Genomic DNA, 60,575 nt, shown 5'->3' on the forward strand with positions numbered 1-60,575 from the left:
ATGAGGCCGAACGGCCACGCCGTTTTGCGACGGATCCTTGATTCCGTCGCAAATTTGCGACGTATAAATGAAAATTCCGTCGCAAATTTGCGACGGAATCAATGATCCGTCGCAAATTTGCGACGGAATCAATGATCCGTCATAAATTTGCGACGAAATCAAGTTGATCCGTCGCAAATGTGCGACGGAATCAAGTTTATCCATCGCAAATTTGCGAGGGATGAATTCCGTTTCCATCGCACATTAAAAATTATTAAAAAATGATTCTTAAGTGATTATTCTTTTTGGGTATGTGTCTAATTAAAGGTCTCGTAATCCAAGTGGACGTTGCAATTCTCATCAAATTGACCACTTTGTCCTACCAATATTTCAGTCAAATATTTAGATAAGTCTTCTTTACATGGTAATTTTTTCTATTTTTGCAATTTCATATTAATTGTTGCGTGAATAACAAAAATTATAATTTCCAAAATTTTATGGTTTTAATTAAGAACAATAGATATGATATTTTAAATATTTTACCAGAATTTTTTTATTTTAATACAGACACAATGCAAAGAGAAAGGGCTTGGATGTATAATAAGAACTTACCTGGACGTCAAGGATTGACAGATGAGTTTCGTACTGGGTTGGAACTATTTTTAGACTTTGCTAGTAGTAAATATGAGTTCATGGATGGAAATAAGTTAAGGTGTCCGTGTAAAAAGTGCGATAATGGTAAATTTCTTGTGTGTGATCAAGTTAGAGAACACCTTACTAGATTTGGGTTTAGTCCGAACTATTATAATTGGACTTCCCATGGTGAACCATTTATATCTGATGAAGGATATGGAAGAAGTGACCAATTTTCAGTTAGGGAAGAATGTGGCTATTATGAGCAATTGAACCCATACGAGAGGATGGTGATTGATGCAGCTAGTTATAATTTTGTCACAGAATCAAATCATGCAAGTACTAGTTTTACTCCTACACGTGAACAAGTGGGTACTAGTCATGCTTCACAATTGGAAGATATAGAGTAACGGGTTTTGATGAGAATGTCTATAATGAAACTTTTCAATCTAATCAGTTCGGATGTGTTGAAAGCAAGCAAATGAACCTTTATGGGCAGGTTGTGAGGACCACACTAAGTTATCGGTGACAGCCCGACTATTAAATATCAAGGCAGAGTATAATGTGTTCATGGATTGCTTCAACTCTTTTGTTGAAGTAATGCGGGAATCATTGCCTCGTGATAACATCATGCCAAGTGATTTTTATGATATGAAAAAGCTAGTGGATAACTTAGGTCTTCCGGTTGTAAGGATTGATGTATGTAGTAGGGTTTGTATGATATATTGGAGAGATGATGAAAATGCAGAATCTTACAAATTCTGTAGCCAACCTAGGTACAAGATTAACAGGAGGCCGGGTCGTAATCAGAAGCGTAGACCATGCAAGCAAATGTTTTATCTGCCCTTAATCCCCAGATTGCAAAGGCTTTATGCGTCTAAAGCCACTGCTGAACACATGACTTGGCATGCAAATCATGAAACAGAAGAGGGTCTAATGTGTCATCCTTCAGATGCGGAGGCATGGCAACATTTTGATAGAACATACCCTGAGTTTGCGATGGAGCCTCGGAACATCAGGTTAGGTCTCTGTGCTGATGGATTTGCTCCATTTGGGAAAACATGAAAAAGTTATTCATGTTGACCAGTTATCTTAACGCCGTACAATCTTCCATCTGGTATGTGCATGAAGACACCTTATATGTTTTTGACATTGATCGTGACATGGCCGCAAAATCCGAAAAAGTTGATAGATGTTTATATGCAACCATTAATTGAGGAGTTACAACGGCTATGGGTTGAAGGTGTCCCTACTTATGACGTTTCTACCGATCAAACATTTGTAATGAAGGTTGCCCTTCTTTGGACGATAAATGACTTTCCAGCTTACGGAATGTTATCTGGATGGAGTACAACTGGGATCTTAGGATGTCCGATATGTTTGGAGAGGTCAAAGTCATTTAGATTAAAACATGGAAAGAAGCCCAGCTATTTTGACTGTCTGCAGTATAATTTTTACCGCCAAGTCATCCTTTCGAAGGAATAAGAAAGAGTTCACCAAGAATAGGACTGAAAGAACGTGTCCACCATTGAGGTTAACCGGCGATCAAATTTGGGAGCGTGTGCAGGACTTTCCAACTGTTGTTGAGAACCCGCACGGCACGACTTTTGCGTATGGAAGTACACATAAGTGGACAAAACGCAGTATATTTTGGGATCTACCATATTGGAAGGCCCATCTTATTCATCATAATCTTGACGTCATGCACATAGAAAAGAATGTTTTCGACAATGTCATAAATACTGTGATGGATGTCGCCGGAAAAACAAAAGACAACTTGAACGCAAGAAAAGATATGAGAGATATTTGCGATCGGTCAATACTAGCTGTGGATGTAAGCAGCAGGGAACCAAAACCGAAAGCAGTTTATACATTGGATAAGGAGCAGAGGCGAATTGTTTGTCAATGGTTGAAATCTGTGCGGTTTCCTGATGGATATGCTTCGAACCTCGGGAGATGTGTTGATTTAAATGAATGCAAGTTCACAGGTTTGAAGAGTCATGATTGTCACATCCTGATGAAAAGACTAATTCCAATAGCTTTGAAGGAAGTTCTACCGAACTTTGTATGGGGCGCCATTACAGAGTTAAGCAATTTCCTCCATGATATTTGCTCGACAGTGTTAAAAGCATCGCACATGGAAAAACTAGAAAGAGATATTCCAATTATTCTTTGCAACTTAGAAAGGATATTTCCTCCAGCGTTTTTTGATTCGATGGAGCATTTCTTAGTTCACTTGCCTTATGAGTCCAAAGTTGCAGGTCCCGTCTAATTTCGATGGATGTATCCATTTGAGAGGTAATGTTTTTTTTAAAATACAGTTCAAATTAGTTTATCATATAATATGTTCCGATAAGCTTCTTTCTATTTCAACTAGATTCTTATATCATTTGAAGAAAAAAGTGAAGAATAAGGCACGTGTTAAAGCTTCAATTTGTAATGCATATATTGTGGAAGAAGTGACAACATTTGCATCATACTATTTTGAGCCGCACGTTCAGTGCAAGAGGCGGAGAGCAGGCAGAAATGATGAGGGCCCCATTGATCCCAATTGCACAAAGATTCTCTATTTTCAATTATCGGGTCGACTGCGGCGCATGTCGGTTTCGTTACTTATCGGCGAAGAATTTCATGCAGCCCGTACTTATATTTTACTGAACTGTCCAGAAGTCGAGCCATACTTCAAGTAAGTGTAAATTTACAAATATATGTTTTGTGTGTCAAATATTTGCTAATATTAATATGGTTTTTAATATTAGGATTTTCCAAACTGAAATGTTTGGACTACAACCAAATGAGTTTGACCGTTTGTGCGATGAACAATTTGCAGCATGGTTCAAGACATATGTAAGTTACCTATGGACCAAAACCAAGTTATTAAAATTATATACATCATTTAGTATAATATATATTATTGACTTTGCATGTGTAACCTTAGGTTCACAGTAATTATGATGAAATTGGAGGGCAAGGATTGCTATATCATCTGTCATGGGGTCCACAATTAAGAGTTCGAAGTTGGCCAGCATATTTCATAAATGGATATAACTTTCATACTCAAGAATATGAAATGGGAAAATCCACAATGAATAGTGGTGTGTGTGTTCGGTCATCCAATGGTGGCAGTTCAGAAGATGATTTTTATGGCTTGTTGGATGAAATCATAGAGATAGAGTACCATGGACCATTAATGATGCGGGTTGTGTTATTTAAGTGCACGTGGTTCGACCCCGTCAAAGGAATGAAGGTGCATACGAAGTTCAATTTGATTGAAATAAATCACAAGAAAAGGTATATGAAGTATGAACCATTTGTCTTGGCACAACAAGCAATTCAAGTATGTTATGCATCATATCCTAGTTTGAAACGTGATAAAGCTGATTGGTGGGCTGTATGTAAAATCAAAGCACGGAGGAAAATTGAGGAACACTGGAAGGATAGAGCCTACCAACAAGAGGAAGTATGTAACATGGTTGAAATTGAGGAATATAACATACCAACTTTACGAAATCCGTGTGGAGCAATGATAGATGTGGATCCAACTGAAATTTGCGAATTAAATGTACAAGAATGTTCAGAATCTAATTTTCAGACAGATGACGAAGACGAGGACGAAGACGAAGACGAAGACGAAGATTAAAATTTTTGTCACAAAACACTATAGATGTGTAATTATTAAAGATACAAGTGCTATTTTGGTTGTTATCATTATTGTTCTTGTTATTATTGTTATTGTGCTTTTTTATTATTGTTATTGTCGATTATTCTTTTTATTTTAATTGATCGTCCGAAATTTTGTCCCTAAATAACGACAAGTCAAATATTATTAACGTGCACTAACATTTCTGATATTCTAATTTCCATTGCAAAATTTGGGATGCCAAAATTTTGGACTGAAAAAAGACGTAGCAAATTTAGGACCAAAATAAATGAGATGCTAAATTTTTCACCGAAAAAAAGACGTCACAAATTTACAACGATCATGTAGTATGTCCATATTTATGACGGACCAGACTCAAGCTGTCCGTCGCAAATTTGCGACGGATTTTTATGTCCGTCGCAAATTTGCAACGGATTTTATTTTACGGCGTAAATTTGCGACGGATTTTTATTTCCATCGGAAATTTTTTGTCGGTCGAAAATTTGCGACGGATATAGAACGTCCGTCGAAATTTTCGCCGCCGCCGGTCGCGGGCCGCCCGCCCCGCAGCCTTCTCCCGCCTGGCCGCGCCTCGCCCGGCCCGCCTCGCGCCTCGCTCGCGTCCGAGCAAGTGGCCCGAAGCCTCTCCCGCGGCCGATCGGCCCAGACCGACGCTGTCGTCGCCCGCCTCGCCTCACTCGCCTCACCGCGCTAGCCAGCCCGCCACACACCGTCAGCTCAGAAGCCGCCGCCGCCGCCGACCGCGGCCGCCGTCGCCGTCGCCGCCCACCATCAGCCCGGCCGAGGCTCTCGCCGGGAGCAGCCCTCGCCCCGTTGCCGCCCTCGTCGGAGCACAGCCACTGCCGCCGCCGCCCGGGCCCGCCGCCGCCGCTCGGCCGCCACTGCCGCCGCGGCTGTCGCTTAACGCCGCCTCGCCGCCACTGCCGCCGGCCAGCCGGGCCACCCGCTCCTGGGTCGTCTGGCCGACGCTCAGTAGCCGCCGCCCCGACGCTGCCGCCACCGAGCCGCCGCCCGACGCTGCTGCCGCCGCCCGACGCGCCGCGCCGCCGACGCTGCTGCCGGCCGACCGACACTGTCGCCGCGAGCTCCACCGTCGTTTGCCTTGGCCGTGGCCGAGCACCTGGCCGACTAGTCACCATTTGGGCCCACGCCCGCGCCGGGACCGCCACTGTTCGATCGGCCGGTTTTTGTTGTCCTTGAACCAAGTAAGCAACTCCCTAAACCCTAATTAGTATAATTAGGTAATTAGTCTGACTTGTTTAGGGATTATTTAGGATTACTTTTCGTTGGCTAAGTTACGGGTCGATTTCAGGATTGCATGTGGCTTTGATCGATAGTCGACTGGTTAATTTGTCTATTATGTGGATGATTAAGCGTTAAATGACGATAGGGTGATTGATTAAGCGTTTTCACAGAAAATGCTTGAAAATTGAATAATTCTATAAAAAATCATGAAAAATTACGGAAAATTAAAAAAACGGTATATGTTAACAATAAATATGAAATTTGACCGTAAAAGTTTTTTAAAATTTTTGAAAAACTAAAATTTCATAATATCACAAAATGGCAAAAATTAATAGTGACCACCCATTTTGAGTGAAATTTAGATTTTTTAACGTTCCGGGACAAAAAATATTAAAATATTAAAAATTTTCATAACCTTATAAAATGGCTTAAAATAAATGTGGTCACCCATTGTGAGGGAAATTTTTATTTTTTTGGGTGAAAAAAATTAATTAAAAAAATATAAAATTTCAAAACTGCATAGAATTGCCTAGAAAACATGTGGCCATCAACTTGCAGTGAAATTTAAATTTTTTTAGGTTGCCAAAAAAAAATTAGAATTTAAAAATTTTCAAAACTCCACGGAATGACTTATAATACCTGTGGCAACCCACTTTTAGTTATATTTAATTTTTTTAACGTGCCCTAAAAATTATTAAAATAAAGAAGGACAAAAATTTTGGAAACTTTACCTAATAGTTTATACTACCTGTGGCCACCCAATTTTAGTATGGAAATTTTTTTTATTTCACGGGAAAAATTTTATATTAAAAAATAATAATTTAAAAATTCTAAAAATTTTTAAATTTCAAAAATTTACAGAATGTTTTAGAATATCGGTGGCCATCAACTTTTAGTGAAATTTTTTTTTTAGGTCCCAAAAAAAATTTAACAATAATAACAATTTTTCTCTTACAAAACTTTACAGAATGACTTAGAATACCTGTGGCCACCCACTTTCAGTGAAATTTAAATTTTTGTACGTGGTTCAAAAAAATTTAATCAAAATGAATGCGATTCATATAGTGATGTTTGATACCTGTGGCCACCCATATCGTGCTCATATATTGATGTTTCATATCAAAATGAATGAGATTCATAGTATATTTGTTCGTAGGAAATTGCACGTCATAAGCAGTCGACATTGGCTCATTTCAACATCGACATTTTCTCAGTCTTTCCATCAAAATGGTAAGCTTTGTCATGTACATCATTATGTGTCCGTAATACGTATCAATAGTTCTTTACATATTCGCATAACCTTCCTACTTGTCAGTATAAACGTGGAGGTCATTCGTATAGAAGACAAGCCTCTTCCTCGTTCTCGTCCCCAGCCCTTTCCTCTTCCCCTGTCCCGTCATCTAACCCTCAACCACAATATGGTCCGTCACAATATGGACACGTTGGCCCTTCCTCCAACACTCAACAACATGTTACGGGACTTGGCCACATGCGAACTGAATCTCTTCCAATTCAATCTCCTTTGGCTCCCTCTCCTTCCGTTCCACCCCATTATTCGGCGGAACAATCGAATATTGACGGAAACACAGGTCAAGAAGATAACCGATTCTTCATATGCCCATTTGGAGATTCGTAAGTACTTCATTTTTATTTTAGTATATGTAATATTTAGGGCTTTAGATATTGATGTCAACTGAATTGTCGATGTTGCACAATATCCGTATGATTGCAGATTCATGGATGCTCCGTCTGTTGTGAGAGAATTGAACAAAATAGTAAGAAACTTTTGGATGGGAGAGTATATTTCCTACAGAAGTGTTCCACAAGAAGTGAAAGAAATGTGGTGGAATGAGTTCAAGGTAAGTTTTACATATTTTATTTTCTCACCAATTAAGTTTGGTGTAGTATATTGATGGTCAAGAATGATGTAAAGGGATCATAACAACTCTGTAGTTTTCGATACCTAAAGGATCAGATATTATTCTCGACACGAACTTTACAAAATCTGTCTATATTTGTCTGGTGCATGGTTATGGATATGTGATCATCATAATAACTTTCAATTTGTGTTTTTATTCATTGCAGCGGAAGTTCAAGTGGGAGGAAGCGGAAGACAACGAAGTGAGAAGAATTTTCGATAAGAAAAACGGTGATTTTATGCGAAATGTCATGAATAGAGCAAAGATCAAGCAAATGAAGCTGTCTTTCTTTACAGCTGACAATTGGGCGGCAATTAACAGATTTTGGGCATCTGAACAGAGTTGGCAACTCTGTGAGCAGAATAAGAAGAATCGATCTTCTAGTTCTAGTGATGGGTCAGCCACATATGCTGGGGGCTCTATCAACATTGCGGAGCATCGCAAATGACTGGTAAGTCTGTTAAATGAGTTATAAGTTAATTTAATTCACTCATATTTACATTTTATAGGCATAAGAATTGGGGACGGAACCGACATTTGCAGCTACATTTGAATGCACATTTCAAAAGAAAGAGAAGACATGGACTGGCGATCGAGCAAAAGCTGTTAAAGTATGTAAGGTTATACTTTGACTTATATGTAAACTATAATGAAAACCGTGAATGCTTTCAATATTTATGGTAGATATATATATATATATATATATATATAGTGATTTTATTTTCATCTACATTGTTAATGTAGGAAAAATATGATCAACTTTTAATGAGCAGTGCTAGTGGTAGTGATGATTGTCCTGAGTCCGGGCCATCAGTTGATAATATGGCATTATGAATAGAGGCAACGGGTGGGGTGAAAAAAGGGAAAATATTTGGGATGGGATCATTGTCAAGGATGTACATGCCGAATAATCCTGGAAGTTCATCATCCACTGCGACTGGTCGAAGGAGGCCACGACAAGACGAGCAATTGACCCAACAAGTGCATCGTCTGAATAATTTACTTGTTCAGAAGGATGAATAAATAAATAACTTGAAACAACAAATGAGACTCGTTATGCGACACCTTAACCTCAATCGCTATGACGATCCTCCTGTACCTCCAGGCAATCCAATAGGTGATGGGCACAATGATGACCAACACATTGATGCCGAGAATGCTGATGATGATGAGGATGGCGATGATTTTCTCCAGGGTTTCTAGTTAAAATTCTCAAAATCGGGGGTAAGCTTGCTTCATAATCTTGGTTTTTCATAATTTCACTCATATTCATATGTAAGAACATTTATGTTCGTCCTGAAACGTATTTTTGTTAACCCTCTTGTTATTTTACACCTAGTTCCACATCCATGCATAAACGCTTCTTTAATATTCGGATCGATTTATGTATCGACATTTCCTCGTGTCTCGACAAAAGTGACTACTTTTGGTGTCCACCATCGTACCAAAGCTGCGTCTTCTTGTGTATGGTTTTTCCGTCTTCTATGGTTGTCCCGTCTCTTAGTTCATGTTTTGAATGTATTGTAAGATTGGATATCAAATAGCATCATCTCAGACTCTGCAACTTTCCTTCAGTTATTTGTTTCAATTATATGTCATTGTGGCTGGTCCGTCAGAATCTATGGTTTGTTCGTTTTTCTGTTTCAATTATATGTCATTGTCTCCTTTGTTTGATATGGACAAGAATTTATGGCCGAAATGATGTAAAAATAGCGACGAATATTTTAAGCCGAATTTTGCGATCATTACAGTTCGTCGCTAATTTGCGACGAATACATTTTGCAACGAATTTTGCGACGAAATTTGCCACGAAATTTACGACGAATTTTACGACGAAATTGCGATGAATTTTGCGACGGTTCGTCGCAAATTTGCGACGAAATATTTGCGACAAATTTTGCGACGGATTGTATTCGTCGCTAATTTTGCGACTAATTTTGTGACGAATTTTGTGACGAATTTTGCGACGAAATTGCGACGGAAATTTGCGACGGAATTTGCGACGGAATTTGCGACGAAATTTTGGGACGAATTTTGCGATGGAATTTGCGACGGAATTTGCGACGGAATTTTGCGACGAATTTTGAATTTTTCGACGAAATTGCGACGAAATTTGCGACGAAAATGCGACGAATTTTCCGACGAATTTTGCGACGGATAGAGTTCGTCGCAAATTTGCGACGAAATATTTGCGACGAATTTTGCGACGGATTGTATTCGTGGCTAATTTGCGACTAATTTTGCGACGAATTTTGCGACGAACTTTCAAATTTTCCGTCGCAAAATTTTGCGACGACCTAGTAGCGACGGAATTTTTTCCGTCGCAAAAGTCGTCGCAAATCGAATTTGCGACGAATTTGTCCAAATTTTCCGTCTCAAATTTTGTCGCTAATCCGGTGTTTTTTTGTAGTGATAATTCATGTAACATTTACAATGAATGAAATTCATGCGTCCACCTACTCACCTATATAAAGCATTGATCCAAGGTTGTTCATGTTACCTCAACCTTTTGAGTCATACTTCTGAAGGATTATTGTTGTACATACTTTTGTGAAGCCATTATTTCATTGGATGAAAACTTTGACTTAAAGCTAGATGGTACATGACAATCCGCAACCGCACGAGATGAAAGAATGAAATTCTTAATAAATCGAAGTAAGAATGAAATTCTCAATCAGTTATGAACCTATTGTATTAATATCAATTTAGTCTTAAACTTTTCAATTTTGTCAATTCAATCCCAAACCTTTGCGTTAAATTCTAATGTAATCATTTTGGCCAATTTTCGTTGGAAATTGCTAGCAAGGCGTTGTGCCACATAAGAAGGCCGATGATGATTGGATAGCCACATCAGTACTTTTCAGCAAAAATTGACTAGACTGCCGCATCAGCAATTTCCGACAAAAGTTGATTGGAAGGATTACAATGGAATTTTGCGGAAAAATTTAGGACTGAATTGGCAAAATTGAAAAGTTTAGAACTGAATCGACATCAATACGATAGATTTAGGACTAATTGGGTAATCCCCCACATGATAACTAAAAGGTATTTTACATGAATTTCTTGTAGGTAACTATTCGTCATTTGATTCTACAATGATCAACTTCATCGATCTAAACTTAATTTCTATTTCTCCATCTTCATATTCAAAAATCTTTTCAACTTCTTGATTTATTTATAGGTCTTTGAACCTTTTCTAGTTGGAGAATCTATATCTTTGATGGTTAGTTATTTTTTTTATCAAGAAAATTGTATTAATTGCTCAAAAAGTTATATGAGAAATACAATGACCTTCATGGCAAAGAAAATTGAAGTAGAGCAAATGCCGGAATACAACAAAATAAAGCCAAATCCATAAAACAAGGATGATCAATAGAGCACTAACAGGATTAAGCACATACTTATTCCATAAAAATGGATATGTCAAGCGGCGGCCGATCACTGGATCTTGAATCATAATCAGTTATGAGCACATGTCAGAAAGTGCTTATCCAATAACTACGGCCGGCGTTGCCTATTGGCGATGCATGCCTAGGTTCGGCTTCCTCAGTGCCATTGCCAGACGAAGACAACCAAAACGGGTTGAAAAAATATAGATCTAACTTTTGGAATAGCAAATCTTTGTGACTCGGTGAGATGTCAGAGCTTCTACGAAACAAATTATTCTGAACTCTTAAACTTATTTTGCTTATTCATTGAATCTTTTTCTAGAACTAGAACCTATCCATCATTAAATATTCATCCCACGAAACAAATTTCTAATGTTAGTCTCGTAGTGTATCATCTGTTATCCGTCAATAGTTTATACATTTTGTTTGCTCGAACACAAGTTTTAATATCGTAAGAACTTATACAAGTTTTGAGACTTGGATGATAATTAGATGCAACAAGACTAATAATAAAAGGTAAAGAATGACCAATTAAGTCCTTTCCAAGAAGGGATGGTTTATGAACTTTGACCTAATGTGCACTAGGATCCATGAATTTTTAATTTGTTGAATGTGGTCCTTAAACTTTTAATTTGTTTAATATGGTCCCCTAACTTTTGGTACATGTTCAATGTAAGGGATAGAATCGAACATTTTCATATAGTTCAGGGATTAAATTGATCACGTCCCAAAAGTCTAGGGACCAAATTGAACAATTCAAAAGTTCAAGGACAACATTGCACATTAAGGTAAAGTTCATAGATTACATTGAACAAATTAAAAATTAAGAAATCATATTGCATTTTGGGTCAAAATTTAATGACCATTTGTGTCATTCCCTTCCAAGAAAATATAGCTTTGATGGCAATTCTGTAAATATTTAGAGCTGCGAAGGATAAAAAGATAGCTTTTGGAAGGGGCAAACATTAGCCAAATTTGTCTCAACTGCAAAAGTTTGCACCTTTCTCTGTCGCTCTTGGGGCTAAAACTGTCCCACAGCCAGAGGATATACTTGGCTCCATATATTGAGAAAGAGTCTTCTGTATACAACGCCATCTTTTCGTTTCATCTATAGTCTTGAAAATTTTTAAGATGCTCTCGAAGCACCGCGGGACTGTCCATGCAAGTGATCAAAGAGTATCGAGTGATATGAATGTCTCAATATTCCTTCACAAATACCTTTATAATACTATGTACTACAGTGACTATTAGGGTAAGTTGTCAGTTGTCATAAAGGGCTTCAAGATGTGAGCATGACTTGTCAATTATTTCTCTTACACAAAATCTTCTCCTTTTGCCCCTACCTCTTCTTTATAATCCCACTTGCTCCCAGACAGAACGATCTATGAGAACAGAGATTCAAGAAAGAAGAATTTCCAAGTTTCATAGCTTCCCATGCTTCATCTTGTGGTTAAAGCAATGTTCAAGTTACAAAGAAAGAAGGTCCAGAACTGAAACCTTCAGTTGGGAAGGACTTAACTATTTTCTGATGAAGAACACTGGAACTGAAGAAACAAGAGATAGTAAAGACCATTTAGGTCTAAAAAACTGTTTTAATACATGCTCGGAAACAATTCATCAATCAAACAACATTTTTACAAACCAGATATGAATGAATTACAATATAGTTACGAGTCGAAGTTTCTACACTGTTGACGGGGACTCCGGAATGACAAGAAAAAGGAAATGCAGAAACCCGACAAATTTTTCGCAAGTTACATTGTTAAGATAAGAATACATCAGATATACGTATTATGGATGGTAATATATAGCCCGAGCTTGGTGCGCCATTTATGTGGCGGCGGTATTAGAGCATCATGAATGAAGAATCAGAGAGAAAAGTGGAATCACAGAGAGATGTAAAAAATGCAGACAAAACCTTATTTCAATGCCAAAGTTTTTGCTTGATCTGAGCAGTGAGAAGCATACGTCCGAGCGGTGAAATAAAATTGGCACTGAATAGAAAGAATCTGGGAGCTCAGGTTGCCTCCACGGATAAGATCTCAAGTTCGGCCCACCAAAGGGGAGACAGTCTCGGGGTCGCTTGGTCTGGTGATATAGCAATCACATCTCTCAATCTCCCTGTGATCTCCCTCATCGAAGGTCTCTGCCTCGGATCTGGTTTGATGCAATCAATGATGATCTCACAGATGATGTCGAGCTCGTTATTCTTGAAGTTCTTGAGGGTAGGGTCAATGAGGCAGCCTGTGCTCTTCTTATCATACAAATACTGAGAAGCCTGTCAAATTTATTGATCATATTATTACAGCGAAAAACAATGCGCCTTCATGTTTGGCCAAAAAGTACAAATTCAATTAGAGCACTAGCTTTCCTCACCCCCTCCTTCAATTATAGAGCAGGCACAAACTTACCCAGTCGACAAGAGGTCCTTGTTCATCTGAATAAGGGAGCTTTCCCGAAATAATTTCGAGCAGCATCACTCCGAAATTATAGACATCTGTCTCTGGATCGGCAGGAGGCGGCAATTCAGAATGTTCCGACTTATCTTCATCAGCATTCTTCGACTTTGATAGAAATCCTGACCAGACTTGTTCCGCAACCTGAGATAGGATATATTAAAGAAGTAAATGGAAATGCGATATAGCAAAAAATAAATAAATTTGGTGACATTTTATGGTGTAAAATTTTACCTTAGCAGCATAGTCATCTGTCAAGTATATTGATGATGAAGTAAGATGGGTATGCGCCACAGGTGGATTCAGATCGTGATGCATGTACTGGAGGCAGTAAGCAATTCCCATGACGATCCTCACCCTTGTGGTCCAGTCTAGATGTTCTGCTTCTTTAACTAAAAGCCAAAAGGAAAAAAATATAGTTCAGCTATTCAAATGTCCTCCTGTAACCAGCCAATTCAGACCAACTTTTGAAGTTTACCGTGGAGATGCTCAAAAAGTAGCCCGTTCGGAGCATACTCAAACACCATCATCCTAGTAAACGGTTCGTCCTCCTCACAATAGCCAATGAGGTTGACAAAGTTCTTATGATTTACCCGCGACAGCATATCAATCTACAAGATTTCAAACATTTAGAAACATAGGAAAAAAAAGCAGAACAAGTGCAGTGTATTGGAATAACTAGTGATTAGACAGTTGCGATTGACTAGGTGTCAAGTGATCAATGACCGCAACCAGGGAAAAAGCGCACCCTTTTCCGGTAAGCTTTCTCTACACTTGCTGACCAGTCTTTGGAAGAAATTGCCGTAGCTGAGGTAACAGCAATTTCAACCCCGCTGGACAATGTTCCCTTATACACAGTGCATCCATTAACCGTGCTGACGATATTGCTAAAGTCCTCACAAGCAGCTTCCAGCTCCGACCGATTCAATTTGGGGACCCCTGCATTTCATTAAAAAGGTGTTCAATTATTTGAATAAGGACATAAAGAAGCCTCTTTTTAAGGTATTGGTCGCAGCATAGCAACACCCATCACATTGGTATGGGTCAATATTAAGAAGGCAAAGACTATTTCCTAAGTTTGCATTGTGTCTTGTGTTATAACATTAAACATCAATCCAAAAGAAAACCAAACATGTCAAAACACTTATCGTATTTCATAATGGATTCACCTGTAATAAATGCTTTCTGCAACTGGCCACTTAATCCAGTCTTCCATGGACCGATGGTTGCCACGCCTTGTTTTCGGCAGAAGATGAACATGGAGGCGAAAATGATGAGCAAAACGGCCACACTAGGAACAATAATGATGATATATCTCTGTGCTTCTTCAGAAAGTCCACTTGGTGGAGAATCTGTAGTAGTAGTTTGGGAGGACTCATTATTAGGCTTGGATGAATTCTGAGAGTGAGGGCTCGGAAGGGAAGGCGGTGGGGCCGGTGGTGCACTAGATTGTCTCTTCTTTCCATTTGTTACAGCTGGGAAAGACCCGCTACTCCGTGTAATTGGAACAGTCGTGATCTCCGAAGGGAGAGACCCAACATCAACAGGGGCGGCAGCGAGATTACTCGACTGTTCAAGTAACTTGCGGCGTGATGAAAATCCATTCTGCGTGTTTAGGACCATTTTTGGCTCTGCGATGTCCATACAAATAATAAGAGAAATCGCATTTTTCAAACAACAGAAGTTTAAGTCTAATGTCACATTTAGTTAGTCTCTACTCACCAGCAATATGATCAAGCAAATTGTCTCCAGGGCTGTGTGGGGACTCCTTAGCAGACCTGAATCTTAGAAAAAGAACTAAAAATTATGTTGCAGAAGCAAGAGGATGGATTACTTAACCCTAACAAGACAAGCCAATTACGTACTGTGAGAATCCCAAGATGTTGAGGTAACGCAAAAGAGTTCCTCTCATTGGGCAAAAGAATGAACCTGCCTTATTCAGATGTTTCCACCTGCTCTGCCAAATGCTGCCCAAGATGTGGATTAAAAGAACAAAAAGAGGACAAAAACCTAGCAGATGACTTGGAACTGAAACTCGGAGTTAATGACTGAGAGAAAGACATCCATAAATGTGGTTATTAGTTTCTTACCGGAGTCCAACTTTTCTATTCAGGCATCCTTTTCCAGCGGTCATGTCGAATGTGAAGTTTTCATCAGACTGCATCTTAGAAAGAACATTTAGCTCCTCAAGCCGCATAAGGATGGTTCTCTTGAGTTTGTTGCCACCAAGCAACCTACCATACAAAACAAAGCCCGTAAAAATATTAAAACCAATCAAATTGCTACGGATCAAATTTTCTGAGGTTACACTCACAAGAATCTCAGAGACACCATCTTGCTTATTTCAGCTGGAATTGTTCCAGTCAAATTATTCCCCCTCAAATCCAATAACTCCAGCATTGTCAGGTCTCCAATTTCTCCGGGGATGGCACCAGAGAAGTGATTCTGGTAAAGTATTCTGAATGCAAACAGGGAAAAAACATAAAACAAGAAATTTAGAGAGAGAGAGAGAGAGAGAGAGAGAGAGAGAGAGAGAGAGAGAGAGAGAGAGAGAGAGAGCTAATAGGAAATAAAAGCTTTCCACCTAGTGTCAGCAAGACATAAGAGGACTGCTATATGTCCATGTCTAATTTCATTCCAGCTTGGACCAAAATGGTGGCAAGAAAGTGAAAACTACACCAAGTTCTCTACTCATTTCCTTTCATCGAACTCAAAATATCACGATAGAAGATGAACCAAAGAAATGGAGTCAAATGAAACATTGAGATTCTCAAATCTCCGATAACTCATTAAATAGTATGAAAAGAAAATGCAATTTGAATCTCAAGCAGCTTTGGGTGGAAAGAAATACAACATACCCCTAGTAATCTTCAAAAGTACCAGAAAACTGTACATACATGTTTTAGAACACCAGGAACTATCAATCTTACAGTCTATTAGGAGTACAGAGGATCATCGTAAAATTCATCAGAGAATGCAGACTTATGTATCAGTTATCAGAATAACAATGAAACTGCCAATTTTCTAACACTTCAGTTCAGGCAAGAACTCCCAGCACATGCAACTTTTGTTTTTAGATAAAAGTGCCGGGCTATCTATCCGCATTACCATAAGTCAACTTACAGATCAAATAGACATAATATAACTGAATTTCTCTTGGACGTGTAATTTTACAGTAATGCCATACAGTAAGATCTCCTCAACGTCAAAGATACGGAGATGGCCTACTTACAGAGATCGTAATTGACTAAGCTTTCCAAGCTCCGGTGCCAGCAGCCCTTCCAAAGAAAACCCAGTCAGGTCCCTGCAATGGTTGAGCTGAATGAGAGAGAGTTCATGATTGGTTCAGCTCGTTTAATCTATCAAATCATTGAGATCATATGCTGCTAAAAAACGAGCTTGAATTGCCCCAAACTTGATTGACAACTGAATTACAAAACGTGACTTACAGCTTTTGAACTTCACCATCCACACAATGAACACCCAACCACTCGCACGGGTCATCATCGTCAGCATTCCAATTTGCAAGAGCTCCATATGGATCGAGATCCACCTTATCACGGAATTTCAACAGAGCAAATCCTGCATTTTCAATAAAACAGGAGATATATGATAATGGACAGGGAGAAAATTTACTCGAAGCACATCATCTGTTCAGAATCCAACGAGAACCACGCAAAATAGTAAGTGGAACTCGTTGAACAAGATCCCATCAAGTCTTAGCGGACCTAGCTCTGAATATGAAAGTTATCCTTTTTCCTTCAACCAACAATCGTAGGATCGCAATAATTATAACATCCACTTCTCTGCTCATGTAACAAAAATTCTTAGGAATTTTTTTGGTACAATTCTAAGGAACGTAGAATCTTCATTTGGATAGAAATACAACAAGAGAAACGACAATCACCTTCAGAATTGAGAGACCGACAATGCTGAATTTGCAAACCGAGAAACAAGAAAAGCAAATAACACGGGAGCTGGAATCCAAGCGGGTTCCATCTAGCCCCCATTGCTTGATGCACCAAATGCTGCAATGTTGAAGGCTATGCAATCTCGCCAGGTTTTCTTCAACAAGGGAAAAAAAGTTGAAGAAAAAAACACCTCCTTCAATTTTTTTTTTCTTATACACACCACCACCATCTACAGATTTACAAAACTACGCTTCTAAGAAATGCAATAACGTGGAATCTTCCGCTTCATGGTCACATCAGGGTCCCTCATTTTTGTACTCCGTAAAATTCTGCTACAAAACCCTTTTAGGAGAAAATTGCATGGCCCTTCAGAGCTCGCAAATCTGCAAAATGCAAGTAGCATGCAAAAAAAAAGGAAGGAACTTTATCAATAAAAAAACAAGAACAAGAATACCCTCATGAGCAAGCGATCCGAAAAACAAAAGCAGAACGAATCTGAGCATAAAGAAATGCCAAAAGGATGCTTAAGAACTCAACTTTTTCGCAGCTGCTGCGTTGTTTTCCTTGATACGAGGAGTGGCGATTTGGTTTGGAATGATGCGACTAAGCAACAACAGAAGGTTGGGGGGGGGGGGGGGGGGGGGTGGGGGGAAAGAAAACAAATTGTTTAGTGAGGAAATTTAATGTAAAGAAATGGAGGCTAGAGGGTGATAGGTAAAGCCGGAGATGAGATGAGATGAGATGAATCCCAAAGGCAGTATCAGGACAAAGAAGAAGGAAACACAATAAATGCTTCAAATTTTTTTTTTATATGGAGGCTTGCAATGTGATTGATGATGGTGATGATGAAGAAGAACAAGATGATAAGATTCAAAGGATTTATTCAATCCTTGTCTCTTTCGATCACTGCCCTTTTCGTTCTTTCGCAGGACGGTGATGATGTCAGAGGACACCGTCGTCGTCGACCATCTTTTCTGGCGCGTCTCTCTCCCTCTCAGAGGATGTTTTTTCGCTCTGTTTCTTTTCTTTATTTCTGTGATCTCTCTCTCTCTCTCTAACTTCTCACCAACCAAACCGGCCACCCCCACAAAAAGCTTGTAATAACCTGTCTCCTCATTTTTGCCATTTCGTGGGTCCGGACGGCTGACGATGGGATTACATTCTTTTGTCATCATATTGTTTGTATTTTTCATGGTTCTTGTGTTTTTTTTTTTTGGACATCATTGTTCTTGTTTATTTGGTTGCCCCTCTGTAGAGAGAGAGAGACAGACGGAGAGTAACTGTCAGAGATGGCGGTTGATTGGATTGAGTGGTGTTGAGGCTCCCCACTTCCGCTGCTTTCGGACGCGCTTCTCTCTCTCTCTCTCTAACATTTCGAGCGTGCGTCCCTCTTTGTCTCCCTCACCAGTTCTTCTCTTCCTTTTTAAAGGAAGAAACATTGAGATTTGGAGAAGAACATTCGTGGCCGGACTATGATTAAATAAGCAATCGATGATGCTGCCAAAAGAAACTTTATGAGTTAGGTCATAGGGTGCAACAAACTTTAGCTTATTTCGTTTTTCTTTTGACAAAGAGGGGCGGGAAGGCAATCGACAAGACTACTTTCCCTCGATAGTATCATAAAGATTCCAAATTGATCGTGAAATATTGTGACTGCGAGGAGGTTGTCACTTAGCATCGCCTGCACCCACTGGTCGTGGCAGGGGAGCTTGTGCGATAGCCCCACGAGGTGCTAGAGGTCGAAAGCTCATCTACCAAAGTGAGGTGTGAACGTTGGAACAACGAGTTGAGTTTGAACTCATAACCTCACATCGGAGCATTAATTCATATCACAATAGGGATGAGCAAAAAGAAACGCCCGAACTAGACTATGCTGGCCGGTTCTTGGCGTCACTGATCTGGTTACAAATTCCAAAAGATTGGAATAGGTAAATTTTGGTCTGATTTCTAGTTCCATTTGTAAAACTGCCCATCCGGACTGAATCGATATATTTTTTTTAATTTCTAACAAATTTGTAAAAATTAAAAGATCTAATCCTTTCTTCACAACACAAACCCTCAGCTCGGTGTTTGATGCATGTTCATGAACAAATGCCATACAATTGTTGCTAAATGATGTGGGATGGTGGTGATTGTGCTTCCACAGCACCTAGAGTATCTCCATGATAAGAACCCTTGAGAGCTAAAGCCTACGGTAGTAGTTTAATTTGAAAACATACATCAAACACTGATATGATGATATTACACTTATTTAATGAGAGAATATAATGACAAATTAAAAAATTGATGCCACCAATTCCATTGGCTCACTCGAGAACCGAACCAAACTGGTTGGTTCGGACCTAGGTGTGGGGGATCCCGGGACGAGTATAAAGTTCCTGAACTCGGCCTTTGTGGACCCGAGCCTAGCCTCGATGGACTCGAGCAAGAACACTAGGGACACGGGTTTGGGCATCGGGACCTAGTCTAGGGTACGGGTACTAGGGACTAAGGACTCGGGCACGGGCACTTGGATCACGGGCTCAACCCATTAACGTCGGGCTAGGCATCGGGGAATCAGTCTTGGATGCCAGGGACCTGGGAATGAGTGTTACGGTTCCCGTACCCAAGCGGAAAGTTTCTAGTGCCGCTATTTAGTCATATTAAAAAAAAACATTTTAGATTTTTTAAAGAGAAAATTAATTTTCTGAATTTAAGCATAGTTTTTTTGTTGACTTATTTTCCTTAGCGATCCAATACTAGAAAATGTTTTCCTAGAAAATATTTTCTACAGAACAAACAAAGCCAAGGTAAAACACATTTCACGTATACGTATAACATGTCAATTAGCATAGCATGTCAGTTATCATTGACATACCACAAATATGATTTTATGATATCATATTCACATAAATAAATATGATTTTATTTTCATTTCTCATTAGATAGCATGATATAACTATAAAATTCAAAAAATGATATTTTCATTATATTTTTTAATTCCAATGGTCTTAAAATTATGGAATATGTTCATTAGAAGTTCTAAAACTTATTGCAAAAGTGCAATTGAGTCCTAAAACTTTCAAAAAGTGTAATCAAATTCTAAAACTTGTCAAATTGATTCATTCGAATCCTAAAATAACGCCGTTAATTTGTCTAACAGAAAATGTTGATTTGGCATTTTAAAATGAATTTCTCTCTCCTACGTGGCATTTATTAATATTATTATATTCAAATATTATTTAAATTAAATTAAAAAAACTAAAAAGGCTAAAATTTAAAAAAGAAAATAAAACAAAACTGAAAAAAAGAGAGAAGGAGCTTTGCTGGTGGGGCGCCACCGCCCATTGCCATGTATGAGAGAGAATAAAATAGTAATAAAAAATGCCACGTATGAGAGAGAAATTCATTTGAAAATGTCACGTCGACATTTTCCATTAGACAAATTAACAGTGTTAACTTTAAGACTTTTTCGACCAAAACAAATAACTTTAAGACTTGATTGAACCAATTTGACAAGCTTTATGATTTGATTGCACTTTTGTAAGTTTTATGGACTCAATTGTACTTTCGCAACAAGTTTTAGGACTTTCAGTGAACATATCCCTAAAATTATTTGCAAGTTCTATGATACAATTGATGTAAACTAATGGTAATATTAGCAGAAATTATATTACAGATACGCTGATTTTTTCAATTACTTTTCAAAAAAATAATTATTTATATCCATCTAGGGGTGGGTAATGGGCGTGTCAACTTGGCACCCTTGGGCTCGTTCCAGGCATGGCCCATCAGGTAGTGAGCTATGTACTTGGGCCATGCCCCGTTTTGGGCTTGGGTCAGGTCAAGGCAATGGCCCCTAAGGGGGCGTTTGGCAACTTGCCAAATAATGATAATTTATATTCTTTTGTTCCCAGAATCAGTTTGGGAACAGAAATCCGTTTGTTAAAATTTTTGTGCTCGAACACAAATTTGCAAAAAATTGTTCCCAGAATCAGTTTTAGAACAGAATCAAGAAGCAAAAAAAAGTAACTTCTTGATTTTTGAACAAATTTTCCATTTTTGATTCTTCTTGATTTTCTTCTTCCTTTTTTATTTGTTCTTCATCTTCTTCCCAGTCTGCCATCGGCCCGCCACCGGCCACCGGCGACCGGCCAACGCTGGGGAGGGCGGCCCTCGTCACCGCCGGCGATGGTGAGATCGGCCCTTGCCACCACCGGCGACGGCGAGGTCGGCCTCGCCAGATCTGGGCGAGGTCGAGCCTCGCCATCCCCGGCGAGGTCGGCCTTGCCAGATCTAGGTGAGGTCGAGCCTCGCCCGGCCATGGAGAGGCCGACCTCACCATCGCTGGGGGTGGCGACGGCGAGGTCGGCCTCGCCTTGGCCGAGTGAGGCTGTCACGCCCCAAACCCCCATCGAGCCCGCGACATCCGGCCTCCGGTCGAACAGTTGCGACGTCCCAGGTTATCGTCGACCTCAACTAAACATCAGAGATTTAATCGCGCAAACGAAAACCATAAAACACCCGGACAAACTTAAACTGGGGAGAATTGGGAGAATATACATTTCCATTTTTTGTTCAACTTGTTCCACCATATATATAATAAAACAAACCTCTGCCTACCAATGCACACTTTACTGAAACTACCAAAATCAAAAAGGAGTCGATGACCTAACGTTCAACCTCAAAAATGGTTCTCATCCAAGGCAAGCTTTCCCACTTCTACAAACACGGTCGTCGTGTGTCTTATCCAGGTCATCCCGTCACCCATCGGAAACTCAGCTACCTCATACTCCGTATGCACCGGTACTCCAAAACGTACTGGTGGCGGTGGTGGAGGGTTCATCGCTCAGGTCGGGGTTCTGAAAATTGTTGGTTTACACAACCATGAGATTATATCTCAGCAAATACACCCCTAAACCCAACCTAGGCTATCACGTACCTCCAAGAAATTTCACAAAACACAATCACACACTTACACCACAATCACATAGCAGGCACATCAACACAATCGCAAGCATGCACAATTTTCATGTCATGCACTCACTCCGTTCTCATCCTGTCTCATCCACATTCCTCGCCAGTGACCCGCGTACAAGTACATGCCTCAGGTACACTACGACCACTTATCACTTCCCACACCACTCGCCAGTGTCCCGCGTAAACGTACACGCCTCAGGTACACTGCGACCTTACACTCAGCCCGCACCAAATGCGACAGGCCTACATGATCGGAACCCGAGCTTATGATGCCTCGGTCCAATCCCGGTCTCACCCGAGCTTATCATGCCTCGGACCGAATCTCATACTTGCTTTTTCAAGCCTCAGCCTGTGCCAAATGCAACAGACCTACGTGATCGCTGCCCGAGTTTATGGTACTCGGCCCGATCCCAACCTCGCACTTTCACCCCTTTCACATACTTTCCCACAATCACTTGCCACATCACGATTCCTTTTCACTCATGCCCACGCTCCACATGCATTTATCACACGCAACCGCTCTTCACACGTGGCCCGCACACGCATTATTTTACACGTAGCTCATGCACATTCAGCATAGGACATGGCAATACCAATAATTAATTTAATCTAACTCACGTGTGCACCCAACAAGCATATAGAGTCACCCAATTGCCCAACAACATACTCAATTTATCACCACAATTTATTTATAATTTAGATATACATCCAACACGTAAATTCTCATTTTTCTCCTACCAAACGGCGTCAGATTAATTCCGATCCTTCACGGAACTTTCTCACCATAAAATACCGGTTCTAAAAACCCAACTTGCGTCCCGATCGGCCCATCACGGCCCCATGAACAGTAGATCACAGCCACTGTTATTTTCTAATTTCCAATAATTAATGCCCGAATTAAATCCCAAGGCCCGCCATAAAATTTCCACTACCAATTCATACAATTCCGCACCTAATTTTATACAGATTTCGCCCAAAATCGCCCGTCGATACCCGAAGTCCTAAATTGGGTTTAGAGCGCGACTTACCCGCGTTCTAGACTATCGCGGCTAGAACGGAAAGCGGCGGCCCTTAATCGGGAACAGCGGCGACGCACGCACGGCTCCCGGGTGGCGGCGATCGGCTTGGGTGGCGACGGCGCGGCTTACTTGGCCGTGGGTCTTGCCTCACGTGAGAGAGAGAGGGAGAGAAAGAGATGGTGAGATTTGAGGATAGTGGTGGCTTGAGGGTGGCGTGGACGACGGCTTGAGGGCGGTCCGGTGTGCGGCGGCGAGCGGCGGTGCCGGCGGTGGAGGAAGAACGGCCAAGGAAAGCCCACGGTGGAGGAGGGGGAAGCTCACGGCAGAAAGGGGAAGAGAAATGGAGGAGAGAGAATCTTATCTAGACTTAAATAGGAACTTTGACCCAAAAATATCTAAAGCAAAAATGACCAAAATGCCCCTTGCCCAAAACTAACCTTTTATAAATCCTTAAGGGCAAAATCGTCACTTTCTCCATTTCGCCAAAATCGAATTTTTCGAAGAATTTGAGCCGACCAAAAATTGACACGTGTCACGTGCAACGTCGTCCTAATGTTCCGGCGTGACTTCCTAATTTTCCGGTGTCCAATTTGGGCAAAAATTCAATAATTAAATTCTATTAAACGCATCTTGAGCGTTTCTCGAGCTAACGGGTGGCTTGCTGGGGAAATTCGCGAAATCGACTTATTACTGATACTAAATCGAGTCACGTGCAAGTCCGTTCGGTGCGTGACGACCTCGGTTGTCATTAAAATCGCGAAGATCAATCTCTTGATCCGAGGGGTACGATCGTTCGGTATAATTTCAGAATCATTCGTCAAGTCGTTTCGTGGTCCAACGGAATCACCCGCAATCCACTACTAGGATAGTAGCGAACTGACCCCTAACTATCCTTGGATCGGCCAACAGTGGCTCAAAATATCACTTACGCGATTTAATGGTCGAAATCCATTCACGATCGAATTTTCTTTAGCGCGAATTTAATTCCCCTATTAGCCTTTCCCTAATGGTTAACATTCCCAGGAATGATCAGTTCCGGGCGAGAATTTACTGCGAGCACATCTCATAAAACTCAGTTATTTCATAATTTCCAATTGGCGGAAATTTCGGAATGTCACAATCTTCCCATCTTGTAAAATTTCGTCTTCGAAATTTACAATCTTACCACTACTAAAAATTTACAATTCCTTACTGTTGTTCAAACAATTGGGGTTACTGACGTTGCATCATTTCTTCGCTTTCCCAAGTTGCGCCTTCAGTCCCGTGGTGCTCCCAGATAACCTTGACCATTGGGATCGTCTTATTTCTCAGAACCCGTTCTTTCCGATCTTCAATCCTGATCGGTCTCTCGACGTACGATACTTTATCATCCACTTCTATTTCTTCGTAATTCAACACATGCGTCGGGTTCGGTTCATATTTCTCAACATTGATACGTGAAACACGTTATGCACCTGCGACATATTCGGCGGTAACGCAAGGCGATACGCCAGATCTCCAATTCTTTCTAGCACTTCAAAGGGTCCTACATATCTTGGACTCAACTTCACCTTCTTACCAAACCGGGACAATCCTCGCATGGGCGACACTTTTAGAAATACGTGATCCCCTACTTGAAATTCCAGAGGTCTTCGCCTTCGGTCTGCATAACTTTTCTGACGGCTCTGCGCTGTCCTCAGCCTTTCACGAATGATCTTAACTACTTCAATCGACTGCTCAACCAACTCCAGCCCTGTTATAGCTCTTTCTCCCACTTCGTCCCAACACACGGGTGTTCTACAAGCACGGCCATATAGGGCTTCAAAGGGCACCATTCCAATGCTCTGCTGGAAGCTGTTATTGTAAGCAAACTCTACTAAGGGCAGTTGCTCTTTCCATTTACCTTGAAAATCCAGCACACATGCCTTGAGCATATCCTCTAGCGTCTGAATCGTCCTCTCAGACTGGCCATCTGTCTGAGGATGATAAGCTGTACTGAACTGCAACTTGAATCCTAACTCCGTCTGCAGACTTTTCCAAAAATTGGCGGTAAACTTAGGATCACGATCCGATGTTATAGACACTGGTACCCCATGCAGACGAACTATCTGCTGCACGTACAACTCTGCATACCGTTCTAACGCGAAATCCTTTCGCACTGCCAAAAAGTGTGCCGACTTAGTTAATCTGTCGACAATCACCCAAATGGTGTCATGACCTCTTTGACTTCTCGGCAATCCCGACCCAAAATCCATGATTATATACTCCCATTTCCACTCTGGGATTTCCAACGGTCGCAACAATCCTCCAGGTTTACAATGTTGCACTTTCACCTGCTAGCATGTCAGACACTTAGCCACGTGCTTCGCAATATCCGACTTCATACCGTTCCACCAATAATATTGCCTCAAATTCCTGTACATTTTAGTACTGCCTGGGTGGATACTATACTGACTGCGATGCGCTTCGGACAAAATTTCTTCCTTAACTCCCGCATCGTCTGGCACACATAACCTCCCACGAAATTTCAATACCCCGTCCTCGGATACCTTAAAATCCGGCTTTCTCTTAGTAACATCCATCTCAATAACCTTCGTATCTCCTGGGTCCGTAGACATGCAAAGCTTTAACTTTAGCTTTGGATCTCCGGCTCAATCCTTAACGTAGCTAATGGACTTGAGACTTGACTTACTTCAAACTTGAACTCCGAGTCTCGCACATTCTCCAATAGGATCCACTCCTTGACCATTAAATGCGCGATGCTTGATTTTCGGCTCAACGCATCCGCAACTCGGTTTGCCTTTCCAGGGTGATATAGAATATCACAATCATAATCTTTCAATAATTCCATCCAGGTCGTTGCCTCATATTCAACTCTTTCTGCGAAAATAAATACTTGAGGCTTTGATGGTCGATATAGATCCGAAATCTTTCTCCACATAAATAATGTCGCCAAATCTTCGGGCGAACACTATTGCGCTAACTCCAAGTCATGCGTCGGATAATTCAATTCATGTGGCCTCAAGCACTGGATGCATATGCTACCACTCGCCCATGTTGCATCAACACACACCCTAATCCTTTCAACGACGCGTCACTATATATTTCATATCCTCTCGGTCCTGATGGAATCGTCAACACCGGTGCCGTTGTCAACCTCCGCTTCAACTCCTGAAAACTTCCTTCACACTGATCTGTCCATTCAAATCTATTCTCCTTCTTCAATAATTGAGTCAACGACATTGCTATTGCCGAAAATCCTTCCACAAAGCGACGGTAATATCCGGCCAGACCCAGAAAACTTCGAACTTCTGTTACCGTTGTCGGTCTAGGCCACTTTGTCACAGCCTCAATCTTCGATGGATCCACAGAAATTCCTTCTCCGGAAATTACATGACCGAGAAACGCTACTCGACTAAGCCAAAATTCGCACTTGCTAAACTTAGCGTACAGTGCTTTCTTCCTCAAAGTCTGCAACACTCTATGCAGATGAAATTCGTACTCCTCCCGGCTTTTCGAGTACACCAGTATATCGTCGATAAAGACAATCACAAACTGATCTAAGAATTCCTTAAATACCCGATTCATTAAATCCATAAAGGCAACATGGGCGTTCGTTAATCCGAACGGCATCACCGTAAATTCATAATGTCCATATCTCGTCCTAAATGCCGTCTTCGGTACATCCTCCTTCTTAATTCTCAACTCGATGATACCCCGTTCTCAAATCAATTTTTGAGAATACCGGCCCTTGTAATCGATCAAACAAATCGTCAATCCTTGGCAAAGGGTATTTATTTTTAACTGTCACCTGATTTAGCCGCCTGTAATCTATACACAATCTCAACGATCCATCTTTCTTTCTTACAAATAAAACTGGCGCTCCCCACGGAGACGCACTGGGACGAATAAACCCCTTATCTAACAACTCTTGCATCTGCACCTTTAATTCCTTTAACTCCGATAGCAACATTCTATAAGGTGCCTTCGAGATTGGCTCAGTTTCAGGTGCCAACTCGATTACAAACTCTACTTCCTTTCCGGCGTGTAATCCGGTAATTCTTGAGGAAACACATCGGGATATTCACACACTACCGCTATATTCTCAAGTCTCGGCTCTTCAGCCGTCGAATCCACTACCACAGCTAGAAATCCTTGACATCCTTCATTCAACAATTTTGCCATTTCCACCGAGGATATCAACGGAATCGAGGGTCCTCCTCGACTTCCTACAAATTTAAATTCCGGATGTCCAACAGGATTAAATTAGATCACCCTGCTATTGCAATCCATTACAGCCCTCTGCTTAGACAACCAATCCATCCCTACTATCACGTCAAAATCATACATATCTAGAACTACCAGATCAATCAATTCCTCCCTATTCCCAATCACAATCTTACAGTTTGGACAACCCAGAGATATCAACATCTTATCGTTTAAAGGAGTCGTCACACATAGCACAACATTAAGCAATTGCGGTTCTATTCCAACTAACTCCACAAACTGTTTCGATATAAAGGAATGCGACGCTCCAGGATTAAATAAAGCATACGCAGCATGGTTGCACAGAGAAATCGTACCTGTGACAACCCCTGGTGCGTTCTCAGCCTCTCGTCTGGCCATCGCATATACTTGTCCTTGCGCTTGAGGCCTATTCGATTGATTTTCACATGCCCGGGCACCTCCGGTCGATTCTCATTCCGAGGTGGCGGCAAAGCAAGCGGTCTATTCCGCCTGGAATTGGGGCAATTCTTTATATGATGCCCAAATCCTCCACATCCAAAGCAAGCTCCACCCCTGGTTGGACAAGGCCCGTTTCCATGTCGACCTCCACAAATCCTACACGGACCATTCCCAATCCGGATTGGCTTTCCAATATTCCTTTTAATTGGTGGAGTAAAACGCCTATTATCCACCATCGGCCTCTTTTCCGGATTACGGTTACTCTAACCCTGGACAAACTTCGATCCAGATGCGGCAGCTCTATCCATCTGATCCCGCTCAAGAATCTGGGCCCTATCAAATATCTGTCACGTTCCCAGATTTACTAGTAGCAACTGGCTACGGATGTCCGCTCTCAATCCATCTAGAAATCTTCGCGCCTTATCCTCAGGGTGTTCCACCATTCTCGGCGCGAACTTAGACAATCTCGCGAATTCCGCCTCGTACTGATCTACCGTCATCTGACCTTGGCGGAGTCTCATAAATTCCGTGAGTTTTCTTTCTCTGGCACTAGCTGAAAAGTATTTCTCATAAAAACTCTCGGTAAAAACAGCCCAAGTCTTGGCTGTACCTTCAGGAAAAATCCTATCCCTGGTGGCTTTCCACCAATCGTTAGCATTATCCTGCAATTGATATACTGCTAAGGTCACCTTCTCATGATCGTTACATTCCAAAACCTCAAAAGCTTTCTCAAGCTCCTCTACCCATCGAGGTGCACCTCCGGGTCACCTTTCCCAAAACTTGGGTGGTTTCAACTTTATGAATTGTTCTACCAAGCAGTGCATAGGTCTATTCGCAATCACTTGCCCCGACCTTGGTTCTCATTAGCAACAAGAATGCCTCGACGGCTTGGGCAACCGGAGCAGCTCGCTCCCGAGTCCGCCGTTCTATTATATAACCAATCCGTTCCAACGTTCTCATCACGGCTTCCATTCTCGGGTCCACAACGGTCTAACTTCTATTCGGGGTTGCTGTCGCTACTCAAAGATCAACTCCTAAATTTTCCATCGCTCCAGCACCCATTCCAAGATCCTCGACGGCTCTAGCCCGAGCGCGTCCTCTACCCCTGGATCCTCTACTAGCGCCCCTTCTTGGGACTCTTCCTTCGCTACTCATCGTCACGATTCTACCACTCTATTACCTGCTGTAATTCCATTCAGGAATTAGCAGTCTAAACCAACTAGCTCAATCCAATTCTAAGCAGCGAATTAACACATCCGTTTACTCAACAAGCAATTCCCCACTACAAATCACGAAATCACCATCGTCAAAGTCTGAACACTTACCTCAAGTCCAGACGTGCCTGCAATTCAATTACCACACACAATTGACTTACACAAACATTCACAACAACCAATCTGGAGGCACGTGTAGCTCACTCTACCCTACACCCCACTAAGATCTCCCCAATTACTACCTCAAGGTTTCCGCTCCTTATCACTCCAAGTTTCGACCAATTCTAGATCGAGCTAACCTTGCTCTGATACCAATTCAAACGGGGATGTCACGCCCCGAACCCCCGTCGAGCCCGCGACATCCCGCCTCCGGTCGAACAGTTGCGACGTCCCAGGTTATCGTCGACCTCAACTAAACATCAGAGATTTAATCGCGCAAACGAAAACCATAAAACACCCGAATAAACTTAAACTGGGGAGAATTGGGAGAATATACATTTCCATTTCTTGTTCAACTTGTTCCACCATATATACAATAAAACAAACCTCTGTCTACCAATGCACACTTTACTGAAACTACCAAAATCAAAAAGGAGTCGATGACCTAACGTTCAACCTCAAAAATGGTTCTCATCCAAGGCAAGCTTTCCCACTTCTACAAACACGGTCGTCGTGTGTCTTATCCAGTCATCCCGTCACCCATCGGAAACTCGGCTACCTCATACTCCGTATGCACTTTGGTACTCCAAAGCGTCTTGAGTGGCGGTGGTGGAGGGTTCATCGCTCAGGTCGGGGTTCTGAAAATTGTTGGTTTACACAACCATGAGATTATATCTCAGCAAGTACACCCCTAAACCCAACCTAGACTATCACATACCTCCAAGAAATTTCACAAAACACAATCACACACTTACACCACAATCACATAGCAGGCACATCAACACAATCGCAAGCATGCACAATTTTCATGTCATGCACTCGTTCCGTTCTCATCCTGTCTCATCCACATTCCTCGCCAGTGACCCGCGTACAAGTACACGCCTCAGGTACACTACGACCACTTATCACTTCCCACACCACTCGCCAGTGTCCCGCGTAAACGTACACGCCTCAGGTATACTGTGACCCAACACTCAGCCCGCACCAAATGCGACAGGCCTACATGATCGGAACCCGAGCTTATGATGCCTCGGTCCAATCCCGGTCTCACCCGAGCTTATCATGCCTCGGACCGAATCTCATACTTGCTTTTTCAAGCCTCAGCCTGTGCCAAATGCAACAGACCTACGTGATCGCTGCCCGAGTTTATGGTACTCGGCCCAATCCCAACCTCACACTTTCACCCCTTTCAAATACTTTCCCACAATCACTTGCCACACCACGATTCCTTTTCACTCATGCCCAAGCTCCACATGCATTTATCACACGCAACTGGCCCTTCACACGTGGCCCGCACACGCATTATTTTACACGTAGCTCATGCACATTCAGCATAGGACATGGCAATACCAATAATTAATTTAATCTAACTCACGTGTGCACCCAACAAGCATATAGAGTCACCCAATTGCCCAACAACATACTCAATTTATCACCACAATTTATTTATAATTTAGATATACATCCAACACGTAAATTCTCATTTTTCTCCCACCAAACGGCGTCAGATTAATTCCGATCCTTCACGGAACTTTCTCACCATAAAATACCGGTTCTAAAAACCCAACTTGCGTCCCGATCGGCCCATCACGGCCCCATGAACAGTAGATCACAGCCACTGTTATTTTCTAATTTCCAATAATTAATGCCCGAATTAAATCCCAAGGCCCGCCATAAAATTTCCACTACCAATTCATACAATTCCGCACCTAATTTTATACAGATTTCGCCCAAAATCGCCCGTCGATACCCGAAGTCCTAAATTGGGTTTAGAGCGCGACTTACCCGCGTTCTAGACTATCGCGGCTAGAACGGAAAGCGGCGGCCCTTAATCGGGAACGGCGGCGACGACGTACAGCTCCCGGGTGGCGGCAATCGGCTTGGGTGGCGACGACGCGGCTTACTTGGCCGTGGGTCTTGCCTCACGTGAGAGAGAGAGGGAGAGAAAGAGATGGTGAGATTTGAGGATAGTGGTGGCTTGAGGGTGGCGTGGACGCAGCTTGAGGGCGGTTCGGCGTGCGGCGGCGAGCGGCGGTGCCGGCGGTGGAGGAAGAACGACCAAGGAAAGCCCACGGTGGAGGAGGGGGAAGCTCACGGCAGAAAGGGGAAGAGAAATGGAGGAGAGAGAATCTTATCTAGACTTAAATAGGAACTTTGACCCAAAAATATCTAAAGCAAAAATGACCAAAATGCCCCTTGCCCAAAACTAACCTTTTATAAATCCTTAAGGGCAAAATCGTCACTTTCTCTATTTCTCGCCGAAATCGAATTTTTCCGAAGAATTTGAGCGCACCAAAAATTGACACGTGTCACGTGCAACGTCGTCCTAATGTTCCGCGTGACTTCCTAATTTTCCGGTGTCCAATTTGGGCAAAAATTCAATAATTAAATTCTATTAAACGCATCTCGAGCGTTTCGAGCTAACGGGTGGCTTGCTGGGGAAATTCGCGAAATCGACTTATTACTGATACTAAATCGAGTCACGTGCAAGTCCGTTCGGTGCGTGACGACCTCGGTTGTCATTAAAATCGCGAAGATCAATCTCTTGATCCGAGGGGTACGATCGTTCGGTATAATTTCAGAATCATTCGTCAAGTCGTTTCGTGGTCCAACGGAATCACCCGCGATCCACTACTAGGACAGTGGCGAACTGATCCCTAACTATCCTTGGATCGACCAACAGTGGCTGAATATATCACTTACGCGATTTAATGGTCGAAATCCATTCACGATCGAATTTTCTTTAGCGCGAATTTAATTCCCCTATTAGCCTTTCCCTAATGGTTAGCATTCCCAGGAATGATCAGTTCCGGGCGAGAATTTACTGCAAGCACATCTCATAAAACTCAGTTATTTCATAATTTCCAATTGGCGGAAATTTCGGAATGTCACAGAGGCTCGACCTCGTCGTCATCTAGCGAGATTGGTGGCGAAGGCCGCGATGCCCTCGCCGGCCCTGGCCTGTGGCCAGTCACCGGGGCCGGCGACCGGCCATGGCCAAGGAAAGGAAGGAAGAAAAAGAAAAAAAAGAGAGAAATATTAAAAAAATTCAAAAATTATTAAAATATTATTAATAAAAAGAAATTTTGTGTAGTTACCAAACGCGTTTCTGTTCTTTTTCTATTCCAAGAATAGAAATTTTGGGCAGTTATCAAACGCCTTCAAATGCTTAGAAATTGTTCCCGAGCACAGAATAAAAAAGAATCATTTTTTAGCAGAATCAGTTCCCGGATACAGAATCGTTGCCATGCGCACCCTAAGTGTCTGGCCTAGGCTCAACAAAATTTTCTTGTTTTTTGGATTCAACTTGGCTAGGGTTGGCCTTTCAGAATAGGGGTGACCATGGGTCCTAGGTAGAATTGGAAACCGAACCAATTTTTTGGGTCGAGTTGGTTCGGTTCCCAACTCTGGTCAATTAGGTTTGGTTCTTGGTTCAAACAAATTTGGAACTGGTATTGTGCGATTCGATTCTCCGTTCCCAGGTAGGGACCAAACTAAATCGGATCGGGAACTGGAGACTAAGAAATCGAACTAGAAACCCAATAGCCAAAGAACCATAGTCTATGTGTATCATTGTGTGCTATCCATAGGTGTTCTACTTGTTGAGGTGTGGTCCATGCTTTCCTCTGACAGGGAAAGGCACGAGGGTCTCTAAGATAGGTGCAATGTGCTAATTATAGCAGAATCCTCTGTTGGACGTAGCCCTAGTATAAAGTGAACTATGATAATAATCTTGTGTCTCGATTATCTTTTCTCTTTTTATTCTATATTTTTTTTATGATTGTGCAGAAAATTCTAATATCACCTGTGTGGCGGGCGTGCCGCTGAGTCTGGGCTGTGTGAGGAGAGTGTTGTGCGCAGGTGGGGTTGAGCCACATAAATAATGTTGGCTTCATTAAACATCCATGCAAGTTGAAATGTGGTATACCGAGTTGACTGAGTGACAATGGAGCAACCTTTGTTTTTTGTTTGCTACCTTATCATTATTCATTGCTGCAGTTTGACTGTCAATTACAAGAAAAGCATCATGGCTAGTTCACACTTAGAAGATCATACAGTTTTTGGACCCTCATTTACTTACGTAAGGCCAAGAACTTTTACCGGTAACTCTTGCAAGACACAACCTTAATATGGCAATAAATCAACTGTATCCTCAGCAGATTTGATTGCAAATGTATACATTCATATTGTTATGAATTGTTACTTTATATCATAATTGACAAAAAGAAAATGATGCTGAATTTTACCATTGAGACGGCCTTCGATGATATTGAATGATCTCTAAGAAGAAATAGATGTTAAATGTTTATGTACGGGGCTTGTTTTTCTATTTTTAAAATGTTTTTATCTTTATTTTGAAATTTCTAATTATTTTTTACTATTGTTATGTTTATTTGAAGTTGATGTATCCAATATAACATGTCAATGGAAGTAGAGGGATTTTATGAAATGAGTTTGATCACAAATTGGAACCGTTGGGTCGTGGAGGTGAAGAAGAACCATCTGCGAGTGCGACAAATAAGGCAAACAATATGGTTGAGGCTCTATGAGTATAGCAGGTCACTCATTGTCCTTTTTTTTCGCAATTTAGAATTTGAATGTGAGCAAAGAAAAATGTGAATTTTGGTCAATTGGATTTTTGTCCACACTTTCGTGAAATTGCTCAACACATGTTTGACAATATGTATAAACTAGTCTGTGTGAGTTTTTCTATGGCCAGTTTCTAGGTAGACCCTGTAATTGACCTTGGAACTGTATATTCGGTTCCAAGATATACAATGTAGATCTCAGGTTCAAAAAAATTGGGAATCGATCCTGACATGGTAGATTCCAGATGAAATCTGGATCGACCTTGAAACTGCTCAACTCAATTTCAGAATCCTTAGCTAAGCCACATGGCCCGATAAATCCAATGATCAGCCAACAATGGCTAACTGTGGGGCCCTATAACAATTCCGAATGCTTTTGCTCTCTAAAACTGTTTGTCAAATTTATTTATTTCCTTTTTTCCTTACAATGATTCAATCATAGTCTAAATATCACAATGAAGAAGAATAACAACAACAATAATGTTCGATCATCCCCACTCAATTTAAACTTCACTTAGCAATTATTTAGAAACTCGTTTAGTGAGTACTGTCACAACATAAACTTGTTAGCTCCACCCCAAAACAAGCTGAGATCGATGATGATGAGACACCATGACCTAACGGTTGGGAGGAATAGCAAGGGAGAACGCCAAAAGCTACTCCGCAAAAACACTTCTCCAAACAACACCCCAATGACAAAGAAAATCCTGAAGCAATCGCGGCACCATTGTTGTGGAGAAAAATGTCAATTATTTTGAAGATATTCGAGCTCAAGATCGATGCCAATAGTGTCAATTTGCATGATATGTAACATTTTTTTTAAAAAGGAGAATTATCAAGTCGGATGGGCCACTTGAGAGGCACCAATGCGAATATGAGGAAGAGATGTCCAAATCAGGGGATCTCTTCAAGCATGTTGCTTGCCAAAAGCTCATTCAAGTATGGCGATATGAGGAATCAGTGGAAGCTTGAATATTATTGTCTTACCACCGAGCAACCCTTTAGCTTCGTTGAAGATCCCTACTTCGACCACTACATGCAGACATCTCTACAAGCTCAGTTCAAGTCGTTCTGTAAGGAACAAATCTCTAGAAACTGCAAGTCCTGTACAAAGAGAAAAGGGCAGCATTGGTGCATCTATTGTCGACAGGTAATTTTAGAGTTTCTTTGACTTCGGATTCATGGACTAGCCCTACAAATTAAGTATATTGTGTTATCATTGGTCATTGGGTCAATGGCCAGAGAAAATTATCTACTAAATTGATCGGTTGTATTTAGGGGTGTCAATGAAACCCGTGCCGGCCCGGCCCAACCCGCGTCGGCCCGGCCTGACCCTAAAATTTGGGGTATTTTGGGGTCGGGCCTTAATCTTATTCGAATATGGCCCTAAAATTTGGGGTTTCATTAGGGTTGGGATAGGGTCGGGCCGACCCATTAACACTTTGGGCCGGCCCATCTCCCTCTCTTAGACTCGCTCGCTTGCTCAGATCTCTCCGCTTCTGCCGACAGGGTCATGTCCTCCCGAATTCATCTCTCACTCTCTCTCGTCTCTGCGAATTGTCTGCAACTAGAGAGAGAGAAATGGTGAAGAAGACGAATCGCGGCAGCTATGTCGGTCGCGCTGTTTAGTGGCCGCGGGGTCGAGGTCGAGCCCCCCGGGTTCTCGATCGGCGCCGCCCGGCCCTCGACCTTCGATCCGCCGGAGCTCGACTCCTCCGGCGGCGAGGGGGGCGCGCGGCGCCGGCGCGAAGCGGCTCGTCGTCGGCGGGGTTGTCCTCGATCGGGAAGGACAGCGACGACACCGGGAACCGGTCGTCGAAGGGAGGGGGGAGGAGGAGGAGGAGGAGGACAAGGAGGAGAACGAGGTGCAGAGCTCTTACAAGGGGCCGCTGGAGATGATGGACGCGCTGGAGGAGGTCTTCCCTATGAGGTAAATCGATCAAAGCTCATTGATTTAGTCGATCTCTTAGGGGACTGAGAGCTTACTCGAGGATGGGATTGGGTTTAGATCGCTCTATGCTGCAAGTCTGATGCTTACAGGAGATTCTCGTCGGTGGGTGTCGGAAGAATGTTTCGTAGATTGTTGTCCCTCTATATCAAATTCATCTCTCTCTCTCTCTCTCTGGTCTCTGCAAATTTGTCTGCAACTAGAGAGAGAGAAACGGTGAAGAAGATGAAGAGGAGGAGGAGAGAGAGTGGGAGAAAGGTGTGTGTGTGTGTGTGTGTTTGAAGAGAAAAAAACCCGAAACCCGACCCGGCCCAGACCGGCCCGACCCGACCCTTGGGGTGTATGCTGAACAGGGTCTTGGGCCGGGTCTGGGCGGGTCAAGCGCAACCCTATTGTTTTCGGGTCGGGTCGGGTATCATGAAAGCCCGACCCGACCCGACCCATTGACACCCCTAGTTGTATTATACCCAATTTGCCCGACCGGATCGGACGGAAAAGCCAACGTGGTGGTTGGGAGGGATGACTAATCGCCAGATATTCAACTGACCGCATGCATTCCTTCAATTCGCTCAACTCAAGCACGCCTCTCGATTTTGCTTTCCTCCTATCAATCGAAGAATCGATCCACCCAACCGAATCCAACCCACCCATTTGCCACCTCTATTTTGCGTCTCTCATCACTCTATTGGTTCATCCAAAATGTTGTCTTTTTTATTATTTTTGCAGGTTCTTTAAATTTGTTGGGTGTTGTGTGGAGGATGGAAAGTGGATGGGCAAGAAGAAGTTGAGCTTAACCATTCAACCACTGTGCTTTGCAGGGACCTTGGTAATCAGCACCTGATGAGGACGAGAGCTTGCAAAGCCCTTGCCCATTACCCTCCTTTGCGCTCTTCCGGGTAAAGGTCACTTTGCATTATTGAAAATGAAGAATGGAATCAATAATGTTTGATTGAGTTTCTTCGTCACTGAACATTAGAAAAACTTATGTTGTCTTTGGTCAAGACTTAAAGTGTAGGTAGAGGTGGCAAAATGGATCTATAACCCGTATTTTAATCCATATTTAATAATATGAATGAAAACAAGCTTAAGTGGATCATAAATGGATTAGTTAACCACTTAATGGGTCTTCAATGGGTTAGTTAAGGGCCCGTTTGGTAACGTTCCAAACAGTGAAAATTTCTGTTCTTTTGTTCCCAGAAATAGTTTGGGAACAGAAATGCGTTTGGTAAACTTTTTGTTCCCGGGCACATTTTTGCAAATATTTGTGCCGAGAAACAGTTTTGGAAGAGAAACAAGAAGTAAAAAAAAGTTTCTTCTTGTTTCTCGGCACAATTTTGAGAATCAGTTTTTTTTCTTCTTTTTCTTTTCTTCTTTTTGTGTTGCTCTTCTTGGGTTGTGGCCGGTCGCCGGCGACCGGCGGCCTGCCACAGACAAAGGCCGGCGAGGGCATCACAGCCCTCGCCGGCCGCCGGCGGAGGCGAGGGTCCCCCCTACCGGCGAGGGCGAGGGCTAGACCCTCGCCGCCTGGGCGAGGCTGCTCACCGTCGGTCATGGCGAGGTCAGCCTCGCCCAGATCTGGTGAGGCCGAGCCTCGCTGTCGCGACCCACGGCGAGGCTCGGCCTCGCCAGATCCGGGCGAGGCCGAGCCTCGCCGTGGGTCGCGACCCACGGCGGCCGACCTCGCCGTGGGTCGCGACGGCGAGGATCCGCGAGGTCGAGCCTCGCCGTGGGTCGCGACGGCGAGGTCGGCCTCGCTCGGATCCGGCGAGGCCGAGCCTCGCCGTCGCGACCCACGGCGAGGTCGGCCGCTGTGGGTCGCGAGGGCGAGGTCGATCTCGCCATGATCGACGGCGAGGGTCCAGCCCTCGCCCTCGCAGGCAGGGGGGACCCTCGCCTCCGCCGGCGGCCGGCGAGGGCCATGATGGCCTCACCGGCCCTGGGCCGTGGTCGGTCGCCGGCGACCGGCCATGGCCTTGGTAGAAAGAAAAAAAAATTAAACAATTCAAAATATTATTAATAAAAAGAAATTTGTGTGTAGTTACCAAACGCATTTCTGTTCTTTTCTATTCCAGGAATAGAAATTTTGGACAGTTTAGCAAACGCCTTCAAATGCACAGAAATTGTTTCTAGGCACAGAATAAAAAAAAAATCATTTCTGTTCAGAAATAGTTCCCGAGCACAGAATGGTTGTCATGCGCACCCTAAGTAGTCATAGACAGACAAATCGTTGTTTTTTAATTTTCTGATTTTTCATAATTTTTTTCTTTTTCTTTCTTTTCCTTTTTTCTAGGAAATCCAGTAAGGGTCGCTGGCTGGTCGCCGATCACCGATCATCGCCAGACGCTGCTAATCGTCGATCGTCGCCAGTCACCACTGGCCGCAGGTCGTCGGTTGTCGCCAACCGGTCGAAGGTCATTAGACACCACTAGTCATCAGTCATCGCTGGCCACCTGACGTAGAAGGAAAAAAGAAAGGAAAAAAAATCAAAATATTTAAAATAATCAGAATTTTTATAAAAAATATAAAAATTGTCCACAATGTTTTAGCAATATATATTCTTAAAAATTTATAAGAAACAATTTTTTCCTAAATTGGATTTAATATTGAAATCTTTTAATAATATGGATCGGGTCAGGTATGGGTCGTTAGAATTGTGTTGTATAGAAATGGGTCAAATGGGATAACATGGGTCAAACCATTTTCAACTTGACCCAAATCAAATGCAACGCAAAACGGGTTAAACGGGTCAATATGGGTCGGACCATTGATCGTTCAAGTGGTTGTTGTTTTGCCTTCTATTAGCCGAGAGTCTCTCTCAATCTATGGTTGAAATGATTCCTATGTACATTTTGTTCTGGTTCTCCATTGCTAAGTGCAGTTATATCTTGTGCGAAGCTAAGTTGATTGTATGGATCTCTATTAATGCCTTGTGTGATAGAATTAATGAATTCCAGCAAGAAATTCAGGTGGATTCTACAACCTACACTCAGCATGGACAACGGTCAAGGAGGCCTTCAACCAACCGCCAGCGAACATGGAATCGAGCTCATGAAACAGAACTTATTGCTCTCCATGTCAGAAGATATTGAGGTAGCCTCGAAATTAGCAGACGAAAACAGATGTACCATCTGTAGAGTCCCCAAGGTACTTGCCGGAGGATTTGCCAAGGCGTGCCGGCCTCATATCGTCTCTATTGGCCCATACCACCATGGAGAATCACACTTGCAAGTGCTTTAGGGGCACAAGTGGAGATTCCTACACACTATGCTAGACCGAATTAAACCCATATCTGCCTTGAAAACCTCATCTATATAGTTGAACCACAAGAGAACACTAACATGGATGATGATGTGGAACCAATGGGCTTGAGACGACGTCCAATCGCTCCAATTTATGAAAATTCATGTTCCTAACACTTATTCTTGAAATCGAACCACATTTTTGAAAAAATCGGGTCACGAGCTTCCCGTAGATGCAAAAATCGAGTCAACGGGACATTAGACGAAAAAGTCATGCCCGGTCAAACTTTGGTCAAATTTGGGCATAAAAACATATAAATATTATTTTTTACAAAATGTTCCCAATTATATAATAAAAATTACTTGACCAATTTAGAGCTATCGAATCATCTTAATTACTTAGAATCAATCATGGCTATAAAATTTTCAAAGAAGGAAATATCATGACTAGCTGTTTGGTCCTATTTTTTAAAATTTGGAATCCTGATACTTTTTTGAAAATCGAATCTAATTTTTAAAAAAATTGGGTAACGAGCTTTTCGTAAGGGTAAAAATTGACTCAATGGGATGTTGAATTATGCCTGGTCAAATTTTGGCCAAATTTCAGTAAGAAAATAGATAAATATTATTTTTCATAATTTACTAGGTTCCATCATAACGATTGGATTATTAACAAGTCTAGAAGAATGGAATGACCAACATTTCAACTTTTTAAGGTTATGATAAAAAGATTGATTCGTTGGTACGTATTACCTCCAAAGAGCATACTGAGAGCTGACTCCTTTTTTTCATGGACGAACATTTTTCTGGTTTTGATTTTTGGCTCATTGTCAACATTTATGTAGAAGGGAACTGCATACTGCCTCACATAGACAACCATGATTTCATTCGGCCATTCTGCACTGTATCATTTCTATGGAAAGAGAACATGAATTACCAATATCCCTTTATAGATGCTCCATGTTACTTGGGATGATAGTACTGCAACACAACGTACACCGTTTGAAATCATGCCTATAAGCTCCATTACAACATATAGCTCTAAAGAGTCGACGATAAGTTTTCATGAAAGACATTTACGAGTTGTGCCCAGCAAAGATAAGGTCGTTCATACTTAAGAGACTCTGTTAAAATTTCAGAGTGTGATGCCAAATGTCCCCCTTGGATGGCGAAAGAAGGGTCGTTGCAAACATCACCAAAGAAGCGTACAAAATCCTTGTTGCTCATGCCGAAATTCAAGATAGCTTTATAGTCACACAAAAGTTGTACATCATCAGCCGTGAGGATAAGGCATCCTATGAATATGGCATAGGCAGTTATGTACCCGTCCCCTTGGCCACGACACTCTTCAAAAGCAACCAAAGGATCCAATTAGCTAGGTTCACTTTTGTTTTGTGTCAATTTTGGCATTTTTTATCTGATGTAGTCATAGACTATTAGAACACTAACGTGGAGAATGACGTACTAATGGGCTTGAGACAACATCCGTTCGATCCAATTTATGAAATTTCACATCCCTACACTTATTCTTGAAATCGAACCATATTTTTGAAACAATTGGGTCACGAGCTTCTCGTAGGTGGAAAAATCGAGTCAATAGGATGTTGGACGGAAAAGTTATGCCCGGTCAAACTTTGGTCAAATTTGGGTAAAAATATGTGAGTATTATTTTTAACAAAATTTTTCCCAACTATATGATATAAAATGCTTGACTTTGTGAGATGTAAAGCTTTCGAACCATCTTAATTACTTAGAATCAATCATGGCAATCAAATTTTCAAAGAAGGAAATATCATGGCAAGTAGTTCGGTCTTCTTTCTGAAATTTCACGATCTCTTTTTTGAAAATTGAATCACATTTTTTTAAACAATTGGGTAACGAGCTTTTGGTGTAAATATTAACTCAATGGAATGTTGAATTATGCCCGATAAAAGTTTGGCCGAATTTGGGTTAGAAAATAGATAAATATTATTTTTCATAATTTACTTAGGTTCAATCAAATTGATTGGATTATTAACAAAGAAAATATCATGGCCCTTCTTCATTTAGTCCGAATTTTGGATATCGTAATCCCGAAATTTTTTTTATATCAAACCACATTTGTAAAGTGAACAAGTTTAGAAGAATGGGGTGGACAACATTTAATGGAAAGAGAACATGAGTCTCCAATAACTCTTTCTAGATGCTTCCTACTACTTAGGATGATAGTACTGCAACATAGCATACATTGTTTGAATCGTGCCTGCAAGCGTCACTGCAATAGCTAGGCCCGAAAGAGCCGACGATAGGTTGTTATGAAAGGTATTCAGGAGTTGTGCCCAACAAAGATAAGCCTATTCATAATTTACATTCAAGCAAAAGTTGTACATCATCAGCCGTGCGAATGAAACATCCCATGAACAAGGCATAGGTAGTATTGTGCCCGTCCCCTTGGCCACAACACTGTTCAAAAGCAACCATATTGGGGAGGATTCAATTAGCTGGGTTCACTTTTGTTTTGTGTCAATCTTGGTATTTTTCAACTCATATTGTCATGGACTTTTAGAACACTAACGCGGACGATGATGTGGAACCAATGGCCTTGAGACGATATCCGGTCCAATTTATGAAATTCATGATCCCAAAATTTTTTTCTTGAAAATCGAATTGCACTTTTGAAACAATCGAGTCATGAGCTTCCCGTAGGTGCAAAAATTGAGGACGTTGGGCAGAAAAATTATGCCTGGTCAAAATTTGGGTAAATACATACAAATATAATTTTTCAAAATTTTTCGCAACTATATGATATTAATCGCTTGACCTCATGGGATTTAGAGCTTTTGAATCATCTTAATTATTTCATAAAAAAGTCATTTTAGTTATTTAGAATCAATCATGGCAATCAAATTTTCAAAGAAAGAAATATTAATCTAGTTGTAGCCAATGATTTAGTACAAAACGAAAGAGAACAGGGGAGTACAGGGCAATGGGCTGACAGCGGTGGGATGATGTGACAGCTTCCAAGAGAAAGTGGAGCAGAATAGGAGAGATACGGTGAGACTTTACCGGGCGTGGCAAACAGCGACGATCAGCGGCATGCTTCGTCCTCCCCCTCTCTTTTTTCAAACAATTTCTGTTTTATTCCTTCTCTGAGCACTACCGAGGTTGTTAAATGAGAGAGAATCTCCACCAAACGCTTAAAGGTTTGCTTTGGTCACCCACCTGTTTCTCCCGGACGCGCTCACCTTCATCTTCTTCGTCACTCATTCTTTGTTTGTCTTGACAGTAAGAAGAGAGTTAAGTAGTGAGGGTGAAGACAGGGACCGGCCAATTTGTTCCTTTTGTGGGTCTTTTTATGGGCTAAAATGGATTTCAAATAAAAGTAGATTATGGGCTCATGTGGTTTATTGAGCCCAAATACTTGAAGAAGCTTTAAAGGCTAAATTTTATGGGCCAATGGGCCAATGAGTTTCCGTCAAACTTACGAATTGGGGTGTATATATGGACTATCGGGTCTTTTTTATTTGCTATTTTTTTATTTTTTATTTTTTTAAACATGGGTTTCCACCAAACTTACGAATTGGGGTGTATATATGGACTATCGAGTCTTTTTTATCTGCTATTTTTTATTTTTTATTTTTTTAAAAAATAAACATTTAAATGGTCGACAAAAATTCAGGTGTCAACACTCACCTGCCCCTTTGTTCAATTCAGCATAACGATCTCCTCTCCTCTCCCCCCCTTCAATGGCGGCTCTCGGTTCGATCTCTCTTCTATACATCAAATTCATCTCTTACATACATATGACCATATTTTTTTTTTTGGCACGGAACATGCGACCCTGTTCAAAGGTTGTTTACGTTAAAATTTTTCTAGTTACATAAATTTGCTCGACAATGTAGAAAATAACCAATTTTCTCGGAATTTATCTTCTCGACTAAGTTAATTTCTACAAAAGTAAAATCCAAAAAATGAAAAAAGAAAACATAGTGTCTTTAACTAGACGGTCTTCGCTAGGTTTATAATTCCGTGGCCAACATATCTAGATAGGTTCAATACGCTAGATCCACCCCCAATGAGGCATCAAGAGTTGAAGGTCCTGTACATGATGTAGGGAAGCCAAGCTGAAAATACTTTCTCTTACATTTGAGCAAGGTGGAGAATGATGCACAACATGTTGAAAAAGACATGTGAAGAGGTTAATGTGTTGACACTTTACTCTACCATTCGGAACAGAAGTGTCGGCCTTCCATCGTTGATACAGCAAGATTTGAGGGTTGCCAAAGTCTCTAGGAACTTTTTGCAGGTTTTAAGTGATACAACGGTTGCTTTGAACTCCAAAGATTATCCGTCAAATAATTGAGCCATTATGTTTCCATACATGATGTGAGCCCAATCGGCGAATAAGAAGACCAAATTGAAAATTTTAGGACTAAATTGACAACTTGTCAAAAGGTTTAGGATTAAATTGGCTCAATTGAAAGGTTTATGATTGAATTGATTGTCGTATAATAGGTTTATGATTTTTTGGACAATTTTCCTGCATCGATAGTTTTTTATTGGAGATTCAAGTTGGAGGGGTTCGAAACTCTTATTGGTTTATATTACGAAAATTGAAATTAGGTGATTAGGTTCCCAATGGAACTAATATTGGCAATGACAATAAGTTGGCTCTTGAATATGTATGTTGCATATGCCACTTGATTCGATATGATGAGTTCCGCTCCACAAACTAAGATGGCGTCATTATCAAGTAGAGCCCCGAAACTTGTAGGGTCTTTGCTCCGTAAGAAGAACATCCCACAACCTTCTGCTAGGTTTACATCTTCATCTACCATTGATTGGAAACATACGTGGGAACAGACTACTCCAAATACATCAATAGAGTGAACGAAGACAACATCGACGTTTGATGTGTACAACTAAGGGCAGCGTAATGATCTAATCATTCACGTCAACTTATATTATTGTTAGCTATTTTGACAAAATGATCAAGCTATTGAAAAGTTATGGCACTTGATTAAACAAACAAAAGTTTAATCGTAAGATTGAACGTAGGGCAAACGTTTGGGTACATCCCATCAATTTCATTATTCCTAACTTTGGTCCTTCAACGAAGCTTATGGTTCTCGAAAAGAAGTGGATCAAGTAATCTTCTTGATTGGTCCACCTCGTGGCATCGTTCATGTACTATGTTTTTTAAGCCAATGCCGTTTATAAACTATTTTCCTCGCCTACATGATACCTTAAATTATCTATGGCCCATTGTTGTCTTGAATATGTATGTTGCATATGCCACTTGATTCGATATGATGAGTTCCGCTCCACAAACTAAGATGGCGTCATTATCAAGTAGAGCCCCGAAACTTGTAGGGTCTTTGCTCCGTAAGAAGAACATCCCACAACCTTCTGCTAGGTTTACATCTTCATCTACCATTGATTGGAAACATACGTGGGAACAGACTACTCCAAATACATCAATAGAGTGAACGAAGACAACATCGACGTTTGATGTGTACAACTAAGGGCAGCGTAATGATCTAATCATTCACGTCAACTTATATTATTGTTAGCTATTTTGACAAAATGATCAAGCTATTGAAAAGTTATGGCACTTGATTAAACAAACAAAAGTTTAATCGTAAGATTGAACGTAGGGCAAACGTTTGGGTACATCCCATCAATTTCATTATTCCTAACTTTGGTCCTTCAACGAAGCTTATGGTTCTTGAAAAGAAGTGGATCGAAGTAATCTTCTTGACTGGTCCACCTCGTGGCATCGTTCATGTACTATGTTTTTTTAAGCCAATGTCGTTTATAAACTATTTTCCTCGCCTACACGATACCTTAAATTATCTATGGCCCATTGTTGACACTTGAATTTTTGTTCACAATTCAAGCGTTCGTTTTTATCAAAGTACAAAAAATGGAAAATAGCCAAAAAAATGGAACAACAAAATGAAAAGAGAAGATTAAATAAATAAATAATAAACGAGTTGGGGTCCTATGGTCCTCAATCGGAGCGGGTTCTCATAAACCCTTGTGTTGGGAAACTACAATTGAAATAAATCTATTTATGAAGTCTAGACTAACTTGGAATAGCCACTAGCCTAGTAAAGGTGGGCTAGAAATCAAGTAAGGTAAGGAAAGATACCTCACTTAGAGAGTGTGTAAGAAAGAAGAGGATATGGCCGGGCTTTTTGTCCTGTGGACTTCACCCTCTATGGGTTTTAGTCTAATGGGCTTTGGCTTTAGCATTTGGAATGCGTTACTGGGGCTGCAGCTTCTAGGGCAGTCTAACAAAGGCCGGCTAAAAACCAAGTGAGGTACGGGAGGATATCCCTCATTGGGTCCTAAACAATTAGAAGATCTATGAACAGGGAATGAATTAGTGAAAAAAATTAAAATACTTTTGGACGAAAATACCCCAAATTGCCTAAGTTGTGGAAAATTTACCCTCTGTTAATTTCAGTTAAATTATTATCAAAATGCTAAATTAAATGACACATGGCAGTTGACGAATGTACCGGTTTGGGATTTTACCTTCTGTCTTTCATAAGTGTACAATTTGTGATTTTTTTTATTAATTCAATTTAATGGAGGGTAAATTTTTCAAAAATATACCAATTTGGAATTTTTGGTAATTAAAAAAATTAGTTTAGGATAAATTTGTTACAAGTGTATCAATTTGGGGTTTTTTGTGCTATTAACTCTCATTTATATAGCTGACATGATTACATTTCGCTAAAGCCACAAGCCCAGCTAGCCAGTCGGCTCCGGTCCATCTTACACACCAATTAGGCCCTAGAAGCTGCAGCCCCACTAGCCCATTTCATATGCTAAAGCGACACCCGTGTCAACTGGGCTTCAGCTTCATATGCTTGTTATATGTAGATTGCTTGGTCCGACACTTCATCTTTTCCCACTAACAGTGAAGTCATGAAGAATGGACGCCCCAAAGCAACCTTACATACCACAACTCAACACTCTAGACATCAATCTAGGGACCATGTGATTCTTTATTAATGAATTGAATAGGGTTATCTTAATATATGATTTCATTGCACGCATAACTCGAAAAATTAATTAAAGATGGATTAATTTGGCAATAGTCTATATATCCGCGCTTTATTTTGAATTTTCTCATATCATCTAATAAGTTACGTCGATTCATATTGCCTTGCAAGTAGACCCAAACGATTCACAAATTGGCATGCATAAAGTACACATTAATTCTTTTATGCATAGTGTTATTACAGGAATTTAGAATGTAATCTTGTTATCACAAATTATTTGTTATGGATGCAAATCGGAGTTTATAGGGAAAATTACCCAATCAGTCATAAACATATTGTATGAAGGTTAATTTAGTCTTAAACTTTTCAATTTTGCAAACTTAGTCATAAGCCTTTGCGCGATATTCCAATATAATTCTTTTGGTCAATTTTCACTTGTAATCTTTGACGTGACAGTTTAGTAATCGCTAATCATATTACATGGCATGCCGCCATACATAAAAATTGGCTAGAAGGACTACATTATAATTTTGTGCAAATGTTTAGGACTAAATTGACAAGATTGAAAAGTTTATGACTAAATTGACAAGATTGAAAAGTTTATGACTGATTGGACAATTTCTTAGCAATTATATAAGTCCAAGCTTGTAAGCGATGTTCTTTCTCTTTCATGGTCATTTGACTCGTTTCATGCTAATCATTATTCTTTAGAATTTTTGGAAAGACACGTATTACTTGATAGAATGTTATAATAGAGAGGTTTGGAAGTCTTCATCCATGAAATAAAATAGAAAAGATTCTGTGGAGCGTCAATATAATGTACCCATAGGATAAGACAAATTATAAAAGCTCTTTCTCTCTGAGTTGGTCAAGCATCTTTAATTTCTTTAATATAGGAATCCGGTTACCCGAAGGTCCATGAAACACCTTACATGTTCTCTAAACCGATTAAGTCCATATCTTCTATCGGTATAGATAGTCTTGACATAGAGTAGTTTGACACGGTTGGCGAAATTGAATATGTAATTTTTTTAGTCTCTCTCCGCACGCTTTCTAATCAAACCTCACTATCGTAAGCCTTGTTTCCTTCTCTTCTTTACACAAAAGAAACTTTAAAAAGAAGACGACCTCTCGCATGTGACGAATGATCAAGACAAGTATAGCCCAAGCTCTTTCTAGAAAGTCTTGGAAAAAACAAGAGGTCCTATAGTTGCATTCGCATCTCATACTCCACAATGGTTCTTCGTGTCTCATGAAATTAAAGAAAGGGAAAAATCTCAAATTATGCCACTTGTGACACATTTATTCTGAACTTTTTTTTGTAACAAGAAAATCCCCAAACTATGCCACTTATGACAAATTTACTTTGGACTTTTTTTATGACACGAAAAACCCCAAACTATGCCAGTTGTGACACATTTACCCCACAATACTTTGACCCATGGGCATTTTCGTCTTTTTCCTTTTTTTTTTTTTTTCCTTTCTTCTCCGGCGGAGGGAAGTCGACGAGGGCGGTCCTCGCCGGTGGTGGGTTGGGCGAGGGCCGCCCTCGCTGAGGTCGCCTCACTGAGTCGGGCGAGGGTCGCCCTCACCCGGACCCGGCGAGGGTCGACCTCGCTCACCGCAGGGCACCTCGCCCGCTCAGTGAGGGCAACCCTCGCCGGCGTCGAGGCGCCCTCGCCGACGTCCGGCGAGGATCGCCCTCGCCGGTTCGTGCCTCGCTAGATCCGCGGGCGGCCCTGCCCAACCAGCGCGGCGGACCGCCCCGTCGACTTCCCTCCGCAGGAGAAGAAAGGAAAAAAAAAAAAAAGAAAAGACGAAAATGCCCATGGGTCAAAGTATTGTGGGGTAAATATGTCACAAGTGGCATAGTTTGGGGTTTTTCGTGTCATAAAAAAAAGTTCAGGGTAAATTTATCACAAGTGGCATAATTTGGGATTTTTCGTGTCACAAAAAAAAGTTTAAGATAAATATATCACAAGTGGCATAGTTTAAGGTTTTTGATGGCATTTTTCCTTAAAGAAAAGAAAAATAGCAATACTACATATATCTCCATGACCTTGCAACTGAAGGTAGACGAGTACTGATGCGCAATCTGATCAGACGTAGTCCGCCAGGACTCCAATCAAGAGATTGACTTATACCCTTGATTGGTGGATAGGTCGTCGCCGCACTATCCCGGCAGATGGGCGGTTGTTAAGCCATGGACGAGGACTAATAGGTATTCGTCAGGTTGTGGATGGACTGCGACCTTCTCAAATAGGACGAGCTTACTTAGCTTGAGGGTTTCGGTGTGGTTCGTCACGACAGGTACGGGTGGCGCTACTCGTCGGTCCAAACCCACCCTCGGTTGGTGGCCCCTGAAGGGTCCAAGAGGAACACGTGCCTTGTGCTCATCGGCGGGTTACATCCACCATAGTCACCGGCTCCCAACTCCCAAACTCATCGGGTTTATCTTGAGGATCTAAGATTAGATACGTGTCATGTCGTGTCAACCTTACCTTTGCTTCGAGATCCGCGCAAAACGTCGGTGAGAAGTCGAACCGAGGCTTGTTCACTGCCGTTGGATCATGTGGTTTTTGATCAGGACAGTTTGATTGTGGATGTAGCTGACGATCATCACGTCGCTTCTTCTACCGCTCCATCTCGTCTGTCCATCTTGGCCGAGATTATCGGATCGTTCCGCAGCCCTTGACTTTTGCAAAAAAGGTTTAATCTCAACTGTCAACCCTTGGTTATTTTTAGGGTTAGATTCCATCATTCTTGCTTTAATGTACACCTTCTTAAGATTGCTCTTTGCCAAGATTCTCCCTCCACTGAAGCTCCCCAAGCTCGATCAAATGGCATACCCGGATTTCTTAGGCCAACATTTCGCTTCCCCATGTCTGTTCTCCGTTACTCCTTCGCCTGCAATGCCGCCTTCCTCCACCGCTGCCAGGGCTCCCACCACCTCCACCACCGCCGTGGCGGGAGGCTCTCCTCCTGGTAGGCCCTCAATTGAACCTAGGTTTAGCGCGGGAGAGTTTGACAGCAGTAATAAGTTCAAAGCATAGTCTACATCAAAATTTCATTGTAACTTCTGAACAATATCTCATGCTCCTTTTCATTTGATATTAGCAAATTCTCATAAAGACATGAATGTCTATATAACAAATGATGTAAGTAAAAAGTATTAAACAGTAATTATGATACAACCAAATTAAAATGAACAAATTTTGGGCAAAATAATTTACTTGCAGTATCGATAGATGCAAAAAATAGTAATAACCAACTGTTGGCAACCAAATCTCTATAGGAAATTGAAGGAATGTGTGAATATTTATACTCTAAGGCTATGTTTGGTGGTCGGGATAAAATTCGGGATAAGATAAATTTTATCCTATCCCGTGTTTGGTGTCTACCCAAGATAGGATAAAGTCGGATATAGGAGGAATATGGCCCGGATAAAATTATCCCATGGGAGGTGGGATAAAGGTGGATAGGATTTCTAATATTCATAATATAAAAGTTAATTTTATCGAATAAAAAACTTGTCAAATTAATAAAATTAAAATAATATATGAATTTTAATATAAAAATTCAAAATAACAAAAACATAACAATAATTTTGTTTTTTATTTATTCTTATTTTTTATTTATATATTAAAAATTTATTTATATCTTGTGATATAAATTTCATAGATTAATCAATACTAATGTATTTATATTTATTATATATTTTAGGTACATTAGTATAGCTTACTATTTAATAAAATTTTATTTGAGAATGATTGAAGGGGAAAAAGAAATAAAAAACAAAATAATTAAAAAGAGAGGCAAAAATAATAATAAAAATAAGCAAATAAAAATGAAATAGGTAAGAGTGTTGTGAGAGAGATTTTTATAATCTCCGTTTATGCAATTCTTGGGTTCATTTACATTAATATGACGTTCATAGCAAATAATGAATATAGTAAGATGTGAAAATATCCGGTTTTATTTCCGTGATTCACCAAACAATAGATAGGATATAGTAAATCTCTTGGATTTTAAATCCTATCCTATCCAATCCTATCCCGACTAGAAATCCAGGACCAAACGTAGCCTAAAAGTGCGTCTACTTTGCGCAAAACGGACCATTTCCGGAAAATATTTTCTAGGAAATCATTTTCGAGGAAAATGAGTTCATTTTTCGGTGTTTGGCTAAAACTTAAAAAAGACTTAGAAAGTACTTTCAGTTGTTTGGTGAGAAAAATTTGATGGTGAAAATTATCAAAAAAATTTATATATTTTAAATTATTTGTTATTTTTAAATTATTCTTAGAAAGAAAAGAAAATACATGAATGTTTTCCTTCTTAGAAAGAAAAGAAAAGAAAACAAAAAATATTAACAAATTCAAGATGAGCAATTCCGGAAAGTGTTTTCACTTTCTTAGATCAGGAAATTCACTTTCCTAATTTTATACATGAATATTTGCCTTGACCGGAAAGTGTTTTCAGTAGAGTTACTATTTTCGGAGAAACCAAACGGGTGAAAGTCCGGAAAACGGATTCTTGGAAGAAACTTTCCCTTACGTATCAAAGGCTCCGTTCGTTTCGCGGAAAATGTGGCGTTTTTGAAAATTTTTTTTAGGAAAATAATTTTTTGGGAAAATAACAATATTTTCCGGTGTTTGACTGAGACATGAAAATGAACTAGAAAATATTTTTCACCGTTCGAGTGAGGCCAAGGCCTCACCTCGCTAGCCTTGAGCGAGATCGAGCCTAGCCTCGCCAGATCCGGCGAGTTCGTCCCTTGCTTGTGGTTGATCACCGGCTGTCGCCGTGGCCGGTGAGCGACAGAGAAAAAAGCAAAAGCAAAATAAAAGAAAAAGAATGTGAAGGAGTGTAGAGAGGAAAGAGTTCAAAAAAGGAAATCATTTACTTTGAAGGTGTTCTTTTTATTGAGGGAAAATATTTTCCATGAGCCGAACCTCGGAAAATCCAAAAAACATTTTTCCGGAAAGTTGTTTTCTGTGAAACAAACGAAGCTTAAGGCTCCGTTTGTTTCGCGAAAAATGAATGATTTGAAAAATATTTTCCTAAAACTAAGCGTTTATATCGTTTATGAAAATGAATGAATGTAAATTATTTTCATTATTTACGAAGATGTCTAGACTTGAATAATTGTCGATAAAGAAAATATTTTCTATTGACTTATTATTTCAAGCGATATATGCGATCATTTTTAGGAATTGTGTTCCAAATTATTCATTTTCTGCGAAACAAATGGAGTCTAGAAATAAATCAAGGGAATTCTAGATCTGCATTATTGAATATCATAGGTTTCATGCATGATGTCCAACAATTCCCCCAAGTCTTCACTAGTTAATCCTTTATTTTCCACTTAGCAGGACTCAACCCCACATAGCTCAATCAAGCATAATATAATTATGTCAATCTGGAAAAAAAAAATCATCTAATCTTATCATGGCCTTTGAAAATTGAGGAGAAAGGTTCTATTCCGGTTATTTGAATACTGCAAACCAAGTCCATCAAAATGGACCGCCATCTAGATTTTTTCCACTTTTCTTTGTTCTTTAATGTCAATACTTTTCAAAGTGGGTCTAGGATTCAAAGTCTTAACACATGCCCCATAGACTAATGTATAGTCATATACGTTGACGTGAACACCAAAAATAAGAGAGTGAGGACAAGGAAATAGTGCCACGACTTGGGGAAGAAAGTCAGGCTTTGGTAGGATGACATTGACGGGTTGATAGAGGAGATGGCCCCCGCATACTGACACCCAGTTGAAAACCTTTAAGTTAAATTGAAGAAAAACAAAACCTGGACTGTTGCAATGACAACGATGGCTTTTTCTTGGAGGTCAAACAATTAAGATAATCACAAGAGATCAGAGATGATTAACTAGTATGTGTAGGGCTTCTTAGTCTTTGGCAGACCAAGTCAATCCCGATCGCCTAGATAGCTTAGACGACTTTCAATTTCCTGTTTCGTAATCATTTGATCGATTCATGATTGATCGAGTCTATTCGACTTAATTTAGATTTATGCAAAGTTCAAAAATTCAGTGCGGAGGAGGAAAAGAAGGATAAATATAGTCACATGAAGGCCAAAGGAGGATAGTTGCATCTGTGAGCATTTATTCTGGGGTTTTATTGCATCATAAACAGCACAAGTGAAGGTTCATTCATCATTGACTTCTTCATGTCATGTGGGGAAAAGGGTCTTAGAACAGGTTGGAATTTCTGAATATGGAAATGACTTCAATTGCAACTGCTTGATTAATGAAAAGAATATGGACCCAAATACCATATTCTCTCTCTCTCTCTCTCTCTCTCTCTCTCTCTCTCTCTCTCTCTCGTCCTTTGTGGTTGTCCATTGCTAAGATATTCAAGCACAAAGCAGCTTCCTCTTCATATTACGCCTACCAAATATAAATGTGGCGTCTAGGATGTTAGTAAATCTATGAAGAAGGAAGGGTCCGAAGAAGGGAATACACGAGGAATCTGCGGCGAGGGGTGCAGGGTGATGCAGCGAACATAAGTGGTTTGCACAAATCGCATGGAGATCAAGTGAGTGAGAAAAACTTGCATGTTTGTTAAGGTTCCTTCCTTTTCACTCAAATTGGCGTGCTTTTCTTGCCAAAGCAAAATTTCCAATTTCTCAAGATATAGCACCTGATCATCACTTTCACTGATTCCCTTGATCTATTTCAGCACCTGATCTCTCTCCGTCTGTCTGTCTGTCTCTCTCTCTCTCTCTTTCACACACACATACCAAACAACAAGGTTTTTCTAGGCGCACACAAGCAAGTCTTAACTTATAGCAACCCCAATACATATCTTGATTACATGAAAAGCATACTCTTGCAGTGTTGAATGACCTTTGCAGTTGTTTTCATAGTTTGGTAGTGTTCACATATGATAAACCCAACCGTCACTGCAAAACAAAGGGGAAAGCAATCATGGTTGACATGTTAATGAGATGCATGTGATTACCAAAGAGTTCCTGAACTAGGGTTTTAGTTCCTTCTTAGTTATATGTCTGTAATGGTAGAATTATAGGATGCTATACAATTATTTTCGCATGTATACGACTTTAATTTTTCTAGGTTTCTGATTTCGATGCAATCTGCAACCACCCACCATTTTCATCTTTTATAACTTGAACACTGTTCAGTTCAACAATTAATATTGTCTTTTCACGTGTCTGGAAACAAATTTCTAAAAGCCATTCCTAGGTAATTTACCCAGAATTATGAGTGAAATTGTCTGGTTGGAGTATAAGTATGGCATTCTTCCACCTGAGGCAATTGATTCCAACTACTTCCGTTGATGTGCATGGCTGATGAACTTTAGGCAAAAATAACTCACCGGTATATGATTCAACAGGTGAGGTTTGGAGAGCAGTGATTTCTTACAGTTAGCCAGCAACCTAAATAAATGTTCTCATTTTTTTAAAAATTAAAACATAGAATTTTCACTATGCTGGAAAATATAGACCCTTGAATATATCTATACTAGGTCATCATCTTGCTTTCTAAGTGTTTAACCTATGTATCTTCGTTTTGTTTTTCTGTGACCAAAAGGCTGCCAAAAAAATGTGTCGATGAGGTTCTTTTAAGTACAATTATTCTTTTGTTCCTAAATTCTGCTTAGCTACTTCCTCCATTTTTCCCCTCCTTGCTACTGCAGAAACTTATAAAGAAGAAGCTGTTTTTGTTAGCGCTCCACTTTGAGAGGAACCATGAGAAGCCTAGAGAGTACAGAGGATCACCAAGGCAGGAGTGAGGAAAAAGGTGAAAAATCATCACCAGCCGTTTCTTCTCAGAAGCTCTCATGCTTTGACTTGAACAAAGAAGCGATCTTTGATGAGCATGATAGCCCTGCTGAGGACGATGACCTCATTTCCGATGAAGATGACAACAGTAGTGATAGAGAAGCTGAAGATAAGCCTGGAAATGGGAATACTGAGCGCGCTGAGACTACGAAAGCAGTGAGACAATATGTGGGATCGAAGATGCCTCGGCTACGATGGACACCCGAGTTACATTACTGCTTTGTCCAAGCTGTGGAAAGGCTTGGAGGACAAGAAAGTGAACTCCTGCCCCTTTAATCTCTAATTGAAATTTTCTGCTTTCCTTTCCATTGTGCAAGAAAAGTGGAGATCTATTTCCTTATCAATTTCCGCTTGGAAATACCCGATCTGTGTTGGACAGGAGCCACTCCGAAGTTGGTTCTTCAGCAAATGAATGTGAAGGGACTCAGCATTAACCATGTCAAGAGTCATTTGCAGGTCTATAGCTTAGTATCTGATGACCAACTTTCGTCCATTCAAACTTTATAACTATTATTCATTTCATTTTGTCATATTGAGCATGCAATTTGAATGCAGATGTATCGAAGCAAGAAGCTTGATGTGGCCGGGCAAGGTGAAATATCAGACTATGTATTAACATTATAGTACTCTATTGTTAGATTAGAACTGCAGCCATTAAAAGCCGAACTTCATTGTTCTAAAATGCAAAATTTTCCGAAGATCTTCTATTAAGACATGCGTATTTTAACATTTTTCTTTTTGCAGTATTGCGTGGTTATGGATCAATGCGACTAAGAGACAACAATATCATTAGAAAGATTCATCAAATGACTGGTCCTCGCCATCACTTCAGGGTGGAGAATGGAAGAATTGTTCCAGCAAGAAACTATTGTGGATTCCGCAACTATTCGGATTCAGTCCTCTCAAGGTAAGGTATCTGTATTCAAAAGCTATTATTACTGCAGCATAACAAAAGGCATTATACATGGTCTTACTTTGATCATGGGTACATGGTCTCAGTGCCAATTTTGTAACAAGAAATCTCAATGATTAGTCTCGACAATAAGTCTCCCTGATCAGGAAGGACCATAGTATAGTTCCTCATTGCCACTATGTATGTCGTTCCTGTGACTGTTTCTCTCTTCTAAGAGCCAAAAGTTTGAGAATTTTCTTCCCATTTGAAGATTAACTATGGTGATTTGAATCAGTCTTCCTATTTAAAACGTTCTTGATTTGAGGAGCACCATCTAATCTCTCTCACCATATCTCTCTCTCTCTCTCTCTCTCTCTCTCTCTCTCTCTCTCTCTCTCTCTCTCTCTCTCTCTCTCTCTCTAGGTGGTTACCATTGGCTTTCGACGAGCATGCCTTAAAAGCGCAAGCTCTATTTCAACGCTGGAAAAAGTTGATGGCCATCAACCAAGTCTATGCAATTAATAAGGATACGAAATTCAGCTCGGTGAGACCTGCTCGGTTTCTCGAGGAAAAGAGGTGGCCTACGGAAAGACCAATTACAACTCAATGGAGAAATGATAAGACTTCAAGCAGCATTTGGGCTGACAACAATTTGCAACCGCACAATCACCCTCATTTTAATGTACAATGCATCGAGCGAAAGTCGCATGGAGTTAATTCTGGGGTTTGCAAATCCGACATGTTTGATCCGATTCTCAAGTCCAACAAACTCAAGCTGAAGTTAGAGCCTTCATTTCAGATTGAGGTAATATCCTCTTAATCAGTTCTTAGTACATCATTATGCAAACTCTTTCACTTTTGTTATTTGTTTTAGCAAATCTTTGCTAAACTGTATTATTTACTCTCAATTGAGCTGAACCAGGAGAGTGTGTCAAGGAGCAAGGAATGGTTGATTGATTTGCAGCTGAAGCTAAGCCAAGGAATTGGGGATCTTGATGAGCAGACTAAATATAGAAGCCACCAAGAGATCTGCACAAAGCTGGGTCTTTCTTGATTCCTTCTGTTCAAAGAGCTCTCAAGCTTAGACGTGATATGGAGAATTGCCAGGAGAAAATGATTCTATCAAGCACAACTTATAACCTTAGTGAAAGATATGAATGAATACTGAAATTGGATCTCATCTACTTAAGGTGAATCTTAAAGGGTGAGAGCTTTTTAAGTGCTTAATTTGTTTAGTCTCAGAAGTTATATGATATTGCACCACTACGGATTGTCTAGTTGTTTACAGATTTTTGTTTGTCGTTATATAGAGGATAGAGATGCCGCATATTCGACCAATCAGTTTTAGATTATTTGTCATTATCATATTTTATTAATTTTAAATCTGAAAAAGGTCAAATAAAATGAAAAGTATTCTCATTACTTGGATAAATTAATATTTGACAAATAAATTTACCTAATTCAAAAAAATTAAATTACATTAAAAAATTTATATTAATGAAAGTTGTATAAATATCAAGGTAACTAAAAGTACATGTTTGGAAGTATAGCTTAATAGGTGGAGATAATTATCCAAAAAGTCTTAAATCTATTGTACATAGGTCAATTTAGTTATAAGCTTTTTAATTGTGTTAATTTAATCCTAAACCTTAGGATAACTTGCTAATTTAACCCTAAACATTTCAATTGTGCCAATTTTAGTCCTAAAAATTTTAATAATTTGCCAATTTAATCCGAAACCTTTTAACGATTTGTCAATTTAATCATTCTAGCCAATTTTGACCGGAAATTACTGACGTTGACGACTTTTAATTTTTTAATTTTTTTCTTTTTTTCCTTTCCTTTCCTTTTATTTTTTTTTTCATTTTTCTTTTCCCTTTTTTCCCTTTGTCGGCCATTGCCGCGCCTTTCGTTGGCCTCGGGTGAGGGCCACTCTAGCTAGATCAACCGAGGGCAGCCCTCGTTAGGCCAAGTGAGGACAGCTTTCGTGAGCCCAGGTGCAAGTGTCCCTCGCCTGTTGACAAGGCCCGACAACAGTCGGCGGAGGGAAAAAAGAAAAGGAAAGGGAAAAAAGAAAAAATATTGCAAAAACTATCTATATCAGTACCAAACATGGCAGTAGGATGGCCAGTGCTAATGTTGACTAGACTGTCACGTCTACTTTTGGTCAAAAGGACTAATTTGTCAAATCATTAAAAGGTTTAGGACTTAATTGATAAATCATCAAAAGATTTAAAACTAAATTATCAAATTGAAAGATTTAAGACTAAATTAGCAGGTTGTCATAAGGTTTAGAATTAAATTGATATTATTGAAAGATTTAAACCTGAATTGGTCACCGTGTAATAAATTATGACCTTTTAGATAATTTTCTCTTAATTTTTTTATATCGGAGACAATTTTCCCTCAATTGGTGAAGGAGCAGGAGATTCATTGAGAAAGACTGATAGCTGATAATGATGTCTTGGGCGACAACCATCTTGCTGACGAAGAAATGAAGATGCAGCCATTTTTGACAGCAATAAGCTGTCTGACAGCGGTCTTGAAGGCCATCCATTTCATCATAACTGGTGGACGTTGTGATAGATACATCGGACGTGACTGACATGGCAGACAACAAAAATCACCATTACATGCAATGATGGAAGCAGAGAATTTCCACCTCAATCTTGATTTTTCTTTTTCACTGATTAAAGCATATCTTGGAGCATAGAATGGTACAATTAGGGCCTATTTGGTAACTTGCCAAATAGTAAAAATTTCTATTCTTTTGTTGTCAGAATTAGTTTGGGAGCAGAAATCCGTTTGTTAAATTTTTTATGCCCGGGCACAATTTTGGAAAAAATTGTTCCCAAAATCAGTTTTGGAACAAAATCAAGAAGCAAAAAAAAAAAGTAGCTTCTTGATTCTGGAACAATTTTTCCATTTCTGATTCTTCTTCATTTTCTTCTTTTTTTTGGTTTATTGTTGTTCTTCGGCCTGCCGCCCGCCACCCGCCGGCCGCCGGTGACCGGCCGCAGGCCAAGGCCGGCGAGGGCGTCGCGGCCCTCGCCGCCTGGGCGAGGGCTACTCACAGCCACGACGGCGAGGCCTCGCCCAGATCTAGCGAGGCCGGCAGCGAGGGCCGCGACACCCTCGCCGGCCTTGGCCAAGGAAGAGAAGGGAAAGAAAGAAAAAAAAAAAGAAAAAAAAGAAAGAAATATTAAAAAATTCAAAATATTATTAATAAAATGAAATTTTGTGTAGTTACCAAACGCATTTCTATTCTTTTTCTATTCTAAAAATAGAAATTTTGGGCAGTTACAAACGCCTTCAAATGCTTAGAAATTATTTTCGGACACAGAATCAAAAGAATCATTTCTGAGCAGAATCTATTCTCGGGTATAGAATGGTTGCCATGCATAGCCTTAGTGATCTTGATGATGAACTTTGCACAAATTCTTTCTCTTGAAAATTGAAAGTCTGTGTAAGGTGGCAAAAGAGCGAGGATGCATATATCACTCCGGATGCAAGACCCGTGGGAATGCAAAACTTCAAGAGAAGTTTGAGGATCGATAAACATATGTAATCTTGTCCGCGATGTTCTTGAAGACTCACCAAATAGTCATATTTTTTAATTTCCCGCTCGAAAGATTGCTTATCAGCCTTGAATAGTGCAGTGATCGTTCTACATGCTATAACGAGGTGAAATATGAATTAGACAATCAAATTTATGAGGAGGGAAAATTGGTGTTAGAAGAGTTTGGTCATGGGCGGGTTATCGGGGAAAATTATTCAAAAAGTCTTAAATTTATTGCACTTTTATCAATTCAGTCCTAAACATTTTAAGTTTGCCATTTAGTCCTAAACTTTTTTACTTTTTATAATTTGAGTCCATCCGGCCAATTTTGGCCGGTCGGCGCTGACGTGGCCGCCGACCGTTCGGCCAACGCTAACGTGGTAATTTTTAAATATATATTTTTTAATTTTTTAATCTTTTTTTTCTTTTCTGACTTCTTCCCTCTGGCCGGTCCGACGACCGGTGACCGGCAACCGGCCAGAGGCGAGGGTTGGCGAGGTCACGACTCATCTCCCTCGCTTGGGTCGCGAGGCTAACCTCGCCGTCGCAACCTCGCCTAGGTCGCGATGGTGAGGTCGGCCTTGCCTTTGCTGGGCGAGGCAACCTCGCCTAGCCAGGGGTCAGCGGGGGCGAGCTTCGCTAGAGGCCAACAAGGTCGACCTCATTGGCCCTTGCCTCTGGCCGAATCGGCCAGAGAGAAGAAGGCAGAAAAAAAAAGATTAAAAATTCAAAAAAAAAATTAAAAATTGTCATGTCAGCCTTGGCCGGACAGCCGACAGCTACGTCGGCGCCAGCCGGTCAAAGTTAGCCGAATGGACTCAATTGGCAAGAGGTGAAAAGGTTTAGGACTGAATTGGCAAACTTAAAAGGTTTAGGACTGAATTGGCAAAAGTGCAATAGGTTTAGAACTTTTTGGATAATTTCCCCGAGTTATCGTGTCCAAGTGAAGTTGCCGCCATACATGCGAAAGTGATGTTGTGAAAACTACAAGTCAATTTAACGTAAACCTTCCTTCATTACCAGGGATTCAATCATTTCTGCATTTACTGCCCACATCCTCTTTCCAGAGAGCCTCCTACTAACTCCCCTTCCTCGTCTCTTAGGGTGCATTCGATAACCATTTTGTTTTCGAAAATAATTTCTGTTCAGAAATGATTTTTTTTATTCTATTCCCGGAAATAATTTCTAAGTATTTGAAGACGTTTGGTAACTGCCCAAAATTTCTATTCCTGGAATAGAAAAAGAACTAAAATTCGTTTGGTAACTGCACAAAATTTCTTTTTATTAATAATATTTTGAATTTTTTAAAATTTCTTTCTTCTTTTTTTCCTTTTTTTTTTCTTTTCATTTTTTCTTCTTCTCCTTCGTTGGCCCATGGCCAGCGAGGGCATCGCGGCCCTCGCAGGCGAGGGCTGGACCCTCGCAACTTGGGCGAGGACTGCCCTCATCGAATCTGGTGAGTGATGGACCTTTGCCGCCGCCCTTGCCTAAGCCGCGAGCCGCCCTCACCAAATCTGGTAAGGGTCCGACGAGGGCGACCCTCACTCTGGCCGCGAGGGTCTAGCCCTCGCTAGATCTAGTGAGGGCAGCCCTCGCCGGCCACTGGCCTCAGGCTAGGAAAGAAGAAGAAGAAAAAAATTTCTTTTCCGTTTCTGATTTTTGTTCCTAGAATCAATAATCAACATTTTTTTTATTCTTAATTTGTTCCAAAACTATTTCTGGGAACAAATTTGTTTTCAGGAACAAAAAATTTACAAAATGAATTTCTGTTCTTTTTTTGTTCCCGGTAATAAAATAATAGAATCAGGTACTGTTTGACCGGTTACCAAATAGGCCCTTACTATGACTCCAGTGATAGCCCTTCATCTACCCTCCTCAACGGCACCATCAAGATTCACCTTAATGACATTTTGGGGAAAGTTTATGCCAAAACATATCTACATCAGTAGCATTCTTAGTCATGCTAGGACAGCCCTTGAGGTTTGGCTTGATAGGAACCTCAATAAACTGTGTGTAGGATTGATTCACCCTGGCTATTATATTATCAGGGTCAGGCATTTCCCCATTAAAGAGACCTTCATTTCTGCTTTTCCAAATGTGCTAAGAGATGAAAGCACATTTAGACAGGTAATCTTCACCTTGACTCCCCTTTAGCTGAGCCATTTGTTTGAAGCCACTCGGTAGCAACTTTTTCCTTCTGCACTCTGTAACCAAGGCAACCAGCTAAACAGCTCTACTTTGTTCATATTAAAGAATCAGATTCTCTACTGTCTCAATATCTCCGCAAGAAGCACATGCAGGGGAAGTATGAATTTTCCTA

General features: G+C 40.7%; 2 protein-coding genes and 1 pseudogene across 6 annotated transcripts; 1 reads left to right on the plus strand and 2 right to left on the minus strand.

Annotated features, from left to right (window-relative positions):
- Window positions 1–12,385: 12,385 nt before the first annotated feature.
- On the minus strand, window positions 12,386–17,826 carry LOC115684764 (protein MALE DISCOVERER 2-like). Of its 5 annotated transcripts, XM_030609637.2 has the most exons (14): window positions 17,731–17,826; window positions 17,190–17,576; window positions 16,732–16,864; window positions 16,515–16,586; window positions 15,597–15,740; window positions 15,373–15,516; window positions 15,148–15,249; window positions 15,005–15,066; window positions 14,452–14,913; window positions 14,031–14,221; window positions 13,761–13,893; window positions 13,517–13,674; window positions 13,238–13,426; window positions 12,386–13,104 (listed from the first exon to the last, which is right to left on the minus strand). In XM_030609637.2, the coding sequence occupies exons 2-14, from the start codon at window positions 17,290–17,292 to the stop codon at window positions 12,844–12,846; spliced, it is 2,154 nt and encodes a 717-aa protein (XP_030465497.1). In that variant the 5' UTR covers window positions 17,293–17,576; window positions 17,731–17,826; the 3' UTR covers window positions 12,386–12,843. The 5 variants fall into 5 exon arrangements, with proteins under 5 accessions (XP_030465497.1, XP_056165833.1, XP_030465498.1 ...); XM_056309858.1 differs by lacking the exon at window positions 17,731–17,826 and having other exon boundaries at window positions 15,005–15,060; window positions 15,148–15,234; window positions 17,190–17,663; XM_030609638.2 differs by lacking the exon at window positions 17,731–17,826 and having other exon boundaries at window positions 15,005–15,060; window positions 17,190–17,663.
- Window positions 17,827–24,359: 6,533 nt separating this feature from the next.
- LOC130138305 (uncharacterized) lies at window positions 24,360–29,831 on the minus strand (annotated as a pseudogene).
- A 4,811-nt stretch (window positions 29,832–34,642) lies between these two features.
- LOC115668519 (uncharacterized) lies at window positions 34,643–56,051 on the plus strand. The gene is made up of 12 exons (XM_056312033.1): window positions 34,643–34,948; window positions 35,370–35,728; window positions 36,473–36,572; window positions 48,568–48,628; window positions 48,726–48,965; window positions 52,437–52,537; window positions 53,691–54,060; window positions 54,184–54,260; window positions 54,360–54,396; window positions 54,549–54,711; window positions 55,120–55,501; window positions 55,610–56,051. The coding sequence occupies exons 1-12, from the start codon at window positions 34,643–34,645 to the stop codon at window positions 55,748–55,750; spliced, it is 2,337 nt and encodes a 778-aa protein (XP_056168008.1). The 3' UTR covers window positions 55,751–56,051.
- Window positions 56,052–60,575: the final 4,524 nt, after the last annotated feature.

Source organism: Syzygium oleosum, unplaced genomic scaffold (assembly GCF_021117445.2).
Source record: "Syzygium oleosum isolate NSW1041296 unplaced genomic scaffold, Sole_v2.1 Sole_v2.01, whole genome shotgun sequence".
In the NCBI taxonomy this organism is placed as follows: Eukaryota; Viridiplantae; Streptophyta; class Magnoliopsida; order Myrtales; family Myrtaceae; genus Syzygium; species Syzygium oleosum.

Bases quoted from the DNA above. Each gene is read 5' to 3' on its own strand.
- LOC115684764 (XM_030609637.2), bottom strand. From the start codon at position 17,292: ATGGGGGCTAGATGGAACCCGCTTGGATTCCAGCTCCCGTGTTATTTG. The intron at 14,914-15,004 runs GTGAGTAGAGAC...TGGACATCGCAG, and splicing joins TTTGCTTGATCATATTGCTG to AGCCAAAAATGGTCCTAAAC. The intron at 13,894-14,030 runs GTGCGCTTTTTC...GAAATCTTGTAG, and splicing joins AGAAAGCTTACCGGAAAAGG to ATTGATATGCTGTCGCGGGT.
- LOC115668519 (XM_056312033.1), top strand. From the start codon at position 34,643: ATGGGCCACTTGAGAGGCACCAATGCGAATATGAGGAAGAGATGTCCA. The intron at 34,949-35,369 runs GTAATTTTAGAG...GTCTGCAACTAG, and splicing joins GGTGCATCTATTGTCGACAG to AGAGAGAGAAATGGTGAAGA. The intron at 35,729-36,472 runs GTAAATCGATCA...TTATTTTTGCAG, and splicing joins GAGGAGGTCTTCCCTATGAG to GTTCTTTAAATTTGTTGGGT.